Source organism: Cuculus canorus, chromosome 1 (genome assembly GCF_017976375.1).
Source record: "Cuculus canorus isolate bCucCan1 chromosome 1, bCucCan1.pri, whole genome shotgun sequence".
NCBI classification, from domain to species: domain Eukaryota; kingdom Metazoa; phylum Chordata; class Aves; order Cuculiformes; family Cuculidae; genus Cuculus; species Cuculus canorus.
This window is the reverse complement of record NC_071401.1, coordinates 60,263,782-60,335,870: the sequence shown is the minus strand read 5'-3', so window position 1 is coordinate 60,335,870 and position 72,089 is coordinate 60,263,782. Positions and strand designations below refer to the sequence as shown.

The 72,089-nt window shown below is 39.7% G+C and overlaps 1 long non-coding RNA gene across 2 annotated transcripts; it reads left to right on the top strand.

The window, feature by feature from the left end:
• The first annotated feature begins 44,233 nt into the window (after positions 1-44,233).
• LOC128849567 (uncharacterized) lies at positions 44,234-69,785 on the top strand. 2 transcript variants are annotated; one of them, XR_008447437.1, is made up of 4 exons: positions 44,234-44,317; positions 44,748-44,875; positions 46,897-47,048; positions 68,768-69,785. It is a non-coding gene; the product is annotated as an uncharacterized LOC128849567 (long non-coding RNA). The 2 variants fall into 2 exon arrangements; XR_008447438.1 differs by lacking the exon at positions 46,897-47,048.
• Positions 69,786-72,089: the final 2,304 nt, after the last annotated feature.

The window sequence follows — 72,089 nt, the reverse complement described above, 5'->3', positions numbered from 1 at the left end:
TTTTTTGTCGCAATAACTCACCTTTTGTAGCCAACCACTCTCCCTTTGCTTACTGTGAGTTTGAAGTTGAATGTAATATGGCATAAAGTTCCTTGACAGACATGGTCATTACTTCTGGTGACACTTGGTTTATTAAGCTGCATTTTCCAGTTCCTTCTTCGGATTTGAGGTCTGTAATGTGGTACTGTCAAGCATTTTGGTCTTCTTCCTTTCTTATATATCAGGAAATGGAGGAGTTTATTATTGATTTTTGTGGCATCTAAGTTGCTTTCAAGTGGTCTATCTGCCCAGCCAGCCCCTCTGTCCCTTCCTGGGCTGTGGTGCCAGCAAGGAAAGGAGCCATACCAGACGTCGTTGGGACCTGGAGGTACCCTGCCACTGGCATCTGGAGCTTCTAAATAACTGAGGGAGGATGCTTTTAAAACAATTATCTCAGGAACTCTGCAGTTCAGCCTTATGTTAAATTAATTTATTACAGATGTGTGTTGACTTCAGTTCCTTAAAAGCCTTAGTTGCAATTATTTTATTTTAAGATGTAAGCCTTTTTAAGGCTCTGAAACAAACAAATTCCAATTCCCATTTTGTCCCAAAATTTTGGCTTTAGAGCACCTGCCCGGGGAGGCTTCAGTTCTCATTTCACCTGCAGGGGATTTTATAATTTGTATCAATTTGAACCATGATAATTACCTGTCTAAAAACATGCCTCCAAGTACAAGGTGCAGGGGGGTTATTTTTGCAGTCCCTGATGATGACTTTTTCTTCCCCAATAAAAATTTATTGGGTCACTGAAATAACAACATAATTAATTAATTATTCACTGGTTTGCTTTACCACCCAGTAGAGTGTCCTAACTGATAGACGTTAAAGTCATTTCCCTCTCTCTTTGTTCCATGTATATTTAAGTAATTACTTTATACAAAGGAGTGGAACAGCTCCAGGAGGAGAGCTTGGCAGAGCAGGGCTGCTTTGTTGGGGCGGGCAGGATCTCTCCCGAGAGATGGCTGCTGAGGACTTCACATCCCTGTAGAGAAAGAGTTTGAACCATTATCTCCCAAATCCTGCAAGCGAGCAGTTGAATAATAGCAGTCCTGCCTTCATTTTGCAAATGATTCTAAAGCACAGCTGTTTGTGCATTTTGTTTGCCCTGAAACAGATTGGTTTGGTCTGGTTTAATGTCAAAAAGAACACCTCTCTTCAAGTCCCATTTTGCTTTGGAAAAAAAAAAACCCTTTTAATGTTTTTTTTTTAGTGGTTTACTTCCAAAGCTTAAGCGAAATGAAAAAAAACCCAAAGAATTTGTTGACACGTCTATAGCTAGCTGGGCCTTGCAGAGGAAAGACAGAGGGAAATGCAGCTGTAGGTTGATCCCGACAGGGCAAGGAGATAGCTTTTCATTTTCTGTCTGCTGCAAGATGATGAATTTCATTGCCTCTGGAAAAATAGTCATGGCTATAGAATCGCAGTTCAGCTGTGACCTTCTGGGCGGTTCATATCACTGTGGAGCCTGGGGGTTTGCTTGGGTTTGTAATCACTATTGCACTGCCTTGTGCACAGTAAACATTTTGAAAGCTGACTGCAGCTCCAACTGCTACAGACGTAATTTTTCAATGTAAGCTGAGATATGAAGCATGTTTTGCAGAAGGGCAGAACTCTGGGCACTCAGGAAATACACAGCAAAGGCTGCCATCACTCGTGCCTGTAATTCTAATTGCTGACAAACTCGGTAGCAACTGAATCACTTTATAGCCTCTGCAAAGAACAACTGAAATACTAGGCCAGCCAAACACTGTGGTATAACTACAAATAAACTACAATGCCTGGATGAATCTAGGGTGGGTTATCTGTCTAATCAAAATTTGTAAGGTGTATTTGACAGTACAGAATCTGAATTTCTCAGAAACAAGGCATCAAGTAATTCAACAGTTGGCCAGGAAGCTAATTGTTTACACTAAAACAGCTTTCTTTCAAGACTTTGGGTGTGGATGAAACATAATATTTATTTAAGAATGGAGATAAAACTTCGCTATGCATGTATAATCTTATATGTACATCTCTGATGTAAATAAGTTCTTATCCGTAATGCCTCTGACTGCTGTAATTATGTATTGCACTATTTATACAACCAGGAAGATATGATTGAAAAGGAAATCCTGTACATCTTTTATATTAGGGCACACAAAACCAGCCAAAGCAGGGAATCAGAGCCTTTGTTTTCATATACATTTTGTAGTTTTTAGCAAACAAAATGGCTTCTAAGCACATGTATTTTCCTCTCACTGTGTAGTTCCTAAGTTAAGAGTATAGGTTATGTCCAGAGAACATCAATCAGCCTTTTCCCCCTGTCTTTGTACTAACAGTATAGTAGAGGGTTGTGGGTTTGATGCTCTCTCCTATACTTTGTTTGACAGCAGGCACGGCCTACGTGCTGAAGCAGCCCCAGGAGCAGCTAATGGCAAAGGGATTGCTGCTGCAAGGAGATGCTTAGCAGGCCGGTCCCAACACGGTGCATTTCTCCCTTACTAAGGATTTTAAATTTGTTGACTGGGAAAACCCTACTTGCCAGAACAAGATCTTTTTACACACAGTGAGAACAATCTCCTATTGTCTCCAGGGATAAAATGGTGCCAATTAAAGATAAAAAACCCATGCCAATGCAGTGATACATAACTATGTTAACTGCTTCACCACTATATTTAACTATGAGGTAAAAGCCTCTGAGAAAAGTGGGGGTTTGGTCTTGCACATCTGAATAAACTGAATGTACCAATTACATTGAAAAAAACACTTCTACTGCCTTCCCAGCTTTGTGGGGCCGCTGTCGCAACCGAAGAGTTCATGTTTTACTTATTTAGACTGGACATTAGGAAGCATTTCTTTACCGAGAGGGTGGTCAAACGCTGGAACAGGCTCCCTAAAGAGGGGGTCAATGCCCCAAGCCTGTCAGTGCTTAAGACCCTTTTGGCCAAGGCCATTAACAATGCGCTTTAACTTTTGGTCAGCCCTGAATTGATCAGGCAGTTGCACTATTGGACTATATGCTATTCCATTCCATTGTATACTTGGGAAGAGATGCTCTGACCTTCTTCAGTTTTTCGTGGGAATGTGCCATTTCTTGTGCCCCTCTAGTGATAATTCCTCCTTTCCTACATAAATAGAGGCTGCCTCAGTTTCCCCTCATGAGGGCATCCCAGACTTATATGAGCAACGGCTGCTTGACCATACCTGTTTGGTGTAGCCAGTAACTTCCAGAGAGCAGAAGGAGACTGGGGACGGGCCTTGACATAGGCGAGCATTGGCTAGAAAATTGTGGAAGCTGAGTCTGGTGTTTCTGATTCCCTTTTCTCAGCTTCCTGCCCTGAGGATCAGCACACAGGGTTGGGCTCCCTCTGCCCCTGACTCCTCCTTCTTTCTGACTTGTGCTTTTGATGGCCTGTCTGCATCAGGCAAGGCAGCGGGCACTGGCAGAAGGTCAGTCTGGTGGCAAGATACTTCTCTGCATGGTGGGCTCTCTATGTTGATTTGTTGGTGAGGTGAGCCTGAAGGACCTTCTCCTGAGGCACCCTCCACCTACGGCCCTGGATCAGTTCCTAGAAGAGACCCTGGATGCAGCAAGCACTTGTTTTAAGAAAAATAGCTTTTTAAGTTTTTTTTTTTAAGTTTTAAGGAAAATAGGCCTGTTATGTTCTGTAGTGCCAATAAGGTCTGCAGGATGTGAAGTAGGAGCTTGTAGAGTTCATGTGGAATATGGGTGCCTCTTTCCGAGAGGACTGTGCCCAAGACAAGTAGCTCTGGAAACTCCCAGGCTCAGCAAGGAGGCACAGGAGGACTGCAGTATCCTCAGGTTTAGGTGCTGCTGGACAGTATAGGCTTTTGGGATCCTTTAGGTAACCACAAGGAGAATTTGGTGATCTGAATCTTACTTTGTGCTTTTGCCTGATTTTCCCGACACAAATTGATGATTGTGCTGACAGTTTTTAAACAAATCTGCTGCTTTTCCTTTGATTGCCCATTGCTCTTCCATTCTGCCTAAGCCCATTTTGTAATTTAACTGAAGGAATGACGATATTTTTCATGCTCATAGTACTGTCGTTGCCTTTAAACAATCCTCACATGTTTGCTGAGGGGTGCTTTACCTTGAATGATTCCAACCCTTCCTTCTCTTTTTAGGCTCCCCTCTCCTGTTCCAGCTTCCCTTTGCTAATCTTAAACAATATATCTCCTAGAGAGCAGGTAGAGAAGCACTTTATAGTGTATTATGCGTGTATTGTATATGTACAATACACAAATGCGTGCAGGCGTACTGTATATGTACACACAGAGAGTATGTATTTATATATGCAGGTATAAGCACGTACAGAGTGGCTGCAGAATCACTCCAAATGCAGTGTAGCCTCTAGAGGCTACTGCGTTAGAACCATCCACCCCCTCTTTCAAATCTCTTTTTTTAAGTTTGGATGTGCTCATTGTGGAGAGCTGGCCCCATTATGGGGCTTGCCCTTTTCCATTGATTACATGGCACCAAAATGTAGAATTGAATGCAAGTCTAGGTTCATGCTGAGAAAACCCTGCTAACCTCAGGGAGAAGGAATTAGTTGGTTTTGGAATTTTAATTTGGTCACAACTCCATGTCGGCTTTTTTTTTTTGAAAAATCTGAAAAGCATAAAGAGCAGGATAACCATGCTACTTAGATCCATGTTATTGAGGTAAAATGTTTGGAATAAATAAATGGAAGTGCAAACCACTGCAAACAATCTGGTTGGAGATTGTTGTCAAAATTGTATACACACATGTATACATTTTCATTTCCTTCCTCCTAAAGATAAATTATCCCTTAAGCTTCTCCCGTGGAACATATGTGTCTCTGGAATTTCAGGAGACTAAAATGTATGGAAATGCAACATGTGAATAAAGAATTACATCTGGTTATGTACTTTTTTACTTCAGTCCAGCTCAATCTCTTACTTCCAACATGTTTAGATTAAGCCCTCCAAGATGAAAACTGATTCTCTCCGTGTCTCTGAATTTGCAGCCATGACAATTATAAAAAAAAAAAGGTAAGAAACTTTTTTCTGGTGCTGTCTTTTCCTGTATTGCTCTACATCTTTTCTAATTGGTAAAATCAGCTGTTATGACAGAGGCAGCATCATAAATAATAAGCAGCAAGCTGTCCAACTAAGAGCTTCTTTCTCACGCTATTTCCTGTGGAGTCAGATTGTATGGATGCCTGCAAATATCTAAACGTGGAGCAGTATTTGAACATCCCTATTACCTTTCCTGAGCTTTAGATCCAGCTCTTTGATTTGTTCTCTCAAGCTCCTTAAAGCTACTTCTCCGCCACTTTGGATGATGTGTAGGAGTCTGTGATGAATACGCTCATTATCTAATACAAAGTGGCATAAAACACTCATGCCATGAACTCCGCCACACAGCTATACCCTGCTGCAATTCTCTGATTCATGCTGTACGAGATTAATAGCATTTATGTTATTCATATATCTTGGTTGACCTTGATCTGTTAGAAACTCCCTCCTTTTTATCTCTGTCCCATACTGGGGAGGTTTTGTCCCATGTTAACAATGGATCTTTTGTACTTCAAAGCACATTCCCCCCACGCCCAACATCCTGAGTTTTAATTTTCCTTACATATATAATATCTGTTCCCTTCTCTTTCCCTCTCATATTCTTACCTATGTTTAATGGGCTGATACTATCTCAGGAGCTGCAAGCTTTTACTTTATTTTTAAAAAATCTGAAGTTAACCCTTTGGAAGCTAATTGCAGAAAGAGATATAAATTCTGCTGGAGAAAATAAAAACATGCTTTAAGAATGACCAGTATTTGTAGCTTTTCTCTATGGCATTTATAGGGCAAATCCTGTCATTTCAGCAGGGACAATGCAGAAGATGATGTGCAGATGTATGGGGAAAAAGATGATACAGGAGTTCGAATAAGGCAAAAAAGGGGTCATATGGTTATAAACCTATGGTTTCTTACTGTCTCTTTGGGTACAGCACAAAACCGAAGCATGTTTGTGCCCCTTGTGTCACTCCTGTGCTCAGAAGGATGAATTGCTCTCTGTGATCCCCACTTCTCCTGCTCCCTGCTGCAGCATGCTGCTTCCCATTCACGGTGACACGAAAGACCCTTCATCTGTGAGAAAATTCAGATTGTGTAGGGAAAAACATGATGTTGGAAGTAGGCATTCGTAGTCTAATGTATTTGCAGCCAACGCGTTTGCTTCGGCTGATTGCAGCCTCCCACTACTGGTGATGTACAGGGGAGTTGAGAGGTGAGCAGGAGTTGGGGCAGGGACTTGGAGGAGCCATCGTTCCCTGCCCCCTGGCAACAACAGTGGTGCCTTGGGGACAGTTTGCTGCCATATTGGTGAGGAAGCAGCACTGGATGGGCCCAGCAGCTCTTGTGTTGGCTATGTGGAGCAGGAGCAAACAAGGCATTGGGCAGGATGTGCCGAGGAGGAGACAGAGGGACAAGAGCAGAGCTGGGCAGGGGCTGCTGGCAGTGCAGCAGGGCAGGGAAGTGCAGAGGAGCATGGAAATGAACACAGAGGGAAGGCGAGACAAGGAAAAGACCAGAAGTGGGAGGTGGTGAAAAGCTTGAATTTAAGTCTAGGGAAAACAAGAACAGCACTCTTACAAACAGTGCAAAGGCAGATGCTGTTCTGGAGCCAGCCTCGCACCTCTAGGAGTCGTGGCTCTGCTGTGGACCAGCCATCCTACCTCCTTAATGTCCTTCCTGGCTATCTTCTACCATAGCTGGAAGTGGGATACAGCTCTGTCTGCATCCCAGTCTGTCTTAATTGCTGTGACATATCCATGGGAAAGCTGGGAACTCCAGTTGGTGCCTCCCTCCCTTTTCTTTTCCTCTGCACATGCCAGTACTGAAAGCTGTTTAAACAGGTATATGCCCGAGTCCGAAAACTGAAAATGACAAGGACCATGTGATTTTTGTGGTTATAACAGCTTTCCAGTCTATTTATTTCCTTACATGTCCCTCTGACTTGGGAGCAGTGCCTTCTTAATTTTTATTTTCACATCAGCTTTCTGAAAACCTGGATTAGAAATGTAATAGCTAAGAATGCCGATCTGGACATATGTATAAACCAAGAGCTGTGGGGAGAGGCAATGTCTTTTATTAGACACACTGATACCACTGAAAAAAATTGACAAATTCCAGATATAGCTGCTCATCTTTAGGTCATGAAATCTTGTACTTATTTTTTCCACAGTCATATTGGTTAGGACTAATAAAAGGTATGATGTTTCCTTCCAGATCCTTCCTTGCTTAGGTCCCTAGACCATCATCACTCCAGGGGTGCTTATCAGTAAATATTTGTGGCCAGAACTGTCCTGCTTGGAGCAGTTCCTTTTTCTGACTCCCTCTCACTCCAGCTGTTGTCTCCTTGTCACCTCGTTTCTGCTGACGTGCAGCCCCTGTTATGAGCGGCAGCAGCCCAAGGAGCAGGGGGATGTCTGGCTCTGCTCCATGTCCCAAATGCCGCACCCACCTGCAGCTCTGTTTCTAGTTGATTTGCTGAAAGAGAAATAAAACAATTGTGCTTAAAGCAGAATAAATAGGGCAGATCCTACCAAGCTTACAGTGCTATATATTGTGAGTCTTACATGCTTTTTCCTGCTGTTTTCCAGGGTTTTTACAGTACATGAGTTACCACGGATCAGAGTTTTTAAAGCAGACAGTGCTTTAAAATGGTTACGAGTTTTCCTTGTGCTTGTGCTGTTGATGCCTCCCAGGTCCAAAGCACATTAAGGTCCACCTGTATCCATTGAATTAGCTAAGGGGGAAAAAGGAGAGACAGAGATCCTTTTTTTTTAATCTCTGCTTCAATCCTGCAAAGAAAAACCTGACACTTTCTAAAAGAATTCCTAAGTGATAACAACCTTATCAGTATTAGAGCCATGGTTTAACTGTGCTGTGCCTGGAAATTAAAGGAAACAGCATTAAAGGAAAATGCTGTTGACTCTGTATTTGCATCGGAGTTTATACTACTTTCATGCTATTAGAAGCCTGTGTACTCTGGCCTTGTGAAATTGTTTTGCTTTCTTGGCATGTTTGAACGTCTTGAGGAAGTGAAGGACTTCCTCTATGAGGGAATATGCTTACTTAATTTCTTTGTGCTCCAAGTAGTGAGACAGCAAGTTGCTTGGGAGATCTGTTCTTTGTTCACTTTGGGTTTATTTATAACATGGATCTGCCTGCCTTTTCCTCTCTGCATTGAATACTTAGGAGAAAAAGAGAAAGGAAAAGAAAGGGAGAGAGGAAGGGAGGGAGGAAGGAAGGAAAGGAAGGAAGGAAGGAAGGAAGGAAGGAAGGAAGGAAGGAAGGAAGGAAGGAAGGAAGGAAGGAAGGAAGGAAGGAGAGAGAGAGAAAGGGAGAGAGAAAGAGAAAGAGAGAAAGAGAGAAAGAGAGAAAGAGAGAAAGAAAGAAAGAAAGAAAGAAAGAGAAAAAGAAAAAAGAAAAAGAGAAAGAAAGAGAGAGAAAAAAGAGGGAAAGAAAGAGGGAAAGAAAGAAAGAAAGAAAGAAAGAAAGAAAGAAAGAAAGAAAGAAAGAAAGAAAGAAAGAAAGAAAGAAAGAAAGAAAGGAAGAAAGAAAGAAAGAAAGAAAGAAAGAAAGAAAGAAAGAAAGAAAGAAAGAAAGAAAGAAAGAAAGAAAGAAAGAATTACAGTGGGTCTTCCTGAACACTGACCTCTGGGCACTGAAGTTTCCTTTCTACTGCTCCTGCAGTAAGCAGTAATTCAAAGCAGGAGTCTTATCTTACATGGCCTTTTGGAATGGCTGAACCGATTGCTCCAGGTCTGGGGGAAAAATTTTGCATCATGCTAAGAATGCACGAATACAGGGATTATAAAAAAATCTGTATAGGCACTGCATTGCTTAACGAGGGCTACTGAAAAGCCATTTGAGTTAATCAGTTATGTGACACAAACCTGGAAACCCTGTCTGACATGAATTTGCCAACTCAGTAAAATGTCTTTCAGAATGAATGTCAAATAACTATATATTTGTAAGAAATTCCAGAAAACGCATTGAATGGAGGTAGCAGGCAGTGCAAGAAGTCAGCAATGGTATATGTTGTGTCTTGTTGTGCACGTGTTTTTGTAACCCTGCCACTGTATCCCCTATAACCATCTGCAGTTGTTGCCTGCCTTGTTTGGGATCTGGTCAGGAGCTGTATTTTTAGCCTGACTTCAAACATCATCAGTGCTTGGCTCTAAGTTACACAGGCCCTCACCGTTTCTAATGTTCATTGTTTGGGACTGGAAAGCCTTATATAGACTTGAGTTGGAAGATAACATATTCAGCTTCTACAGTCACAGGAACTGACTGACTGATTAACACCCACTTGGTGTTGATGGTTTAGGTAAAGCAAAAATCTCTGAGTGTTGTTGAGTACAAACTGGGAATCTTTTCTAACTGGTATCATGTTTCACAATTTAATTTTACCTTGTTTCTTCCAGAAGTTCCTTTTAGATGTGGATTCAGCATCTTAGACAGAGCTGTTGTGGTAAGGGATGTGGCCCTGTGTGGAAACACCAATTCCTTTCCACTTACTGTAGAGGGAGCCTGGAGGGCTAGCTTAGGTTACCCATGCCATCAGACTAGAGGAATCTGTGTCTTTACCAGTAGGGAAATCAAACCACGAGGAAAGAAAGTGCCAGAAAGTAAATTCACAGAAGTCAGTACGGAGTGGAAAAACTTAGCTGGCTATTAGGAAATACTTATGAGATAGTGTGGTTTAGGCACTACAGAAATTGAAACACCTACTTTGAGGTTTCAAAGAGACACCTACTGCCAATTGGGGTCGCAGCTATGAAACAGCTCCTGGAGCTGGTTACTTTAGTGTGTCTGTTCTCATAAAGGTTGGCAGAAGATGGGAGCCAGGGTTAAAGTATTGTCTGGCAGTGTCAGAAATACAAGGCCTGTCTTTAATTCTTGACTGTGACCTGTGAGAAATGTCTTATTTAAAAGCTGATGTCCTAGAGAAGATTCTTGGCCATGAATTCCACATGGAGGGATGCAGGACCACTCAGTTTAAACCTAGGTGTCTACTTTGTTTGCAGAGATGTAAAAAGATATGACATAAACCCAGCTTCCTGGCTGGCCTTTGCAGGCAGAGGAGTGTGTAGTCTATGAATTGTTTGTCTTTAGATATGAATTAGACGCCAGATTGCTTGACAACTTAGATTATTGTGAGCAGGCCCAGGAGGAAGGTATTTCGGTACCAAGGGAAGTTTACTATGGAAACTACAAGTTAGGTCCCTTCGAGGTGACATGGTGCTTAAAGAGAGAATTAAAAAAATCCAAATTTGACCTTAGAGACATAGAATAGCAGTGAGGCAATTTTGCAAGAACTGTGTCTTGGTAGCTGCTTTGTATGGCTGCATGGAGCTTAGCCCAGGGTCACCTTCTAAGTCCTTACCAGAGTTTGCTTGTGTTGCTTGACATGAATTCCGAGCTGTGGGGGCTAGAGGACCTTCAGTTCCCAAGTAATAAGTCCATCAGGTAGGTCTATGTCAGCCTTGGGAAAGCAACTCACTTCATTTCTGTCTTGCTGCATGACTTATGAACATTTCTACATACTCCACAATGCCAGTACTAACCATATGGGGGATAGACCCCATAGATTTTCTAGACCTCAAGACTCAAAACCTGAAAGTTTCAGAACATGGAGCATCTATGCACCTGAAATCACAAGTATCCAAGTTTAAAAGCACAGTTGCTTTGCTGGTGTAGGCAATGGAAAGAGCAAGGATCACCTGCAGAAAGGAGGTACCCCTGCCTCTGGACTAAGTCTGAGATGCTTCAGTAGTGTTTGATGTGGGGACCTTGTGCTGTACTAGAACCACAAATGGGACTTTTGCCACAGACCTGATGCAAATGTTTCACACTTATCTCGCAAATGTTTCTTTGCAGAAGAGTCTGAAGCAAAGCAGTGCTCACCTTTCATAAAAACAATTGATTTGTAGATGGAGTATGAACTCGCATGTATTCTAGGTATAGATGTTGTTGGAACAAAGGTCTAATCCAGTGTTTTTGCTGAAAGAGTTGTTTCATAAATCTTGTCATCTTATACGATGCTACTGCTCCTATGTGTTTACTTTCAACCACATTGTTAGCTCTGTTTATTGCCTTTTATTAAAGCTCATCAAACGGATTGTTTTTAAGTCCTGTTATGAGAAAGATGAACACCAACGTGTGGAATAACCAAGATAAATAAACGGAAAGTAGTTGAAAGCTTCTATATTCAGAAGTGCCTTATTTGAATTTCTTGTGTGGGAGTATTTACTTGCAAAAGACAGGATATTGATGATCAAACATACGATTAACTGAAAGGGTTCTGTGTTCTTTGTATTAAACAAAAGTATATTGCATAAAGGCTCTGGCAGTTTATTTTTTTAACTATTTTTTCACTGAATGAATGAATGCATATTTTGCAATATGCTTTACTGTAAGCTGACTAAATGCAGTCACACATTTGTTAAAGGAAAAAGATCAGCTTTCAATGACTTAAAATCTCACAGAGCTGATGATATAAATTGCTTCATCTGTGCAAGCCAGTCTGTCCATCTGTTATATTTTATACTGGCTCATTTCTATATTTTAGTCAGAGGATCATTATGAACAACCTATCAGATCTCCTATGTAATGCAGTCTGTAAGTCAAGTAACAATTTTGAGTCAAGCTTATAGTGCTTATAGGAGCTAGAAAGTCTTCTCAAAGGCTTCTCAAAGTAAGTCAAGTAACGCTTTTGAGTCTAGCTTATAGTGCCTCAAAGAAAGTCTCTCAAAAGCTTCTCATACATTTTATAAAGCCTAATGGCAGGATATTTCTCCCTTAATGTTTACCACTTCATTATGTTTCTGAAATGCTTTTGTGTTATCATCCTCCCTCTGTGCCAGACATTCTAGTGCACCTGTTTCTTTTTTTTCTTTCTTTTTTTTTTTTTTTTTCTTCCCCAGGCTCCTCACAAGCATCTGTATTCACAGTTTTTGTGTGTCTGTTCTTAGTTTACCCTGCCATCTGATACCCTGTTCCTTTGCTGGGATGTACCTCTACAGTCCCAGTCTTTCCCATTTCCTGTTCAGTTGTCATTTTTATCCTACCCTCTACTCCCAGACACAGAGTTACCTTTGTGCTCCTGACATCTCTAGCAGATGTCTTTTTCTGACCTGAGTGCTCCCCAGCACCTGTTAGCTTTTCCCCAATTCCTGTTTCAAATAACCTCTTCCCCTCCCAATTCCGTCAGTTTTCTTGCTGAGTAACTTGGCTCCATCACGCCAAATACTCCTTTCCTTGCATGATTCTCCCCCTCCTTATTCCCACCTTATCCAGTATTTAGAGGAAGTAACTCTCCTTTTACATTATCTTCTGAAAATACACAGTTTTCCTTGCCAGCTGCTGCAAAGTGTAGCAATGAAGAGCAGTTTAGGTTAGGATTTGCAAGGCAATTCCTGCCCTAATGTGTAGTCATACTTTATAAAGAGGTGTATTCCGCACAATGTACTTGCAGTGATAAACTGAGTTAGTACCACGCTATTAGGGCTTGGCCTAAGACTGTAAGGTCCAACTGGTACATAGATCTGAAATGGTTCAAGAGAGGATTTAATAACCAAGAAGTCCAAAATTCAAACCATGTCCTTGATGGTAATCAAAGCATTAGTCCCATGATCTCTTAACTCCTTCCATAGATGAGCAATTCCACATTGCGGCCGTTAGCAGAGAAATGTGGATCCATGGTGAGATAGCCTTCCGTCTTGTGATGCACGGACCAAGGGCAGAAGATGCTGGGTCACAATTGCTGCACCCGAGAGGAGCAGCTCCTCGTTTGTAGGCAATGCAGATGATATACGAAACAGCAATATGACCAGTTGTTGGTTTTCCCCAGCCTTTCTGAAGCCTATGTGAGAGTGACACAACTTGATACACTTCTGAGTGAAACCCAACCCAAATTCTGGCCCCCAAAATGGAATTGCCTTTTCTTAAAACTGCTGTCCCCCTTCCCAGTGTCCTAGCCTGCTGCGTTTTACCCATTCCCACCATGATATAAACGCCTCTGAACTACTCTATCCCACGAGGTAGATTTTGGAGTTGTGGTGCAGAAATATTCAAGCTGACCCCCATGAGTCAGTTCATTTGCTTAACTGAACTGCAGCTCTCCTGTGCTCGAGTCACACCAACGAGGCGTGCTTCCCTACTGGGCAACTGGTGGTATATGCGACAGCTTAGCACACAGGCAAACAATTTACTCTGTTTAAAACTGAAAAAAGCTTTACACTTTGAACTGTGTGATGTGAACATGTCTTTTAAGAAATGTTTTGTTCTTAAGAAAGAAGAGAATATATCATCTGCAAACCCACTGCCAAATTCTCCCTATGCAGAAAATATGATCTTTGCTAAAATCGAGCAGGTGCATTTGAATTCAAGAGATGTCGAGTTTCTCTTTTCAAAACGCATTTCTTATTAATTAGCACTGCAAAAGTACAACAAGGTGTAAGATTTAGCGTGGTGGTATCCAGATATTTTCTGAACTCTTTCCCTCTTTCTTTATTTCATTCACAGAATTCCTTGCCCTGTCTCTGAGCTGTCCCATTAGACAGTGGCTATACTTGGCTGTTGATCCTTGGTAGTATATTTTAGGAATGATTTTTTTTTGTTTATTTGCTTTATGTAGGGGCTAAGAATGTTTAATAGGGTGCAAGAGTACATGGGTGAAATGTAGGAAAAAAAGCCCCAGGGCTGTTGCTTAATTCATCCCTGAACTGTGACCATTTTAACTGCCTGCGTGGCCACCTCTCCGTATGATGGGCAGCCTATGGCACATCTGTTTGGGACCTGCAAGTGCATTAACCTCAGGATTATGACATCAAGAATGGCATTTGTACAATTAAAAATGTTATCTCTCAGGGCAGCCCCTGTTGCCCTCAGCCACCTTTGGGTAAATTGTGTTGTAGGAAAGGTTAAAAAGAGCTGCTGGAACTAATCCTTTTGATGAAACCTTTAACAAGTATGTCAGGCTCCTCTGATCTTGGCCCTGGCAGAGTATACTTGTAGTTAATGTCCTCGGCTCTAACTCACCATCTAAGACCCTCTTTCCTGCCGCGTGTTTTCTTCATCAGTTTGTATTTCTGCCAGTCAGTGTCACAAAGCACTTCCTGCTTCATCCCCGCCTGACGGGGTTAAGCCATGCTGATGGTCTGCAGTTGTGTGCAGCTTCATTTTTCATAGATTCTTTCTGATAACCATAACATGAACTCTGGAGTATGTGTTAGGAACTGAAAACAGGCCAAGTGTTTTGTATTAGAGCCTGTATTCCCACATTAACCAATTCTCCAAGGGTTGAAAATGCATCAGTGACATGTATGAGAAAAAAAAGCCTGGGACTAAAATCAATTTTCTCCCCTCTTGCCTACATGAAACAAAATTAAAAGCACAATGAGCCTTATTCTTTTTTTCATTTACTGCTGAAATTCCTCTGCCGTCTGTGAAGCAACTTTTGTTACACCACTGTAACTGGAAGGAGAATCAACCTTGGTGTCTGCTGCAGATGTTTATACCTTAAAAAACAAGAGTATGCACAGCTTCTATCTGCTCCTTTTTAAAAAAAGCCAGTAAACATTTTATCTGGATGGATGGATCTAGACCCCGGATAACTGCATTAACCCAAACTTGCAACTCACTCTAAATGAACAATTTGATACTCCCTTATACGTGACTGGCTTTGAATATCGTAGTACATATTGTGACCCTAAGCTGTCAGTTTAATGCCTATGTTAACATAGATCACACAAGAACTGAAACGAAATATAAAAATATAGCAATAAATAACCCAGTGTGCTTTCTTATCTCCAGTGAGAATTTTATATTAGGCTGGTTTATTTGCTTGGTATGACAGCGTCTTCTTTACTTCCGTTGAAAAAAACTGGGGTGAAAAGCCACAATAATCCTTCAGATAAAATGGAAAGAGTTATTTATGTTCTGTGCTATTAATAGATGTCTCTTCTTAGAAAACAGCCATTTGTGGGGGTTTTTTTGGTAGCATAAGCTTTTCTCTCTGAGATCTCACAACCCTTTTTTTTTTTCTTTTTTTCTTTTCTTTTTTTTTTTTTTTTTTAGCTGTAATGCAGACCTATGTTAACAATTCTGCCTTTCTGGCTGTCAAAGAGATTTCCTGTGGTCTGTTTTTGGCTGTGCACTCAGCCAGTTGCAGTGAATATCAGGCATTTGTTTAAAAAGTAAACAGCTACAGTCATCATCGGCATAAAAATTAACCCATGACATGCGGGATTTTTCACTTTCTTAGCCCGTATCCACGAGCCATCTGAAGACTCGTTGAGAGATGGGCAGCCAAGGAGTTGAATGCTTTTGAGGGTGGTTGTTGCCATGAGAAAGGCAAGCCAAGTGTCATCATATGAATGCTAAACAGGGGTAACCATGGATTTACTCATGTGATCTGGTCCCTTCGCGCTTCTCAGAGAAAGGGATGGAGGAAACACTGCTGGGGCCTTTCCAGTCGGGGAAAGAAGGGCACAATGCCTCCCGCTCTGCCATTACCAGGCTGTGGAGGTCCAACACGCACCCTTAAAATACATCAGGTCAATTTTCTAAGAACAAATCCATTGTAGATGTTTTTCTCAGCATTGTTTGAAGAAAAAATTGTGATTTTAGAAGTTATTTTTCACAGTAATGTGAAGAAAAGGCTAAATTACTCTATTTTGGTCAGGATGCAGGAGTACATAGAAAGTTTTAAATAAGTAGGTTCCTTTAGGCTTAAGAATCTAATGAACTTTTTTCTGTTTTTCTTTTTTCCTTTTTTCTTTTTCTTTTTCTTTTTCCTTTTTCTCTGATGCAATTTTGAAACAAGGTGCCTAGCTCTGTTTTAAACATCCGATTGGCTCTGTCTCACAGTTCCTAAGAATAAAAAATGTTTTTTGAGGCTTGCCAAGAATGCTATGTGAGTGAGTAATGCCATTTGACTTACTGAAAAGGTCCTAATGCAATGTCAGAAACCTCTCTTGAAGCAGTGATACAACTCCCTTTAAAAGCTGTTGAGATACCATATTGTAATGTCACAACCATGAAGATTTGCAATGCTTCAGTTTTAGGCTGGCTATTTAAATTTAGGCAGTATAGAAATTACACTGAATAGTTATTTGCTTTGAGAATGAACCAAAGTATGTATTTCTTGCATTAGACTATACTTTGAAAGTAAGTGTCATTGGAGATAAAAGTCTCTGTTTGCAGTAGCAATGTATGTTAACACATCTTCCAGGAAACTCCTGTTTTTTCTGATAGAGAAAACAAAATACTGATAAATTATGTAGAGGTCCTCAGGTTTTTCATCAACCTTGGCAAACCAAACCTAGGGTTATACAACTAAACTCTTTATAACCAGACTGATATACCAAGGCATGGTACAGGGTAATTTGGGATAGATATAATTTCCTTTAACTTTAGTTCCCAAAACATTAGTCTCCAGGTGTGTGTGCTTCTATTGGATTATATGCCCCATCTTGAAGTTGAAGACCGAAGATACTTGAGAAGGCTCTCATTTGAACTTTTGTCTCTCCATCTAGGCATGTAACATCAAATGAGACAAATCCTCATTTTTTTCTGTCTAGAAATATTGCAAGAAACAGAAAATTAATGAGCTCAAAAAGAAAAGGTTTTTACTGGGAGCAAACTCCTCAAAGACACAGAAGAAGAGTTTCAGAACAGCATATAGGTATATCAAATATGGTTTAGGTAGCAGTAGATGCCCACATTTGGAACAACAAGCCATTTGCACTTTTTGGGGTAGATGTGTGTCATGTAGGATGGGCAGACAGGAAACAACTTCATGCATTAGTTGGTCTTGACAGCTCCCTGCCACCCATTCAGGAACTATATAATTTGTTAGCCTTCCTATTCTTACATCGTCACAACAACGAGGTCTTAGATTTTACGTTCATTCAAGTGCACAAGGGGGGCAACCTTTCCCAAATAATGCCAGCCTGAGAAGCAGAAAACCTAAGTGCCAGGGAAACTGTGATTTCTATCATGTCTTCAGAAAATGTCGTTGTATGATGCTCTAGAGCAAGAATGGGGTGGTGGGAAAGCCTCTGGTCTTCTCTTGAAGCCTGTCCATGCCTACATGAAGGCAGCCAGAGTCCTGAGACATAGGGGAGATGAGGAGAGTAGGACGTGGTGCTTGTGTGGTGACCAGGAGACCAGGCAGGGTGTTGCGAAGATGGATCTGTGCTTGGAAAGCAGTTCACCTTTTCCATTCTCTGTCCAGTGGTGAAAGTACATGCAATACAACCTCTGTCACAACTGAAGGACCATCCAGAAAAGAGGATTTCAGTGATTCTCAGGCCAAAGGAAGAGCAGAAAAGATAAACCAGGGTTTTGAGTCAATGTTCTCAAAGTAATAGTAGTACTGGGTCCCAGGGTGGATTGTAAAAGCACTACACATTTGGGGGCCTTTATAGGATGTGACACAAAATCACTTTCTAAGCTGAAACTGTACTTCTGGTGCTTGCTGATGAAGATGCCATTGCGAGTCACTCATTTCACGTATTAAGTGGATCAATTATTGTGACTCTCTGACCTTCTAGTCCCAGGAATGCCCTGGGATTTTTTGTTCCCAAGCTGTATTTCTTTTTGCACAGACCACGAACTGAATTCATTTCTCCAAGGAACATGAATAAAGTTTGTTTTTCCTAAATTCCTGGCAAACAAGTTGATGAATTCCATATGGATCACAAAGACTGAATGCTTGAGTACAATGTTCCTCATGTGAGCAAACACTTGTCTTTTAAAATAATTACTTTTAGCTGTGGGGATTATTTTATATATATATACATATTTGAGATCCGTTCTGTGAGCCATCAGCTAGATTTCAAAAGCATAAGACAGGACATTGACTGCTTCTGAAAGTGTTTTCGTTCTTCCTCATGTTAAACATATGTGGTGATTTTCACATAAAGTTTGTTAATTTTAATTTGCCATCAGATCTTATAATTAAAGAAAAAATATTAAAAGTGGAGCTTTTTAAATATTAAAATATTAAAAATTTTTAAAAATAAAATAAAATAAAATAAAATAAATAAAATAAAATAAAATAAAATAAAATAAAAATATTTTAAAAATTAAAATATTATTAAAATATTAAAATGAAGCTTTCATTTTAAACCCTAATTCTTCCCAGCCCATATGGCTCCGAGTTTTAACCTTATACTTAACATTGTCAAAATCCCTTACACACCCCCCCCCCCCTATATTTCCTACCTTGGCCAAACTGCAGATGATCCACCTACTGGGATTTCAAATCAATCTCTTTTTGATATGTCCTGCACACATCTCCATGCCTCAGCACATCTTCAACCCATAAAATTCCAAGCACCAGCCTTCTTGAGAAATGCTTTAGTGCAAGCTAGGATGGGAAGGCATCTCAGGGCCAAGCACTTTGAAAGGCTGCAGAGAAGGTGCTTTTTCACACCCTCCAGTCTGCTCAAAGAAAAACTATTCCCTTGTCTCCTTTTGGAAAAGAAACAAGGGCTCAGTTTACCTAATTAAAAAAATGTTTGTTGTTTGTGAAATGAGTAACAGTGAAATGACTTATCAGTTAGGAGAGCTCATCTGTATACACTTAAAACCCGCACGGTGCTTTCATATCTCTGTCTGTGCGTGAAACACAGCAACTGTTAGACCTTATGGATGCGTCACCAGTGGGGGACACTGGTCCTCCACAGCTGCTACCCTCTTTTGCATCCACAAAACCCTGCCTGGGGACCTCCGCACCAGCCAGGCGCTTCACTGTGCACAATGTTCCCTCTTTTAGGGCAGGAGCAAACAGGAGTGTTTAGTCATATCCTCTACTGTCTTAACTCAGCAGCTCCCCAGAAGACAGAAGTGGTGACAGTCTTACAGCTCTATAGGAAGCGTCGGTGACTGATAGAGCCGAGAGCTGAAAGCATTGGTGGGAGAGTGAGCAACAAAATGTGGAGATGATAAAGCAGCATGGCTAGATTTGAGTGGCTAAGAGGATGAATATGGGGTTGGTGTCTCCCCATAAGGAGGCTGCTAGGGCTGGGCAGCTGCCTTTGCACCTGGGGGCTGGTGGTGGCTTCTGGCCACCTGTTGTGGTCCTACACAGTAGTGTACAATCATCAGTGTATTTGTAAAATAAACTTTAAGCTTTTTAGCATACAGCCTCAGAAGCCCTTATAATGACTTTGGAGGAGAGAAAAAAAGCAATTAGCAAAATAAGTGGTTAAAACCAAGGCAGTTTCCGCTGATTTTTTTTTTTTCTAAATGTTTATTTTGTAAGTGGAGTGAACAGTGTGTAGTAGAAAAAAATCAAATGATTGACAAAAGTTTTCCTTGGCAAAAGAAAACATTTTAAAAGCATCAGAAGATGAAATGTCAAGGCAGCTGTTGGATTGCAGTCGCTATGGTAATCATAACACAACATTTTGATTAGGTAGGCACACGGCGGAGACTCGGGTTAAGAATCTGGGGGTGGTGAAGGGCAAGTTATTGTTTTCTGAGAAAGTTTTGAAAACTAAATTCAGGGAAGGATTTTGGCACTTTGAAAGAAGCCCTCCTTAAAATTAGTAACAGTCGTGCTTTTTGCTAAAACAATGCTTGCAAGACAGAGGTATAACCCCCTTAGTATGGGAGCTTAGCATCTTATGTTTTTCATGTATTTGTATTCATAGAATCATAGAAACATTAGGTTGGAAAAGACCTTTGAGATCATCAAGTCAAACCATACCTGTCCACTACTAAACCATATTCCTAAGCACTTCATATACCCCTCTTTTAACTACCTCCAGGGATGGTGACTCAACCACCTCCTTGGGCAGCCTGTTCCAGAGCTTGATAACCCTTTCAGTGAAGGAAGGCACAAGTAAGTATTTTATTCTCATTTTTTCTTGTTAGGACAAGAAATCAGAAAGGCTGTGATGGATTCATGAGAAAATGCAGGTGTTCGGACACTGCATCACCTAGTCCTGGCACATCCAAACCACTTGCCTAATGAGTTAGGCTCACTTGTGTTTCCATTTGTGTGGATTTTTGACAGCAGCATGAAACAAACATGTTGAAGGCAAGGCACAAGCTTCCTTTCCTTTTCCTCCTGCTCTCCTCCACTTTCCCCATACCAGAAATGGGCCTTAAATACTGTGTTATTGTATAGAAGCAGTCTTTCGAGTCCATTTTGCAAAAGGAAGGAAAGAGGGTTGTTCAGTTTTGAAGAAAGACCTGGCTTCCCAACTTCACTAGTGAGTTGAGACCTGGGAAAAGCTCCTGGTTGAGCTGAGCAAATGTATGTCTGGGTGGAGTTTGCATCAGCATGTCCTCTACTGCTGAGCTGCAAACAAGGACATTTTAACTCTGTATTTTCGGTTTCTTTTCACACCCTCTTTTTGTTGTGTTTATTTTGACTATAAACTCCTTCTTGGGGAGAGGGGCACTGGCTTCTGTGGCATGTGTGCACAGCACAGTAAGCTTCGGAGATGATTTGGATGCTGTAAAGTACACATTGCCAACTCAAGCAGTACAAATAATATTATGTATTCTTTCAGTGTTGAAATATGTGAATTACTCAGGATGACACATCACCTGTTTATAATTTTTGTCTTTCTAAAAAAGGCAAGTCAAGATCAACTTGGGTTGTGGTTTTTTGTTTTTTTCCATGGGAAACCTTAAACAGCAATGACAGTCCCAAATCTTGTAACACGCTTCCTCAGGACACTTTTTTACCTCTTTTAGAGCTGCTGCTGATTTTGTGAGGTGCTGCACTGCGCTCTCAGAAGTCAGAGGTGTTGAAAATCAATCCCTTCTCCCTTCTGCCTGTCAATTTAAAATCTCCTCTGGCCTTTGTCATTTCAGGGGTTAATCCCTTCTTTCAGCTGGCACTCACTTTCCTGGGCAGCAGCCAGCTTCCTCCTCCATTCCCTGCAGTCACAGCAGCCTGAACACCCTCACTCTCATCCTGGGGAGCCCCATTCCTAGAGCAGCCCTCACCTGAGCACAAACTTCTCTGGTTTGACTGTGCAGTTTGGCTTGCAGGACAGAGACCTCAGTGCACGGCCTGAAAAGTCATTTCAGCCAGAAAAGAGGTGGAGTAATACAGTAATGTAAAGTAATACCTAAACAAACCCACAAAACCTAGAAGGGAAGAGATTTAAGTCCTGTAATTGCCCTAAGCTTTGCTAATTGTGAGACCACCAGCTGTGATAAGGGAAATTGATTTCATCAGTTGTCAGTCATCATCCTTTTATTAATGATCAAAAGTTCACATCTCCTCCAGGCAGGGCAAAGTCCTGCTCTGCTCCTGTCTGTCACGTGGGAAGCTTTGGCTACAGCAACCCTCTGCATGTTACACAGAACGTTTTCTCTCACTCTGGTGGTTTCTCTCACTAGATAAGTCCTTGTCCTGATGACATCACTTGGAAGTTTCTTGTCAGATTGTACCTTCATCCCTTCACTTATTAACTAATGCATGTGACTTCTAAGGCAGAATACATCTGTGCTGTGACTGAAGAGATTTCTGTTAAATACAGCTAGACAGCTACATTATACTGAGATGTTGCTAAGTATAACAGATAGTACAGAACTGTAAGAAAATGCTGACTACCTCTAAGAAAAAAAGGCATACTTCTTTCAATTTTCTATTGAATTGATTAAAATTAGGCATATTGCTAATTAAGTTTTTTTGCTTGTGTCTACAGCATGGAATGTTCCTCACCACCTCTCCTTTACTCCAGTGCAAAAATGACTCTTAAAAACACTGTTGAAAGATGGAATTTTATCAGAAGTGAACTTGAAATTTGGCTGGGTGCATATCCATCAGTTTGTGTTTGTGAGGGTTTCAGTTTCAAATAGATGTGTATCGGTAAGCTTTGGTACTGCGCTTTGAAAAATCAGAGAACTCTTAAAATAGTCAATAAAGAATGAAAAAGAAAACCAAAAGAAGCCTCTCCTTCTCCCTCTAAGCAAATGGCACTGGCAATGCTTTTCCACTGGTACTGACTGGATTGTACAGAGGAAAAGCTTTAATAGACTTCCAAACTGTCAGCATTCAGTAGAAATGGATAATTTTAAAATTTATTGAAGCAACATTGTGAAAAAAATATGTTTAGGGGTGAGATGAGAGTTTTTGCTTGAATGTTGACTTTTGTTTTGCGTCTTTCGGTCTACTAAATTCAGACTCATCCATCTAAGTAAAACACCTGCCGAAGGGCACATGAACACCACCCATGCAGTCTGAGGGAAGAACTGGTACTGCGATATACGAATGCTGCATTTAATCAGTGTTCCCGTGAAGAATTGTAGGATGATGCATCTTTAGTGATTCAATTGAAAATACTGTTCACTCTGGCATGGGAGAATGCTGGGAGGGAAATGAAAGCATAGAGTGGGGCCTTGGGGTCCACACTGACTGTGTAGTCCTTTTTAATGGTAATATTTTTTAGTTTTGTGTGTTAATTACAGACTTGTGAATGACAACCTGTGGGATTCACTGTTTTGTGAGGTATTCATCTAGGAAATTCTTGTCTCATAATCACAAAGTCCAAGTATCTTGGAGATTATAAAAAAATCTTTTAAAGTCACATTCGCATCATGAATGTTCAATTGAAAATATAGCTTTTATGAAAAAAAAATATGAAGACAATCGATGATGTGTTCCAGAAATGGTAAACAGAATGAGGAACTAGTGAACAGCAGTAGAAGAGATGAGGGTTAGTAGGTGGAAAGGTAATTTTGCAGAAGGATGGTAAGAGTGGAAAATGGCAGAGAGGAGAAACGGAATAGGAGGATTTACAGGGCACGCATCTGGGTGGGTGCAAAACCTCGTTGGATCCCAGCCTTGAATGGCAGCTGGGCCTGCAGAAAACACACACACTCTCAACGAGTGAAGGAGGCTGCGCACAGCCTCAGTCTCACACAGCTGCAGCAGCAAACAGATGCCTTAATGCCCACCAAAAGAAAAAGGGGAATTGAGTGCTGCCCTTTAAGATATGCAGAAGCCTTCTCCCAAAAGCCCTTATGAGTGTTGTGCAGTGCCAGCAAGAATGTGGTGACAAGAAGAATACTGCTGCTTGTAATTTCTCATCGCTGTGCGACCTTGATACATTTTATTATTTTAAACACTTAATTGTGTTATTTAAAACCGCTTATAATTACTCAGTTCTCTAGAGGCATACTTATGGCTTTTGCATAACAGTCCTGGGTAGATCCTGAGGCAATTATTGAGGAAATCCTGTGAAATACTATATTGTACATGCACTCTATGGGTTAGTTATAGCATAATAACTAAGGGAATGTACGTAACTTGCTAGCTCACTGCCTCTTCATGCCTGCGGCAGGAAATGGTAATACCAAGGACAGCATTGCATTCCCTGCCAGAACTGTCTTGCTCCACAGTTGCTACCTGAGCATTGCTTTCTACCTGAGGCAATGTCTAGCAGTACTGGAGTCCAAAGGGGATGCAGACAGTCAGAGGTCAGAGAACAGAAATGTCAGTCATTACCATTGCTGGATGACTCTTTGGGTTGAATTAATATTGATTGAATCAGTTTTTTAGATACAGTTGAAAAAGCCTGTAGATTGAGATAGATGTGTAAAAAGTAATAAGCAAAAAAAAAAATTAGAAGATTTTTCCTGTTTTTTTGTTTTCATCTCCACTTTTGGATATGTGGCATAATTTCTTCTCTCTATAATAAAGCTCTTGTGGGACTTCCCTCTCTATTGTGTGTTTTAAATGTCTATTTTGTTCTGTTGTAAATAACTTGCAGTGAAGGAAGTACAGCTTGTGAATGTAGGCAGCTTGCCGTGACTCTGCACCTCTGGAAATCCTGCTTCTTACAGGCAAGAAGCCTGGTGTCCATCTGAAGAACGTCCATGAAAGAAAGCAAGTAATTTTAGAGGCACTCTCCAGCAGTGAGCCATTTGTTGTCAGTTTACCTCTATGTTTAAACACTAAACAAGTTCTTCCACTCTCAGTCGGTGATTCACTGTAATTTTATCCTATACAGGCTCTAGATTAAATGAAGGCAGCGACATACATTTGATCAGACTCTAACATCAGCTGAATGCTGACTGGCTGGCACTGTCCTGTCTTAGCACTGTCCTTCATGCATACAAATATTCTGGCACAAGGGTTTCCTACACTACACGGTTGAAGCTGACTGGCATGGGAACCTGGCTACTGCAGGGAATGAATAACTGCCTTGCCTATGAGGTTCAGGCTATTTTGTTTCCCATTTAGGTTGCTGCGCTGGAAACATGATACGTCCAGTTAATCTTCAACGGGCGATCTCAGACGTTATAGATCCACTTATACCTTGTGATGAATTACTTCAGTGTTTGGCAAACATTATATAACAATTTTTTGTTGACATGGAAGTGTGACCTGCAGGCTGCAGCTGGTCCCAGTGTTTGGTGCTGTTTGCATCCTGTGGTCTGGCTCTTCCTCCTTCTGTTTTCTCGCTATTGAGACACAGCTGGTATACATCCGTCACAATCAATGGAAGGACATTTCCTAGCTGGTAACTGCTGAGAGGATTCTGGCTCTGATGCTTCTGGAGCTGCCAATCCAGGGAGCAGCTTTTGGCTCGTGCTGTGTACACTATGTCTGCAGTTTGACCATTTATCTCACTTTACATACTTGATTTGAAAGAAAGGGTTGTGCAAGTACTTGCTGCCCATTCCCTGGCATGTCTTCCTCTCCCTCATACCCTCCCTTGCGTGTTATCAGCTATTGCAACAGCACTAAAATGTGTCAAATAAGGTGAATGCTGTTGCCTAGTTCTGAAGTAATGCTTTACAGCAACTCCATTCAAAATGTGACTTTGAAATAATCACTGGTTCACAACTGTGGGAAAAGAAATACAATTACACTGGCTACATTCTAACTGAGTGTTGCAGGCCCCTTCTGTTAAACTTTGGTGTTTAAATACAGCTGCATAAAATTAAGTTAGGCATTTTCATAGGTGTTTCTAAGCTCAAAAGCTGGTGAAAACTGCCCGTTAAGGAGATACAGAAGGTGAATGAACAGTGCCTTGAAGCTGGTGGTTGAATCTCTTAATTTAAGATGTAAAATGATAAAAATATCAAGTGGGATCCAGTCTTTAAAATCCTGCTTATGCCGGGACTTAAGTTCCTAAAAGCCACTCAGTTTCTAGCCTTGCTTAATCCTATAGGCATCTAAATTCACTAAGCCACTAAGCTTCACTACCTAACTGAAAGCTTCTTTGGTTCCTGGTTTTATTCACCTGCAAATGCTCAGATTGCTGTTGCTAGGAAATGGGTGTCTGTCTGTCATCTAAAGCAGTTTGGGATTCACGATGAGGAGGACAGGCACTCAAATACTGCCCAAGCCCCTTGGAAAAAATGAAAAATGAGATTTTGTCAAACCAATTACTTTCATTTGACATCATGGCATTGCCCATGTGTTGCTGATTAGCTGAGTGTCTAGCACACTGATAGAAGAAGGGAGATGCTGGGTGGTTAGCACACTGACAGAAAACTGACAACAGAACAGAAATGCTGTTTAGCATCTTTCTTTCATCCAAAGAGTGTGTGGAGCTCTGCAGTGTGCACTCCATTTATATTAGATTATCAGTGGATAAACAACAAAAACTGCCTTGAAAGCAAGGGATCAGACTAACAGGTGTCCATCCTTTCCCCTTCAATTTCTCAAATTTTAGCATGCTACACAGAAATCATATTAAAGAAAGCTCCAAAAATAAAAATATCACTCTTTTCCCTTCCCTTCCCTTCCCTTCCCTTCCCTTCCCTTCCCTTCCCTTCCCTTCCCTTCCCTTCCCTTCCCTTCCCTTCCCTTCCCTTCCCTTCCCTTCCCTTCCCTTCCCTTCCCTTCCCTTCCCTTCCCTTCCCTTCCCTTCCCTTCCCTTCCCTTCCCTTCCCTTCCCTTCCCTTCCCTTCCCTTCCCTTCCCTTCCCTTCCCTTCCCTTCCCTTCCCTTCCCTTCCCTTCCCTTCCCTTCCCTCTTTTCATTTGCAGTCCTGTTCATTCCCTTTATTTTATCTGTTTTAACTTCAACCGGTTGCTTTTCTCTATCACAACTTTCATGGCCCTGCTGTCTCCTCTGCTGCTCAATTCATGCATATTTGTACAGGGAGGAATGCTGTCTTCCTGCTTTGCCATCTTCTTCGTTTGGCTCGCCAGTTGGTCAAGATTGTTCACATCCTTTTTCTTCTCAGGCTCCATGGAGACTGCGTATAATCCAAAGTGAGGTGACAAAGACATCATAAAAAGGTGTGTTTGCTTCAAGACAGATATTGAGAAATATCTGATATGTAGTCACCAGGTAAGTGGAAGTAAATATCCTCCCAGCTCTGTGGGAGAAAGAAAGTTCGCAGTAATAACACTTGTTTCTTATCTCGTGCCTTCAATAAGATGTCACCAGATGTCAAGAACTGTAGTGAAGAGCCCCATCCTATTTTTATCCTCACCATTTTTATCATTGGTATGTTGTATCAGATCTGTACTATGTGTAGGACAAAGAACATCATTCTTTACAAAAATCTGAGTTTAAGTAACTTACTATGTTGTCCTGCAGAAGCTTCACTCTATGTATACTATACTCCTCAATCTGGTTTTGTTCTGGTACACATACAGACCTTCTGGCAATGTATTTGGAGGAAAGAAAAAGAGAGTGACAGTCTGTTCCAATGGCTTAGGCTCCATGCTTGGATGTGCACAGCTTTTCAAGGATGAGCCCCAGAAGGAAGAAGATCAGCTCAGTGTTGCATCTGGTCTGTCTGTAGAAATCCATTACTGATTCCATTCCTTGCACACAGACAAAAAGAAAAACATATTTTGGAATGACATTCTGGCTCAAAACTACTTAGAGACTGAAATATGGCAGAACTATAAGGAAGGTTATTTGTGATTAATTTGACAAGTGACAGAAACAATTTTGTGGAGAAATAAATTTCTATTATTCAATTATATGTCTTAAAAATCTCTCCTAATTATTTAAAGTGTAGCTACAAAGAAGATGAAAACTTTTTTACAAGGAATCACATGGAAAAGATGAGGGATAATGGGTATAAATTAATCCTGGGAAGACTCCAGTTGGACACAACAGGAAACTTTTTCCCAGTGAGAACAAGCTGCCGTTGGAATAATCTCCCCAGGAAAGTGGTGAATTCCCTAACATTGGACACTTTGTTTGCACTTGTTTGTGCCATCTTGTTTGCACTGCGCTTTTGCCAAGAAAGATTACACCAGATGATCCTTGGGGTCACTTCCAACCTGGTATTCTATGATTCTATGATATAACTAGCAATTATATAACACATGATTATATAAGCTCATAGGGCAGTTTGGCTACACTTATTTAACATGGCCTTCGGTACCTCTGAAATTGTCTTTTGGATTTGTTAGAGACCCTAGTGAAGAGTTTGGGGTACAGAGAAGAGTTACACAGAGGGATGAAGACCCCAAATTGGAAATAGCATTCAAGGGAAAATACCAGTAAAGAGTAGAAGATAAAAAACCAGACGTACTGGGTGGTGCTATAGGTGTTTTTATCCCAGTTTTCTGTCTCCCATGAACATATGAATACATTTTTTCCACTAGTCTCTCTCATAAATTAATAGCCACTGCTGTATCTGGGGTGAGGATGAGGAAGACTAAGGGCCTTCAGGACTCCATTAGCTCCTCTGCCACTCCCTGCATACCACCTAGTGGTTGATGGCTGCTTCACCCTGCAGATTCTTTCTCGTCCCAAGAAATATCATGGTATAGATTAATTACCTACCACTGATTTTTCCACCTGTGTCACGACATGATTTGGGGGCAAACCCTGTCATCTGCTACCGCTGAGTGTTGCTGTGCCCCTGTCAATTGACCAGACAGTCAATAGCAGTCCATCTACTTTTCCAGTTCCCATCACCCCATGGTCTTGTTCAGAAGTTAAATGTGCAGTAAATTAATTTCTTGCAGAGTTATCAAGATTTTCTTGAGAGAGACTTCTCTGAGAAAAGTTGGTGACCACATGCTGTGAAGAAAATTGCATTATGTTCTCTTCAAATTCCATCTTTCTCCAGTGAGGAAATATGCCTTCTCTTCTGAAATGAACACGACTAAGTTATAGGATTCTTGGTCAAGTTCCATAAGTTTCTGCAAATAGGTTATGTTTTGTTTGACCTGACTGTGAATTTACAGCTACACCCCTAATGCAAAGTGTCTGCTTCCTCCATACTCCTGTCGTATAAGAAACTGAGCTGTTGCTGAGTGGTTTCTGAGTCTGTACTAAGAATGGTTTGCCTTATACATCTTAATTTAAGCAGTGATTCTCATTAATGGTTTTGCAAGCCTCTTCCAATAAGGAGAAGAAGAACCCCTGTCCCAACTTTAAGTGCTTTGACTCACATATCTGAAGTGTGATCAGAGGGATAGAAAATGCTACCTCGGAGGCGCATTCTGTTTCCACAATTCTTTATAATTCATCCAGTGAAAAAAGTCTGATTCTCTGATTACTGTGTTCACCAGGTACTCCTGCAATGCACTGAGTATTGATGCACTATCAGGAAATTAATTAAATTAAGAAAGTTAAACTCATATCTCAAATGTTTTTGTTGTTTAATACAAAGAACAAGAAGTGAGCCTCCAGAATTCCCCAGTCAATACATTTAGTCTTCTTACAAGGCTTTATTCTGATCTTATTATTGATACCGAGCAGTGAAATCCGATTGTTCCATTTGACACTTTTACACTTTGGTTAGTAGGTACAAAAGATAGTTTCCTAGTCTAAGGTTTGAAAAATAAGATTTTTACATTAAAAATATATTATACATGCTCATGGCTTTGTGTATTTTTTTTACTTTCCTTTCCTTTTTAGTTTTCTTTGTGTTTCTTTCTTTCCCTCCCCCCTCCCCCCCCTTTAGCTTTACAAATGTAATTCTCATAAACAGAACCTTGCATTTCTTACAGTCAGATGACTGCTGGAAAAAGAACATAATATGTCATAAACTAAATATTTCATTTATTATGCCCTGAAATAGAACATCTCGCCTGCTTGACGAAAATAAATCATGACCACCATAAGTTCATGGATAACTTGAATAACACCGTTTCTGAGAGTATTTTCATATAGTCCAGTCAGGCTGAATTCAAAACAGTCCTATGGCTCTAAAAATAGACATACTCATGGTTTGTCCTGTTACAGATTGGTTATTAAACTTGACACATTTGATGTGTAGATTTGGCACTTAGGAACACGGTTTAGTGGTGGAGTTGTCAGTGTTAGGTATACAGTTGGACCTGATGATCTTAAAAATTTTGTCCAACCTAAACGATTTTGTGACCCTATGATTTTGTACAAAAGTCCACACCATAGCATCTCCAATATGGAATTTTCTAACACATTTGTTTATCTTCAGCTCAGATTTAGACACAATAACACTAGTTAATAACTGCCTAGTTGTGCCAGCTCTTTAAAAAACATAGAGCATTTGCTGTCCTGTGCTATGAAAATAATAAAAAGTAGTGGTAACACTGATTAACTCTGATGGTGATGGGGTCAGGCTGTGCAATTCAGTGAACTCTTCAAGAATATGTTTTTCTGCATTTTGGAGACATAAATCCATTTTCTTCTTTGCTACTAAGTTCTTTTTCATCTGACCTAATTACATATCTGTTTCCAGAAAACTTTCTTTAGAATTATAAACCCTGTAATTTTCATTATTTCATTTTGCAAAGAAAAATGAAACAAAATTACGCGTTACAAGCAGCGTGGATGAATAGAGTTAGGGCTTACCTCTCTTCATAAAACTTGCTCAATGTGATATCTTAGCAGTCTGATTCTTTGACTGGCAAAAGAACAGGTATTACATAGTATTTTCATTAGGTTATTTTTATTTTTCTTCCAAGAACACTGAAAACTTTGTGATCTGGAATAAAAAGAAAAATAAAAATCGTTCTTTGGTCACTTGAAGAAGCCTGGGAACTTCCAGTTCAGTTCCCATTTAAAAAAAAATAACTGAGTATGAAAGCTTTACTGGGTGTTTAGCCAAATGTTAACCTATATTTAAATGCTACAGTGTACAGCCTTATCAATACAATTCAGAATCACTAGCTTGGGAATAATGAACCATTTAAACTCTTTGAATGTGAATTGGTCACTCCTGAGTGAAAACGGCTTGCAAGCTGTTTCATCAGCAGTGGAAATGAAGAACTTAATGTATTATACATATTTATAAATTATAAATATTTTATCATTATAAATTATAAAATAACATGCCTGCTCCCTCACAGTTGCTATACCTAGTGAAACAGAGAAATAACTAAATAACAATAGCTAGCAATTATCACCTGGAGTTCAATAAACTTATGGACTACCTGGGATCGCTTTCCAGATCCCCTCTGGGACAAGAGGCAGCCTGTGGTGTGTCTGATATTGGATTTTGCACACATTCATTGTCTGGATAGGAAGCACAAAACAAATAGCTAGGTTAAGTGAGGTTCTCCATCGTTCTTTATTGGGAAATCCAGATGGAAGATCAGAGGATAAATGGAATAAAAGGGATGACTTCTAGATTGAGTTGCTAGTTAACTCTTGATTTCTGCATGTGGAGGAGCTACTGTACATTGCTTCGGCACACATCTTATTGTCTAGCATGGCTTTATCCTCATGTTACCCTTGTGGTAGAAAGAAAAGTGGTAGCCTTAATCACAAGGAAGTTACCTCTCCCACAGCCAGGTTCTGCAAGGGAAATCTACCCAAGCAGAGATGAAGCTACTGTGAGCTTGAGCAGGTCATGCAGCATGACCAAGAAACATTATGGCAAACATCCATCTGCCATTTACATAAGGCTTGATGTGCTGCAGTATGGTGTTCCCATCAGTCCTAATCTTCTCTAAGAAGTTGTAATTGCATTAGTTCAAGTTATGTCATGTCTGAGGGCACAGTTGTCTGAACTTGTTGGAGCTGCTGCCTTTAGGTACCTTACTGGGCTATTAATTCACTGACATTCATCTCCCTCCTTTCTGGAATACGGAGAAAGGCCACTTATAAAATTAGTTCACCCACATTATTAAGAAAGGAAGTCTAACTCAAGTACTAAAGCTCCTGTTGAACTCCTGACTGTTCGCACAGCTTAACTACTAGCTCACTCCCTGGCTGGTTTTGGGTCATTTCAAAGTGTCACAGAATCACAGAGTGCTTTAGTTTGGAATGGAGCTCTTGAGATCATCTAGTCATTCCCCTTTGCTCAAGTAGGGTCACTTCGATTATTTTCTGATCAGTTCTTCAGCCTGACAAATCCCATCTGAATGGCAGCACACCCATCTGCTGTGTCAGCCACTCACCCCATTTCTTGTTTATTTATTTTGTCTGTGAACTCTTTTAGGGTGCACTTTAACTCAATATCAGCTCGTTAATAAAGAGATTGAATGGTATTGGCCACAGTACTGACACCTGGTCAGGGATGAAAATGTTGTGCTAGACAATATAAAAGCCTTACCGGAGTTGAGGTAAAAAACACCCACTTTAACAAAGTCGGTCCTCCTGTGTGATTTTACCGACAGTTTACTCCAGAGCTTGTTTCTGAGATGTGTTACAGGTAAGGCTGTATGATGTCTGGCACTCTTTGCTGTCTACAGATGTCCCACAATATTTCACCTGGTTTTGTACTCAAAGAAACATCCACATGTCCTCCTACCACATCCCAGAGCATATACCACATACCCTTGAATTATTCTGTAAAAACCTTACTTTGATGATTGTGAGAATGCCCTCAGTCTTCAGACACTTGAATTTGCAACAGGCACTCAAAATAGTCATCATGACTCAGAGCAGAGAAAATCAAGGTCAGCAGGTATATGGTGGCCATTGTGTTTGACAGGACACATGGTGAGCATCACAGAAGCAAGTAAGTCCTTGCCATGTAGCTTAAAACCAGGGATCAGCTCCTGTTCGTTTTTTTGGCTTGTGGTAGAAGCATAGCCAGTTACTTTCAGTAGGAATTATTTCTTTTTGGGTGCATAGTGTTTAGTAGGGCTTACACAAACCACTGATTGGCACTTTTGCCTGTCCTGTTGCCTGAGAACTATACTAATTACACCCTGTAGAAGCACCTGTGGACCAGTAAGGATTGAGGCTCCCACACTAAATTTTGTTCCTCTTCAATAATCTTCTCATTGTATCACATTCCCAACTTTGCATTGTAATGGCCATACTCTTGTACCTGTTCCTTCTCTCTCTGTTTAGTCAAGCAGGCCATGATGGTCCTGACCTTACTGTAGTCCATTTTCTTTCCCCAAAATGTTATTCTTATTTGATGGCATTTCTATTTTATTACAAAATGTTAATTTTATTTAACAGAATTTGTCTCCTTCCAAAACTGCTCAGATTGATTATGGTCCTCAATTTCTTTTCTTAGGGAAAAAAAAGCTATTTACGTAGACCTTAGTAGTCTTATCCTCAAAATGTTTACCGTATTTCCATTGAAAAAAGCTTATTACCACATACAAGCCAGATGGTAGGGTTTTTTTTTCCAAAAGATATGTAGATTTAGACAATATTGTGTGTCAGTGTAGAAAAACACGATGTTATGTCTCTAAGGGTAGGAAAATATTTGATGTCAATGGTATCTCTCAAAAAATTTACATTTCAGAGACTATATTCTCATTTTCAACGTTTGTTGATTGTTTTGTGTCTATTCAAGTGAATATGTCTATCTTTTCTCTCTCGAGTTGTTCTTTTTTTGTCTCTTTCACTTACTGTCTGATTTGTAGAGATATTACTCTTCCTCTGACTTTGCACAAAGAGAACTTCACAATAGCTAGTCTAGAGACTCAGGTTTGATCACACACTGCTGGGATTTTACTTTATTTTTAACACCAAACAGGTGGGAACTTCCTCGCTTAGTATAATGAGTAGTGTTGCTTTCCAAATGCATCCACTGTATAAATTTCCCTTATGGGTTTAAACCTAGCTTTGAAAGATGCTGTTTTATCAGTTTTATTTCTTCAGCTAAGACTTTTCCTACAGTGCTAGTGTTGTCGGCCCTGACTTTGTGATTAGTGTGTGCATCTGTCCAACTTAAAATTGATGATATTCCACTTGCTTTCATGATCTGATGACGTTTTACTGGGACATAAGCAAACATTCCAGTTAAGAAAGGTCATTTAAGAGATTGTGATTGCTTCTGTTACCATTTCTTTCTCTAAGCAATGAATGTACTACAGGTTTGGAAAGTTTTGCAAAATAATATGCTCCGTTGCAATCCCAGCTTTTCTCTTAAGTGCCAGGGATTTCCTTGGTTTATTGTTCAGCATGTGTTTAGCACATTGTGTTTTAGGGGCATACTCAGAAGTAACTTAAGGACATGTGATGAGTAGACGTGGTCTTCTCCAGAGGGGCTAAAGCTCAGCAGTGTGGATATAAGCCACCTGCAGCATTTGTACTGCGTGGCACTAGGCATAGGCATCGTTCTCTGGAAATAATATATTTAACAGTGTTGTTTATTTGCCTACCACATGGGCTGATGAAGGGTTGGCAGCCTTCAGGCTTAGCTCCCCAGCAGCCCCCTTGGTAGCCTATCAGCAAGATAAGTGAAAGGACAGGAACAAACAGTCAGCTTTTGGATGGAAACTTTCAGAATCAGCAGATTCTGAAATCCATGTGCTTCATCACGGCTTTGTCAACTTCATACATTGCTGAGAAATATTTCACTTCCGATTAATCACCTTTCTTCATCCAGAAAATTTCCATTGAAAGACTTCTACATAGTCATACGCATGGCTATAATTTCAAAGAGGCCTAGACACACAACAGGATTTTTTTTAAGGCAAGGTTTTACAGAAATGTAGTCAAGGCAAAAGACCATTGACATGAGACAACAGACAAACTGATAAGAAGATAGACAATCACACAATATTAACCTAAATTAAACAAACATCAAGAAAATTTAGAAATGTTTAAAAGTGGGTAGGATGTTATCTAAACTACAAATTAAATAATATCTTTTGCTAAGAACTGAAGTATTTTATATCGATCCAAAACTCTTCTTTGAAAAGCTTGGTTGATTATTTTGAAAAAATGCCTTAATTTGATCATTTGTTTTTTTTGGAACTATTCTCACTTTCCTATTCTTTGTTCTTTACTGTTATTCTACTGAACAAAAATATGAAAATTCATCCAGTTCTTTTCTGAAATGACTGTTATTTCTCTGCATATGTTCCAATCATAACCAGAAAAAGCTGAGATTACAGCTTTCACTAGAAAAATACCAATACTAGAAAAGAGCACTAAGAAGCCCCTTTTTAAAAAAATATTATGTGAAGCTATTAAGACAAAATAAAAAAAATTGCAGCAATTACAACCTCCCCTCTTTCTCTTACTTATCTGAAACTACATTTTCTTAGGGATGCCTTCCTTTCCATTACAAATGATTTTGATAACTCCCTCCTTTGCATACCAATATTGTTAACAAAGGATATACTATTTAATTCTAATTCCAGATGTCAAAGCTTTTGTTGCTTTTTACCAATCTGAAGAAATGTTTCTATACATAAAGCCTTATCTAATTCTCCCACCCATATCAGCTGATAGAATAACAGATCTTACCTCTGCCTGCAAATATTTTCCTATCTGTATTTTTTTATTACACCAAATAATACCGTAGAGAGAGATGTTTTCTACACAGTGTTTTGGAGAAGTTCTCTCTATCTTTCTCCATTCACTACAGAGGAATGCAGGGGACACTGGTCTCCAGATTTAGGCGCTTCATGTAGTAATTTGACACTAATCTGTGTAAAATACCTACCTAAATCTTGATCCTTGCTGCCTCACCAGGTAACCAACTATTCAAGCAACTCTAAATATTTCCATGTCATTTGGTCAGACTGTCCATTCAGAAAAATCTGCACTGTTGAAGTCAGAACACAGCACTGATTTCATTTCAGATTTAGACATGTAACTTTAAGATTGCAAAATATCTTTCTATAGAAGGAATTCCGAACTCCTGAACTTTATGTAAGGGCTCCTTGTCTCCAGAGTTCCTGGTAGGAAGCTGCTTCAGCCGCTGGGGACCTGCAGTCTGACACCATTGTATTGCATCTTCCAGGCACACATTCCATTCAAAAGCTGGTGAAATCAGGGAATGCTGTCCAACGTGCAGCCAATGTGATTTGTCATAGTCATCAAGAATTGTGATATTTTGGGCAGAATCTCTTGAAGCACGTGAAAGAAATACTGCTCCTCCATGCCCTGAAATTGCCTCTGCAGCAATGCTGGAAAGCTATTTTTGTAGTCTTTCAGGGGCTTTGTGTGGTTCTGCTTTCTCCTGGGACTGGTATTTCCTGAATGCTCAGCAAAGTCAAAGGAAACTGTAAAAGGAAAGGCTGCAGAACTTAACAGGAAAGGTGAGACAATGGCACAGATAAGAACTTCAGGTTCCCAGCTTCAAAGGAGTTCAGATAACAATGGCTAGACCATCAAGTGATGGGAAGCATTTGCCTGTCTGACTCCATCTTTTCTTTTGATCAAAAGACATGGAAAAACCTCAAAGATCCTTGAAAAGGGAGGGGACTCAGGAGAATGCCCAAACTATGTCAGTGAAAAAGTGCTGGTGGGCTCTCTTCTCCCACATTAAAAGAGGGAGTAGGCCACATGTTTTGACATAGAAATTGGGAATGAAACAGGCCTTCCTTTTGACAGTGTGGAGAAAACTTGGTAAGCAATGCATGTGAATAACATAATTTGAAAAAAAAATCCCCAGTATTGCATTCCTTCTGGAAAAAAGCCAAATACTTTGCTTTCCATTACAATTTTTTTCCTTGTTGCTGCAGAAGATATTTAGACTCCAGGAAGAGAGCTCTTATAATGGCCAAGACTGGTTGTGTCTGTCTCTTGTTCATCATCGAGAGGATGATAAAATGTTGGAGGATGTATTTTGGATAATCCTCTAAGAACAGACTCAACGAAGCCTGTCACTTGAGAGTACATTCATAAATGGTTGATAGTGTCTTACACCATATATGTCACCCTCTGCATAGTATTAAGAAGACCATGTAGACCACATTCAGACAGAATATCTGTTTTTCCCTTAGGAGACGCTTCTGAACACAAATATTGTGGTCATCAGATCCACTTGCCCAGCATGCAGAACATTTACTGCTTTCCCATAAATGTCTGTAGCCCATGTGCTAGCTGATTACACTATGGAAACATATAAGCAAGAACAAAATTATTCATACTGTCGGGAAGCTATCCAGCTCTGTTTGGGCCTGTGGCAGCTATTACAGGAACAAAAGTCACAGGTGGTGTGGTTTTTAAGCATTCGGGATTGGCTGATAGTCTTCCTAGCAATTGTTCACAAACAATCATAGCAGATCACCCTTCCTTCTTCAGCTCTTGTTTTAGCACTTCTCTGAAAGATGTTTCAGTAGGACTTAGTAAACATGGACTAATTCTGTTGTCAGTGGAAAGAACCTCAGGAGCTGTGTGCATCTTTAAACAGACAATAGAGAAGAAGTTAGTTTACTGACAGAATTGTTAGTTGTCAATGTTTTACTTAAATACCTTATATATGTGTGTGATATTAGAGATCTGCAAACCATGACCAACAAGAAACTTTCAAAGAATTGGGTATTTTTAATATTGCAGATAATCAAGACAAATTGTTTGGAAACATTTCCTAGCCCAGTTTAATTTATGAGTACAGCTATGAGTTATAATTCTGTGGCCAAGTCTGTCCACACCCTATCAGAACTGTTCTCAAATTGAAAAACAATATAAAACTCAATGTTCTCAACTTCTGAAAACAACCAGTCTTTTACTACTTGTGCTAGCTAGTGAAGATCCTCTCTCTCATATGTGATCTTCTATCCTTTTTTCTCAGTAGAGGGCATCCTTAGTACAGTCACTTCCGTAGTCTGTATCTATACAGCAAAGAGTGGAAGCAAACTTCATATTGCTTCCAAAGAAGACTAAACTGAGTAAACACTCACTACATGTGCATATTTATGAGAAATATTAGATCTTGTGGAACAATTTGGGCCAGCATTCACTTGAACAGGCTTTCTTCTCTTCACCATAATAGGCAAAAGAGGGGGTTATAGAGACTAGAAAACTAGAAACTATTTGTGAAAATTTCTGGCTTAACCTTTTCTTAGGTAGCAAATAAAAGTCAGTATGAGTTAAAATAGAATACTTAAGCTCTTTTCAGGAGAAGGGGGAGAGAAGTCTCCATTTACTTTAATTAAAGTTCTCCACAAGCTCTTTTTTTCCCCTTAGGTTTGGGAGCTTGGCAGGCTTTATGTATTTTAAAAAAATCCAGCTTGCTCACTAGGCAAATTTTCCCATGCTTTCAAAGCTGTACTGTTTAGGCAATCAAATGTTAGTCCAACCACAGTCTAGCTTTTGCTTTCTTCCCAACAGCTTGATATCTATTGCCATTAATGTTATACCCTCAGATGTAGGGTAGACAGTGATGCCGCTGTCCAGCATGTAAGTGGTAACTAACTGCAGCACAAATAATGAATTGATAGCATGCATGTGTTCCTCACCCCCAGAGCATGTGCATGGGTAAGCCAGCTGCAAATGATTTATTCTACGTACCAAAGCTATACTAAATCAAGCCAAACAATATTGCCTTTTTTTTAATAAGAGTGAAGTATTTCCCACGAAGCTGGTAACGTCTATCTATTAGCTGATAATCTATATAACCCAAATGTTTTGCTTTATAACACTCTGCCAGTGGTAAGCATCAAAAAAATCTGAAGACAGTCTCTAGGGGACTGTGTTAACTTAATAACTGGGAGAGTGAGCACGGAACTAAAATGAAGGCGAGTCTGAAAAAAAAACAGATTATAAAAGTAAAAGTCTAAATAGTTAAGATATCTCAGCTTTTGAAAAGAGGTTTTTCACTGAGTCTGATCTGCAAAGAGTTACCACCATGAATATTTGGAAAAGCACACCAATGTAAAACTTGAATTACAGCCCTTAAATCTACTTGATCCGTATTGCTTGTCACTGGTAGCTTTTACTGATATATTTAATGTCCATTGAAGATTCTGATTATATCTGGCAATAGGGAAAAAGATATGGAGGAAGCTTTAAAAATGCAATGTTTCATCTTTTTCTGACATCTGCATTATAAAAGAGGTTTGCAATCAAAGTTATGATAAAAAGTGTAAAATTTCTTTATTAGAAGTTAATTTTGAATGACAATAATTTTATATGATTGTTTTTGTTGATAAACTAGAAACAGGATACAGTGATCAATACCACATGTATCTAAACTTGGGTTGGCCAGACTTATATTCTCCCAGGCAGACTGGGTACTTCAATTAGATTTTTTATTTTTTTTTTAAATTTATATCTCACTGAGCAATTTCCAACTTGGTTTCCAATCTATCTATTCACATGAATTCTTAGGGTTCCCACTAACTGTTGCAGATGTTTTTTCGCTAGCCTGGGTTCCATAATCTTGGAACAAGCTCTCGGGAGAGAAAAGGTCTATTTTATGGGATCAGGCTGTTTATTCACGCTAAAGTCAAAAGGGCTAGCTGTATCATGTTGCAAACAACAGCAAATTATCTGAACAGATAGATTCCTTTTCATTACGAGGATAAATGTGCACGTACGCACACATACACACAGAGACAGATACACAGGCACATGTGCACGTATACATGAACTGTTTGGGAGTAAATCTGAGAAAGAAAATGAGGGAGGGATGAGGTTAGAAAAAGTTAATGGGAGAAAAATAACCCCCTCAGGCTTAACTCTACTCCTGTCAAAGGGTAATAAAGGGGTTTTGTTTGTTTTGTTTTGTCTTGTTTTTCCCCCAATGAAAACAGATTACTGAGGCCTGATCCTGTTCTCAACAAAATTATTGTAAAAGCTAAAGTTGGGACTTGAGCGAAAAGGGGTTCTTGTTGGTGCTTGCCCAGAGAGAGGAACTTGAAGGCTTACGGCCTAAAACAGTAGTGTGACATTAACGTCAGAAAGCTTGGACTTCTTTTCTTTACTTATGAAAAACTGTCCACGTATTTTTAGGTGCAGAAGTTAGATGGATACAGTGGTAACAAAGGACCCAGTTTCTCAAATATTCTTAAGAGCTGGTAGATAAAATTAGGGTTTCATGAAAGGCTGAGAGAGTGCAGACGCTCATAAATAACGATGATGTCCTCCTTCCTTCAACAGTGCTGCGGCACGGCTCTCCTGGCAGCAGGCACTCTGTTAACACTTTTAAGATGCTTTAACAATGAGTTTTTTTTTTTAATGAAGCAGTTGAGTGTTTTGAAAGATTTTTTTTTTTTTTTAATGGAAACCCAAAGGTTATTTTTTTTAAAACAATATAGCCATCTCTTCTTCCTCATACAGAATGCAGAATTTCTCCCCTGGAAATCCATAATGAACTGCATAAACCACAGAGTCACAAACCTCCTTAGAGTCACTCTGTCTGCCAGAGGTGCATCTCTTGGATGTCAGTTGTACCCTGGGTTCCACCTTAACTCTGTGAAGACGAGAGCAGAGGATGGTCATGGTTTGTCACTTGTTATATTTGCAGCAGAGGCTATGCTGTATAGTCCTGGCTTTATCCCAGTGGTCAGCAGAAAGCTGGAAGCGGAGAAAGGGGATAGAAGGGTCTCTATCCTTCCTCCCAGCCCAAAAATAACCCAAACATCTCTTCTTATAAGCATGATAGCTTCATTTCATTTAAAATAATGACAAAATGCATATATGTGTCAGGCTGCAAAACTAACTGCTATACAGTAATACTTTGTGCCCCAGAAAACAGGTGTTTGCACTGGTCTAGGCATTGTCACATGAGTCAGATGAATCAAAACATGTCAGTGTAAATAAGAGTTGGGGGGAAACCCCTTTTCAGGTTTGTTCCTTACTCCTTGTCTGTTAGAAGAAAAACTACTTCACTGACCTTTTTTTTTTTACAATAGATACAAAAAATGCAAGCATGAGAACAAATCACTAAAAAATTACAAGTCCTAAGCAAGCACATAATATTTGGCTGAAGTCACCCTTCTATTTGAAGGAAAAATCTCAAACAATTGAAGCAACAATATCGAGCCTTCCCTTGCTCTGGTGTGCTGGCATCCTCCATGTCTTTTGTTTTTGTTCCAGAAGGAAATCCACCTTCCAGCCATTCAGCCTCAGAAGCTCCTTGGAACAGGTGGTCTCTAAGCTCCAGGGGGAACAAGCAGGCTGAAAAGGAAAAGCTCCCAATTGCCTCCTACCATAGCCCGAGAAAATACTTCATTATTTGTGTTTCATTATTGAAATACAGTCTCTTTTATAGCTGAGGCGATACAGACAGCTGTTCCATTTATTTGAAATGCTCTCTGTTTCTGGAGTAATCATTTAGATTAGCATTTAGGTAGCTGAACCTCTGAGCAGCCTGCTTGACTTCTTAAGTAGGGATGAAAACTCAGAGTCTGGAGATTGACAGGAACTTTTCTGGTAGTTCTGGTTAATTACTTTAAATTTTCTTATTATTCTTTTCTTTATCTTGCAGCCAGACAGTCTTCCTGCAGGAACTGAGGACAAATAATAAAATAGTTTGTAAAAGCCTGCTTTGAAATTAAATCTTAATGTGCAATGCAGTTTCTCCTTGGGAGAGGAGTTTGTTATCCCTTGACCAGGCTATATTGCTGCCAGTTCAGCAACTGTAGAATTTGTGAGTCACATCTTGATCCGTAAAGGAGCTGAGGCACATGCATCATCATATATTGCACTTGCATTTCCCATTGCTACCGTTGGTGACTGTTGCCAATTTCATTAGTGTGGATAACGATTCTAATTTAATTCTGGTTTATATTGGCTTCAGTGAAAGCAAATATAGTAACACTTCACTTTAGGTGGCACCGGTAGAACTAGCTTTGTCCTGCCACAGAACAGCCAAAAGAAATACAGTTATTTCTGGGAAATAGACTTATTTGCACGTTATATTCTGGCTAATGCTATATTGTCATAGCTGTCTGTATACTTAACAGGCATGGACACAAAAGATCTGGAGAAGGGTTGCAAAAGAATCAGGGAAAAGTGGAACAAAATAACTGAAATACTGGATGTAACAGAGAAAACCAACAAATGATACTTACTGAAACACAAAAACGAGACAAGTGAATACCGAAGAGAAAAACATGGGTAACATAAGAAAGGAATTGAATGTGATCCAATTCAGGCCCTTCACATTAAGAAAAAAACTCACAGGCAAACAGAAATTGATAAGCACTATTAATAGATGCATTCTAACCACTCCAAATGTGTGTGGATCCTTTTATCTGCAAACAGCCAAAGCTGGCTCTTATCATCTATAAAATCTACAGTTAGGCGTCTCTCTTTCCTTGTCGCTTGAATGTCTGGAACTTCTGTTCCTTTCTACCTTAAGGCAAGGTACTAATCATGTATGCAGAAACATTACATCTAATGTATACATATTAACCTATTAATGTAGATTATTTTGTCAGGACCAGAAATGGAAAGTACCAGAGAAATCTTTTACAACACTGATGGAAGAAAGTCACAAGAGGGCCAAGTGTTTCCACATCACACCTCTGTGATGTTAATCAAAATGTTAACCCTTAAAAGGGAGAGATCAAGGGACTGAGCCATCCACTTAAGACAGCAGAGAAACATTGAAAACTCCTGGGCCTTGCCACTCTGAGAAGAAACCTCAAAAATTGTACTCTTGGCTTGTGAGGTAGGTGTTATGGGGAAAGAAAGAGCATTTAAAGATTGATAAATAAGCATTAATGTTTTTAAAAAATTGTCTGAAATAAAACCAAATTACAGTCTGTACTGAATTCATAAATCTGCAGTGCACACTGAAGTGTTAAAGGGAAATTATGTTTTTCATTCATTGGCAAACTGGCAGAAGAAGAGATTAATCACTATCATTTTCTTCAGTAATTTCAAGGGGTGTGCAGCAGGCTCTTAGAACAATTCAAATATCTGAATTGCAGAGCACCAAGCGAAAGGAGACAATTGCAACTGATTTCTGTGAACTATTGCCCAATGGCAAAATATCTTTTCTTTTTGAGGAACACATATTCCAGATATCCGCTGCTGGCGTTTTGTCATCTACTTCATCGGATGCTGTGCTTCCTGTTTTGGATCATATACTGAGCACATATTGTAACTTTTATCAAATCTGACAGCAGACCACTGTTTGATAGACTAGTTTCTGAAAAATGTGTGGAATTTTTTGGACTTAAACACGAGGAAGTTCAGACCCAGTTGGCCAACGTTCAGTGGGCTTTATGCAAAACTAATTTTTTTGAAGGTTATTATTAACTACGTTCTCTAAGAAATATCTCTAAATCAATTTTGAGACTTTACAAGTCTATAGCCTGTCTTCCTTTAGGGAAATATTCTGGAAAGTTTAATCTCTTGAAAGCAATTAAAGATGAATTTTCCAGATATGAAGCAGAGGAAGCCTGATTGTGACATCTCCATAGATGCTCAGGTCACAGCTGCCAATTTTAAAGCCAAGAAATACTCTATAGAAAGGAGGGGACAAAAACTGTCTTTGGAAACTCTCGGCTCAGTGTCTGGCTGATGGAATATGATTCCTAAAAGGACATGACTCTATTTCTACACCATTTCCACTCATCAGAGGTAAACTCTCTGGAATTAAAGACAATATTCACCTTTCAATCAACTCATCAATTCTAAAAGCAGAGATATAATCCTGTGTCAGATTTTATTAGATGGTTTACATACATTCAGAAAAGATATAATTCTAAATTTATTTCCACAGGAAATTTTCCTACATCTTAATTGGCGTCATCTCTGCTATAATTTATGGGATTTTCCATGTGGAAGAGCAAAAGTCCTTTATTACCTGAAACAAGGGAAACCTGACCATTTAATAGCCATGGAATGACGGTATGTCTGTATGGCACAATTCAGTGTCATGGAGAGATACTGGAAGCCACCCTGGGCAATCTTGCTAAGTTATAGGAAGTGTTACAGCTGTATTGACATGGGATTCCATCCAGGCTCATATCACTTGCCTCTCAGCTCAGTTTACTAGCCTATAAAAGGTGTTGTACTCATGCAAAGAGGTCTTTTTGTGATTCCACAGTAGCGTATTTAGATTTCATTTGGTCTTTTTGGGTCATCACATCCTCTCAAGCAGACTTTCCAAAGGTGGCTGGAAGGAAGAAAACACTTGCATGAGAGATGACTCATCCAATGTAAGTTAAATTCATTGCATCCCCTATGGAAGGTGTCAACAAATAAGAATGCCAAATGTAATTATTTACTGTTGATCCTAATCTTAGAGATTATCTTCCAAGGAATAAGCAGACTAATGTACAGTGAGGAGGAGGAAAGTGTTTCTGGTGTGGTTGAATAGGTTAGCCACAGGCCTAGTGATCTGATCTAAGGTATTTGAGCTGAAGTTTTCAAATGCCTCTGCCTTCCCGCTTGTACACTTTAACACAGTGAGAAACTAGTTCTTCTAAAACATGTGACCGATCCCAGACTACATCTGAGGTTTTAAAATAGATCTTCTTAGAATATATCTAGAATGAATGCTGCATACTATAATTCACACCATTTTGTGGTAATTTTTATTATTCTGAGGGCAGTCTCCCTGCATCATACTGCTTATGATTTCCAGTAAAAGAAAAAGCTTCTTGTTTTTTTAAAATATATATATATATATATATAATTTTATTTTTGCAAGTGGACAGCTGTTTTTTCTGTACAATTACAACTGCAATTTCAATTTAAAAACTCACCCCCTTTGCATGAGCCAGGAACTTTGTTCACCACATGTGGCTGGATTCCTTTACATTATCCTAACACACACACAATTGTCAAGCTAGACTTTGACAATGAAATTAGTGTCGTGGATAAAAAAAAACCCAAGAGCTTAAACTTCTAGGTGCACCTGTTTACAGCAACTAGGCCGGCTCAGTTGGAGTGTATGTGCCAGTCTGCCACTGCAGCTGTTCCATTACCATAAAAACCATAGTATTTATTAAGTTTTAAGCCCTTCTGAACTCCGTAACTTTGGCTTACAAAGGGAGGCTGTAATGCTATGTCTGGACTTTGATAACAATTCAGATAAAGATCCACCATGTGACTCCTAATGACAACATTAAGTCTATTGGAAGGAACTATATCAAACTATATGTCGTAAAGCAGACAGCAAATACGAACCATGAAGAATTAATGATTAACTACTTGCTGCATGCTTCACTGGGAACAGCACTGCCATTGAAGGAGTCTGCAAACTCTGCAGAAGAAGCTAACTCACAAGCTGGAGTTACACAACAAGGTAAAAATCATAAATGCACTGCTTTAACTTTGTGTATGTGTTTTTCAGTGCAAGAAAGAGATTTCCTTTGCAAATAAATGTAAGGTTTTGTTCATGTCCCCAGTCCTGCAGTTGGATGCAGGACAGGACCTCCCTGTACTTTCAACAGGTTCCTCACTCACACACACTGAATTTAATGGCAATCCCAGGCATGTTCACATGGATTCTGCCAGTGTGTAGGAGTTCCAATTATGACAAGCAACCAAACTCTTAAACATTATATTGCATCTTCATTAGTCTTTATAGACTGTTTGTGGGTTTTCTAGGAGAAAGCTGTGTGGGATTAAAGTTGTTAGTGTTTGTGCATTCTGTAATTTCAGCAACTCGTGATATTTGAAAGCTGACTTTGGAGGTGTCACCTTGTAAATGACTTCTGTGTTAACATCCGCAGCTTCAAAATAGCATCATTGAGAGAACTGGCTGGAAACCCTGGAGAACCCTATGCCATGGTTGCTGAGAAGCTGTGAAGATGATATCTGTGTCTGTTTTCCTGCAGCTGCTCCCTTTCTTCTGAACAAGGTAAAAGTCTTGTCTCCTGCTGCCCTGTGAATTCAGTGGGAGCTGGGAAAAGAGGGCAGGAGCTTCTTTATCTCCCACAGACAAAATCCCTCTGTCAACTTGTGTGTTGTGGGTCACCAACATTGATGTCAACAGCTTGAGAATCAGCCTGCTCTCCTACAGTGCAGGGTAGTGGTGAGGCAGGGACGTGGGACCTGCAAGACCCCATATCTGTACATCTCTAAGTGGATGCTGTATTTGAAATCTGAACCTATCTTCCCATTCTTAGTGCCAAGGATCCACAAGTGAGGAGTGGTGCTGTATGAAACTAGTCATGTACTCATCATGAAAAGCAGACAACTCCAAAGGTCAGGTCAGCCTCACATTTAGATTGTCTGACTGTAGAAGACTGCACTGACAGTGTGAAATGATGAGACTCCAACCTTAAGGCTTGCTGGCAATGCATGGTTGTTTACCTGAGTCAAATGCCAAGTACAGAAATTATGTTTATGCCAATACAGTTTTATTTATGGCACTTGTATTTATCTTGCAATAGTGAACGGGCCTAATGAAAATTAGAATCAGCTCCAGCATTTTGAGGAAAGTAGGTTATGATGTTCTCTTCCTAAAATCACAGAAAATTTGCAATTTTAACCAAGAAGTACTCAATGGTTTGGGACAGTGTTTTGGCCCAGGCTGGTGCAACTCTTAATTGCTCCACCTCCTGGCTCTGTATCTCTTCACTTTGTGACTAGCACAGTGCATGCTGATTCGATTTATATTCTTGCAATGCCTTTTACATTTGTCTTCTTCTGGTAGATCAGAGGGAATTTGAAAGACGATGAATTAGTTATGTTTTATGGTGGGTATGAACACCTTAACCTCTGGTGGTGGGCTGACCTTGGCTGGCTGCCACACCCCCAGTCATGCGCTCTCTCTCTCTCCTCAACAACACAGGGGGAAGAAAATAGGATGGGCTGCGATAAGGACAGGGACATCACTCAACAATTACTGATATGGGCAAAACAGACTCCATATGGAGAAAATTAGTTTAATTTATTGCCATTTAAAATAGAGTAGGATAGTGAGAAACAAAGACTAAAACTAATACACCTTCCCCTTCCTTCCCTTCTTCCCAGCTCAACTTCCCAGCTCTTCAACCTCCTTCCCTAAGAGTGGCGCAGGGGGATGGGGCACAGAGCTTGGGGTCAGTACATAACAGCTCTTCTCTGCCACTTTTTCCTCCTCACACTTTTCCCTTCCTCCAGCATGCAACCTTCCCATGGGCTGTAGTTGCTTTCAGAAGCCTGCTCTGGTGTAGTACGGGGAAATACTTGCTCCACTGTGATCTCCTCCAGGGGCTGTAGGGGAATCTCTGCTGTGGCACTTGGAGCACCTCCTCCCCTCCTCTGACCTTGGTGTTCCCTCTGTTGTTTCTTGGTCTTTTTGATCCTTTTTCCACTCTCTGTCCTGTGAGGGTTTTTTTGCTGTTTCTTAAACACATTTTTCCTGAGGTGCTACCACCTTGGCTCAGCTGTGCCCTGCAGTGGGTCTGCTGGAGCTGGTTGGAACAGACTGTGTCCAGCATGCAGCCAGGGCCACCCCTCAGAGGCTGTTCCTGCAGTGCCTGCTGACAATGCCTGGGTACCTGCACCCAGTACAGCTTCACAAAGACTCAGATCTGTAGAAAGATTTGCTCTCTTCTCTCTCATCTGATCATTGCAGGCAATTTTGTCAATATGCAAATCTACAATCAGGTATCGGAACACTCTCACCTATTTTATTCATCCAGAAGTCATGTCTCTAGTCTACAGTTACTAATCAGGGGACCCATATGATCAGTGGAGAAAGGCAGGCACCTTCAGACACATGTTCAGTACATCCTAAACTACGGCTGGCTGGACTAGACATCCCTTCAGCAGGCTTCTCCTTTTCCACTGGTTGTGGAGGTAAATGAGACAAGAAGATATTTCCTCCTTTCTCTTTCCTAGAGGCTGCTAATGCCTACTCTAAACTGGAATGTTCCTCTGTTGTTGTTTCAGAGAAGAAGCTTCCTTTCCTACATGACAATATGAGTTTTGTGCTCCATTGATAAAGCAGCTTCTAGTATCTCACTATCATGGCAGTCCAGCATGTCATTATGGTGATATCAGATGCCAGCACCGGAGGAGGTCTTCATGAAGTTTCATGCAAGGTTTGGAGTCTTTGGGTCTTAGGTATGAGAATGCATGTGTGTGTGTGCATAAATACAAAGGGGTCTGTGTTTGTGTGCGCATGCATGCATACATTGCTAAAGGGAAGAGGAGTGAGTTCGTGTGCAAGACCTGTGATCATCCAGCTGGGTCAACAGATAGCTATTTGGCTCTGTTTTGGACTGTTCGACTAGCTATCTCCAAGAAAAACCTTGTCATGAGGGCCCAAGCCAACCAGTGCCAAATTACTTTTGATTTAGCAGCAGAAACACAGCTATAGCCTGTGCTATTGCAACATTAGATTACTGTGTGTTGAACGGGCCCGAGGTACAAATAAAGTACTGAGTTTCAAGGAAGAAGTTAGGAAGTCTTTTTAAAAATAAGGATGTGGAATGATGACTCTGTGTAAGAGGTCCAGTTTCCCAAACAAAGGCATTTGGAGCCATTTGAGAAGCCCTAAGGTACCAAACATACCTACTTAGTGCTGGGAAACACAGCTCAGAGCCTACAGGGGATTTGCTTCTGGCATAGAAACCAGGCACCCACTGAGCTATCCTGCGTTGCCTACAGTCACAACAGGGCCATATGTTTAGGTAACTGTATCACACACTTATTCATTAATCACAGGTTTACATATTTTCTTTAAGGAATTGATTTCAGAATATGTTTTTTCTTTTCTTCTTTTCCTATATAGCTATTTAGGGAATTATGATACCCTTACTAAAAATAAGTAGCACTTCATGAGTAGAGTAGTTTCAGTATTATTTACCTCAGTGACAACACTGCTGATGAAAGTGAAAATTGCAAGATCAGGCCAGAAATGAACATATGAGAAAGGGGAACTGTTCATAATATTCACTATTATTTTGAATTCTTTTTGTTTGGAAAAGTATTCCTTCTTTTTTGTTTTTCTTTGAAAAAGAATTTGGAATCAGCTAAATCTTTCTCCAACCTGCTTTTTAGATTAATCATTGCTTTGGGTTCTTGAGTTTTAGAAATTAAAAAAAAAAGTCATCCTTACATTACAAACCCACAGTTTCTTTTCACTTAGTGGCTGCTTTCCAAAGCAGGAAGTTAAGAAAATAAAGCAAACTTATAGCCAGGGTAAGATAAATAGTAATGTCCTAGGAGAGAATGCTATTTATACTCCTTTTGTATTTATATTTCCTATTCTGTCCTCTTCCCCATTCCATTGACTGCAATTAAAATCATAGCTTCTGAAGTAATTTTACATTTCCTTTCCAGCGCTAATGCTGGTTTACCCCCTACAGAAATTATAATAGTTTGATTGCCAGTTATTATTATAATAACAGGCGAGCTAAAATGGACAGTTTAAACTAGCGCCATTTAAACTCTCTTTCTGTAGGTGAGTTGTTATGATGAATTAGATGATGGTTTCACAAATGTCTGGTCACATGTAGAGTCTCGATGTTGCACATGTTCTAACAATTACATTGCTGTGAAAAAATGCCCATCTTGCTGAATGTGGATCCTCTTCTCAGAAGGGAAGGTGATCTGGATTTCAGCTGGGATGGAGTCACACAGCATTTACATGAGGTTTTTGTTCAGTCTTGTATAGCGAGAAATATATGCTTAGGGCTCTTGTTTTTTCTTCTGGAGCTCTTCATATACACATATGGACAAGGGGGAATGGCCTCATGCTCCGTCAGGGGAGGTTCGGGCTGGACATCAGGAAAAAATTTTTCACGGAAAGGGTCATTTGGCACTGGAACAGGCTGCCCAGGGAGGTGGTTGAGCCACCTTCCCTGGAGGTGTTTAAGGGAGGGTGGATGAGGTGCTGAGGGGCATGGTTTAGGGAGTGTTAGGAATGGTTGGACTCGATGACCCAGTGGGTCCTTTCCAGCCTAGTGATTCTATGATTCTATATACCACTTCACTGAGAGTAGAGGGAATTATGTTTCATCATTAATCAGGACTATAATGCTCACTTATGATGATATATGTTAGGTGCAGGCACGTGTGTCCTAGAGGTAGGTGCTTAAATTAGTCACGCTAAACCTGCATGTAGGCTATTATATAAAAGTGATGTTATTGTCATCATCATCATCATCAACTTCAAAAAGAAAAATCTGGAAATAATTCTGGCTCATGGACTCCAAGTAGCTGGCATCAGATAAGGGACAAAGAGAGGAAATGTTTCAGGGACACTTTCGTCCTCAGTGTTTGTGTTTAAACAGCAAAATGCATTTATTCCAGCTGATGCAAAATTAGCTCTGTTGCTGTAGCCAGGGCTGTACCGGTGGTGGCACCAAGGAAGCAGCCGTGGGCAGCTATGCTGGCTGGCAGGAGTTATCTCTGAGTTGTGTCTCCCTGGGACGGCTCACAAGTCCAGTGTCACAGAGAACCAGTTGCTTTGTTTCAAAAGAAAGCTGGATAGCTAATTAGTGCTTATGAATTAGATTAGGGATATTAGGTAATTGGGAGTATACGAGTGGGTGCCAAGATATCTGGCAGTGTAAAAATAACTATTATTTCCTAAATTATTTCCCTGTATGAATAATGTGCTGGACGTGGTGGAGTCCTCCTGAGACACCTGTCCTGCACCAAGTAACAAGGTTAAGCCTAACAGAGGGTCTGGATTTAACTGTAGGTGCACTTAGGGCTCCATAGTCCTTTAATGAATCTGATTACGAGGGCATTCATAATGTGGTATTGCTTGTATGTAGTGCTGGGCAGAAAATTCATGGGACTGAAAACCATTAATACAAAATACACTCATAAAAAAAGACATAATTATCATGCTATGATAAACATATCTTTTGGGACTTACAAGTCATTATAAGCAAATGTAAAAAAAACTGAAACAATGCAGTGTTAATTGGCAAGGATTTTTCAGCATGAATAAATGTTCTTTCATAGAAATCCAAACAGTGCCAGGCACAGTGGAGGCTGATCCCTACTTAGGGTCTACAGGCAGTACAGGAAAACCGCACAGTCTGCCTCATCACACTCCTTTGAAGGTGGAGTAGAGGCGGCAGAGTTAAATCCCTCAGAATATTGCAACTCCAGTAAAAGCAAGCACTTCCCAGTGTTGAATGACATGAAGAAATGCTGATATAAAACAGTGAGACATACCTTTATCCACCTCTCCTCTGAAACTAGCAACTGGTTTGAGTAAAGATCAGTCATACCTAGAGCTTTTCCAAATCAGTAATGCACAGAAGAGCTGTCTGGCAGATGTGGAATAAATACAACACACGTGCTGGATGGGCTGCACATGCAATACAAGGGGCAGTTCTTGGGCTGCCTGTCTGCTGCCCCTTGTTAGGAGGTGTTAGCTGAAGGTAGGTGGCCAGACAGAGCATCCTGGAGGAGGTAGGACCAAGATGAATTATGTCTGGAAACCCCAGATATAAAGATTTTACCTATGCCAGCACTATCAGATGTCAAGAAGTCACAAACAAAACTTTAAATGTATCAAAATATGCCTAGAGAGAGCGTCTCAGAGGAAAGGAGGGGGGGTCATGTTCAGAAAAATTTGGAAAAGCCTGCTATGTACTACAGTGCCTGCAGAGAGTGACATGAAACAGATCTCAACACTTCTCGTTTTTTGGAGGCTAGAGCAGTTCCTTTTAAAACATAGTTTTTGTGAGCTTGTAAATGTTCAAACATGATCAAAGTAACAGTTTGTTCATTAATAATATGCTCTAGAACTGAGCAGTGATTCCTAATTGCAAAATGGGTAGTACTCAGCCTGGCTTTCTGATTGGCTTTAGGGAGCTTGAATGCATGGCCTTATTTCACTGCAAAGCCCTGGCAGACTTTGCACATTAAAATTCTAAACTGTCTAAGTAGGTGTGAAACTAATTTTGTGTTTATTTTTGAAAAACCACCTATGATCATTTAGGGCCATCCACTTCACTTTGGGAGGCCCTCACCTAGCTGCAGGTGGGCCCTAGGAGACAATAAAGCCCACCTCAGAGAGGATAATTTTTTGCATATCATAACCTGAATATTTATAGCTTCTGGAATCGTTGTAGCTACTTATCCATGTTTCCAGCCACAACTTTTCTTAATAAGAAGGGCTTTGAAAAACTTGCTAAATCTGGACATAAAAGGAAACAGAAGTTTTCCTAGTGCAGTGGAATTTTTTAAAAGTCACATAGTACCTTTATTGATGAAACAAGGAGGAAAGCACTTTTCCGCCAGACTTTGCAGAGCTTATTTACAAAACACAAGATTTTTTCATTAATGTGTAGGCAAGGCAAAGTCATAACAAGGTTTCCTGCAGAGTGAGGATGCTTATGTGGCTAGTTATTTCATCAGTGGGTTATCTTATTCCTTTGCTTGTGGTGTTTTAATATGTTTATAAGAGACAAACCTTGGGGGGAAAAGAAAACTTTGAAAGAGAGATGAAAGAACTCGGAAACATTTTGGCATTTTAAAGTTTTATTTAACGTGAAAATGCCTGCTACATCCTATTTACACAAATGCAAAAATGTTTGCAAGTCACCTCGTGCATCTATAATTTATGTCTTGACTGTGCTTTGCAGCTCAGTCACTTTCAAAGACCATCTCCAAACCACCAAAATTGGTCAGTGAAGTCCAGAGAGCACTAAAATCACACTGATAGGCTGGGATTCACTCTCAGATTCAGACTTGAATTTTGGGTATAATATACATAAAAATATCTGCAAGTAAACTAGAGAACTAAGCTTCTCCTTGTGTCTGCAGAGAAGCAGAGCTAGAGCAGGATTCAGTTATCTAAGTGCAGGTTTCAGGTTTCAAGTGAGATGCCCAAATGTCTCCCACCAGGTTCCTCCTGGTGCCTCAGAGCGGTTCAGGTCACCTGTAGGTAGGTCCTATGCCTATCTGTCAGATGCATGTGGGTAGTTTGGATATCCTAGGCTGTCTTAAGTGACACAGACATGTTAGGCAGCTGAACTGGACTTCTAACTGCTTAAATTTGGAGCCAAATACTAACCTCAGTTGTTTTGTACCAGTGCACTGCAGCATGTACATAATATTTGATCTTTGCTTCTGCTGTTGTGTACTCTTCTCTGTTTTATTTGTCTGTGCTGCTGTTCTATTATTTTTTTGAGAAGGCACACCTCTGGCGTCTTTTCCCACCACCTATGTAATGGTAGCATGTAGTGTGGGAAGACAGAAACTATGGCTTCAGTAACAGTGTCTCAAGTAGACAAACCGAGAGAGTATATTAGTGATTAGCATGTAGTTAGATTAACGAGGAAGCATAAACACGTGCATACACAAGACATATGTACTCTGTTGAGGGAGTTGTGACTGATAGCTGATTTTATTCTTAGTATTTATTTATTTCTTGGACTCCAAAGATCTGAAGATGAAGTAGTTGTGTGTCCCCTCTCAGCATGAAGAATAATAGAATATAGGTAGAAGTGCAGATAAAAATCAGTGCCAGTAACTAAATTTTGAGAAAGAGAGCCAAATTTTTAAAGATGCAGCAGCCAATAACCTCATTGTAATCTGCAGGGACGGTATGATGAAAACTGCTTTTGCAAATGTGGCTCTTCTTTCTCAGAGGTACAAAGAGATCCCATCGCTGCCAAATGGAGTGACTTTAGCTGCTGAATGAGGCCGCAAACTTAGTGCTAGCAGCTTATAAATCATCTGGGGAAGCTGTGATGTCTTATTGTGAATGATGAGAAATAGGAAGTGTTGCAGTTCTGTAGAAGTGTTACAGCTATGCATGCTTAATATGCTACTACGTATGTTTATGTTTATGTTACTATGTATGCTTGTGTCATTACTAGGTTTGTAAATGTAGGGGATAAAAGTGAAAGTATAATTTTCCCACTATGTGTTGTCCTTCCAAAACAGATGTAATGACTGTAAATGCCTAAAAAGAGTGAGTCAGCAATGACATTCTGTGTCCTGTGACAATTGATCTAGAGATTATCTACCATCAGTTCGACAGATTTTACCATAAAATACTAAAAACTAAGAAACTGCTCTTTCCAGACATAAGGACTTCTCTAAGGCAAATCTTGTCAATAATAGACTGTGAGCCAGATCCTGCTGCCTTTGTATCCAGAAGAAGGTGGCTTTAGTTCTTTAATTAAGTGGTCTGAGTCTTTTTTTCTTCCCTCGGCATTGGAAAAATAAAATAAAAAGACTGATTGATTATAACAACAAGCTGAACACCAGATGTTTTATGAATATATGACTTCCCCAGCCCACACCCATGTGCATATAAGAGAAAAAGAAAAACAAAGGACTGTTTATAATTGTCAGAATATTAAAACCTTTGCTTATTCAATGTTCTTTCTTCGCTGGCCTGTTCATGCAGCCAAAAAATTGATTTATGACATAGACCATTCATTGCTTGAGTTTTGCTTTCCAAACTTGGTAGAAGTATTTCATGACCAGAGTCAGATGTCTTTCTTTATGTAAATTTTGATAATTTGGAGGCTATCTTTAAACCAGTTCCTGAAACCGCAAGCCATAATAACTCATTGGTTTCATGCGCTCTGCTCAGTCCCATCAAGACAAATTGCTGGGCTCAATGTCCTTTGCCAAAAGAGAGGAACATTCCCTTCTCCTGTTACATAACACTGAGACACTTCAGTGCAAGAAATAGGAAGGGAGGCTTGCTGACTAGCAGGTATTCTGCAGCTTTGGGGTTTTCTTCCACACTTTAGAGTATATTTTAGGGAAATCCAAATACTGTTCTGCGAATGTAGCCATTACTAGTGTATATGTCTTCCCCTGAAGAAAAGGCTGTGGACTAAGGCTTTCCTGCAGTACCCATACAAACACTTTTATTTGCTTTTAAAAGATTTTTTGTTTCAGCAATGCGAGAGTTGGTCCAAGAACATATTAAAAAAAAAAAGTTCATCGCACTGTTTTACAGTTTCTATAAAAATCTAAGGTTATTTTTCCAGAGTTGTCTAAGAGCAAAATCCTTCTTAGGATTTGTTACTACCTTTAACTCCTTGGAAGACGAGGTACATGGAAATGATTTTTTAATGGCATTACCGTTTTCATGGGTTTATTGTTTTGCATCATTTGGTAGTGTTCCAAAACACACTTTGGACTTCACAAGTTGTTTTCTACCTGGTGCAGCCATACTTTGAAGACAGATGGTAAAACTGGAAAGTATGCACTAGTGGGACACAATAGCACAAAGCTACTGTTAGCTTTAATTAGGATCATGAACTGCCTGAATCCATGCTTTGCACATGTTACACTTTGATGTAACTGAAATGAGAAATGACACGACTGCCTTGTTTAAAGTGTGAGATGGTTAAAAAAGTGTCAGGCAAAATCCCCTGCTTTTCTGTTTGAACTTTCTTCAGCTGTTTTTATAATCAGTATATTTAAATTGAGATAAATCCCTTAGTATTTTCCCTAACTTAAATATATACACATATGTGCATGAGTTTAGCTTGGTTTCTGAGAGAAATGAGGCTTAGGGCATTGCACGGTGAAGAGTCTGTCCATATGTCTTGCTTATTCCTCCTCTGTAATAATTTTGGAACTAGTTGCTATGTGACGACCAAAACTAACAAGCGGGAGGTCCCAGAAACCCTAACTTCCTACACATTTTGTGGAAAATGATGGCTACAGAGGCAAGAGAGACCCAAATAAGGGCTGCTAATGTTTATAAAAAACATTATAATCCAGCTCTGTAGTATCTGAAGGGATTGCAGGTGACCCGTTTGCACAGTGTTGGCTGCAGGACATCACACACTGCTGCTTTCCTGACCAAAGAGCCAGGGGATGTGGGAGGCATCTCAGGGGACAGTGGAGGGACATGTGGAGTGGAACACATGAGGAAACAAAGCTAGTACATACCACTGTTCACTGAACTATTTATGGGTATATCTGTATGCATATAGCGTGATTAAAAATCTGAATACGTTTTACATATACACCTGAGGGAAGTGAGAGCTGATCTTCCTGATATCAAGCTGGCAATAGTCAGCTGATGAGGCAGTATTTAATCACAGAAGGTGAAAAAAGGTAAACAGATGATTCAGTACATAGGCTAGTTATTTCTGGTACTTAAATATTTTATTAGTTTACTGGACTTCCCAGACTTGATTCCAAATATTCATTCTAATGGACAGATTAGGGTTTTTTTCTGATGCAGCTATGGAGATGAGATTCTGTCATTTATTCTCAGAAAGACCAGCAAATAGACCATAAAGTTCCTCTTCAATCTATAAGCAAAAATGTCTGATAATACATAAACGTTTACCAGTTTTCCACTTACAATGCAAGAACGATTGCCTTTTACAAATAAAATTTTAGAATCCTTGATATTAAAATGTTAAAAAAGTACATCAAGATATGCTGTAGCCTAAAGAAAATGCAGTCTACTTTTAGCCTTTTTACTAACAGTTTTGATTTCTTGTTGAAATTTTATTTCCATTCAACAAAGGATCACTGGAAGACTAGCAAAACTGAGCAGCACATTAAATTTTAGTCTAAGGCTTGCAAGAATCCTGATTATGCTTAGTAATAAGTAGAAATTAATCTCCTTAGTGTTTATTCTGTATTTTCCTTCCTAACACACAGTCATAGACTGAAAAAAAACCCTTCGGAACTAAGGTGTGGATTAATTTTGAGCATCTGATGGTAGTGCATGTGATCTTTCTATAAAGCTCTGTATTGTACAAATCTATAGACATTTCTAGTGTTCTATAATATTGTCACTGAAAATGCATTCAAAGATTTCAGCAGCTGAAATAAGCTAAGTTGTTAGCACAGGCCCAGTTTTTCAGTATCATCTCTGTCAGAAGTAAGTCTCATCTCTTCTTCTTTCAGCGCTTCTTTAACTGTGCTCCAACTCAAATCTTTGCAAGTATCTTACATTAAAAAAATATATATAATTTTTGGTGGTGGGGACAGTAATAACATAATGCCTCAGACTGGGAGAATAGTTTCTCTATTGGCTCTCTATTCTTTGAAGAAAGCAAAGCAGTTAGAAAATGCAGTTAATTGTTTTATTGGGTTAAATCACCTATTTTCTGTCAAGGGAAAGGTCATGAGCAACAATGTCTGTATCATTGGTACCTCTATGGGTCTGCACAGTCCTTGGGTGGGGAGCGTAGAGCTGCTGGAACAAGCCCCTGAAGGCCCGCATGACAATACTTCCCCAGGCAGGAGGCTCAGCACATCCCTGCACTGGGTACATCTCACCCACAGGGAACTTACCACCAAGGAGGAGAGTTGTGTGCTCAGTGAAGGATTAGCATTAGGCCTTTTGAAATTTTGTAGAGCTTATTTCATGCATTCATACGCTTTTGATTTCAGTGGGTGCTGGTCACGAAGCTGGTTCTAATATCTCCAGAATTCATTTCTTGAATCTTACTTTTGCTCAAAATCCTCAAAGGTATTCAGGTACCAAGCGCTCAGTACTTATAAGAGTTTGTGTCTGCTTCATTTTCCCCTCTGTAAACAAATATCTTGGAGTTCTGCCTTGTGTCATGGCAGAGAGATATTATTGCAATGGAGCCCCCATGGCTACAGGGAGCAGGTGCTCTCAATGTGCATTACAGCCTGTGTTTTCTGCTTCCATGCTTCAATCTCAGATCAGAAAGGTTACATTTCCAGATTTTATACCTGATTTCATCTGAATTTGCACTGAAATATGCATGTCCATTCATCTATGTAAAATGCTGATCTCAGTAACGAAATGTAGATTCAGAGAACCTATAAAAATAAAAACCTGCAACTGCTGAATTGGCCATGATCTAAAAATATTCTATTTAGCATTTCAGCTAGTTGTATCAAGACTGAGGAGTGGACAACGTAACTTTGAACAGCCGAGATTTTTTTCTTAAAAGTGAAGAATGGAAAATACATGAAATATCAGACAGTTTGGCAGTTCAAGCAGACAGAAGACAGAAAGAGGAATTATCATATAACAAATATATGAGGGGAAGAAATAATTCTTTCTCTACTTTTTCCACACACAGGAACATTAAGATGCAACTTTCATTTTTAAATGCACCTATGTCAAATGCATAAGGAACCTGATAATGACATTAATGTTAACAAAAGAGGGAATTTGATAGCCTAAAATATGCACACTGAGATCTCAGATTTACTTTACACAAACCAGAACATATCAGCCAAAGATATTCCCTGTCACAGTACAGAGACATTGTTTCTCATTCAAATATAGAACTCTGCTATATATAGCCTACTTTATCATAAACTTTATTTTTCAGAGATTAAATTATTTAGCTCCTTACGAGGTATAATAGTGTAGTCCAAAGCTAAAAACACTTTTCAAAGCCGATCATTTTAATTAGGACTCATTTCACTATTCTCACTTTCTAACTTAGTAAGATAGCAAGACATATATTTTGATTCCATTCATTAAAGGAAAAGAGGAAAGCAAAATAGGAAAGCAGCTGGAGAACAACCTTTGTTGAAAGCCAGTCCTACTATGCTTTGGCTTTGGGAGCCACAGAGTGCAGAGTAGCCTCATCCTCTTTCGTTCAGAAGCACAGCCCACGGAGGTACCCACCTTTTGTGCAACAGCCCAGAGCTCAATGCAAGTGAATGCAATTGCGTGAGCAATGACTGAATGTTGGAAATCTCCATCACTCCTGCAGAAGCTCAGCTGTCGTTCAATCAAACTGGAAAAAAAATCCAATGATCAGAGAATATTTTACTCCCCATTAGATCCAGTTCTAGTGATAAATATATTGTCTGGCAGTTAGGGAGGGACACATGCATTCAAATCACCTTGCACCTAGCTCATCAGGTCTAGGATCTGGGTTAGGACTTTCTACTAGAGAACTGAATCCTAATGACTAAATAATAGGGTCCTTGAGAGAGGTCTTATTTTTCTGTCCTTCTGAAAATTGTGCACTTGAATTGAATGTGGATTGGTTGAAGAAAAAGAGTAGAGGTTTATAGTGTGGATAGTTGGGAGACAAAGGTCAATCTTCTGCTCCAGCCTTGGTGGCTCCCGTTTGTCATGCAAAGCAGAATGTTTGCTAGGTTGATTATACGCTCTGAAACACTGAAGGACATGTTTTAAGGTCACACAATGAATGAGGCAAAGGGAAGATTTGAATGTTTGCTTTCTGTATTGGATAATATTATACTAAGCAGCTATATGTATGCCTTCTCTGATTTGTGAATTGTTCCAAATCTCCTTCATAAATGTAGTCTCTCTTTATCAGTTTGTTTCAGAAAGACTTAGATGAGCCAATCTGTAATTTTTGAATGCTTTCCTCTTTTTCTGTGCCAACCCAAATTCACCAAATCTGATTCACATTGAACAACCTCTTCCAGTTGATATTGGTTTCCCTCCATCCACCTCTGAAAATAAATTATTTATTAAAAATAATTTACTTGGCCACCTTATGATGCAGCATTCCTGGCTGTGTTATAGGAGAACATCATAATCTCCTCAGTGCCTAGGCTCCTTGTTCAGTGCATTTTCTGAGCCAAACTTGGCAGATTAATTCCATATTAGCCAAAGAGAGTGATCAGAAGGCCAAACACAGAGGAATATTAATTTTCCATCTGCTTAAGCCTGTGAAGTAAGAGGTGTGAGCAAGCTGGAATTTTCTAACCCTACAGGGCAGAAGTGTGAGGTTCAGCCAGGCAGCAGCATAAGCTGCCAAATGTTCAGACAGGAATCAGAGAGGAATCTTTAGCTGCTAGTGCTAATCCTCCTAGAGCTACAAGTTGCTGATGGCACTGCCAATCATTCTTACATTTCTAGTGCACTGCTTTCCCATATAAATTTATTTATTTATTTATTTATTTACTTCTGTTTTCTGTGGGATTTAAATAATTAGAAATTACTTTTGAGGCTATGGAGAGATTTTCCTCTCGAAGCCACCCAATGTCTATACACGTGCCATGGTACAAAGTTAACATTGCTCTAGTTAACATTTAGCTAATGCTAAATAAGAATGTGGTTTTTGAGAAAATATGTTCAAAGATGGAAAATATGGGCAATTTCACATATCAACAGAATGAATGAGAGAGAAAAATGGTGTAACAAGTGTCTTTTTTGTGATTATTTCCTCCTGCATTTTATAGCATAGCGGAATGTCTCGAACCATGGCAGTTCCCAGAATTTAGTTTAAAACAAAACAAGAGCTCCTGTTTCTTTTCAGCTTGAAACCACCTGATCCTCATCTAAACCTGGAAGACTGACATTCTGTTTGTTCTCTGCTTTAATCAATTAAGTGTACGTGCACAGCTTTTTTAAATCTGCTTACTGCTTACTTATGACACTAGAAGGATGTTCCAAACTGGTGGTCACTGAATTCTTTTACTGAAATCAAAACATTCTGTGGAAATCTAAATTTAACCATCTTTTCTTTCTCCAAGACTGATAATAAGCAGACTCATAAAATAAAGAGGTACAGTATCACTTTCCATTACAGTGTAAAGACTATATTGGCTGGTAGAGGCCGAATTCAGTCCTCTGCTGCATTCTTTGGGATCATATTGAAGTCAATGAGAACCACCTGCACACAGAATTTCATCCCAATATGAAAGCCTGGCCAGAGATTTGATTTGAAATACTTGACTTACAAGTGAGGTAGCCTTTTTTTTTGAAATATTTTTGTAGCAGTTGTAATAGTAATAATAAGGGTAGGACATTTCTCTATGTAATATGTAAGAAAATATTTAGAAGTATTTTTGGAAAATAGTAATGACCTGCTGTGCTGTACTATCTTTTAAAATGTGTGATTTTCCTGTGGTATATCAGAGCCATTATGTTTGAGAGAGCAGGGCCAGATGGCTCACAAATTCACGTGGGCAGCAGTTTACAATGTAGTGAGTCTCATTGAAGTCTGCTTTGGTTTAAGCAAACCTGTGCACCCACTGCAGCTGTGGCTACCTTGGGTTTAATGTCTTGCTAAATAACAAAACATGCAGGTAAAGGAATTTGTCTTCTACTTTTTTTTTTACAAGCAAGAAGTTAACAATTATCACATTTCTTTAATAATTATAGTCCCCAAAAAAGAGAATATGTCTTACTGGTTTAAGACTAATGTACTTCTATTAGCTCTGTTGCAGCTAAGAGGATGGTTGGAAAGTTTGGCTTAAGGTTTCTTGAGTTTTCTTAATTAATTTCTTCAAGTAATTGTGGTCATATAAGCATTCCGTTACTTAATGTACAGCCGACTCTGTGTCTATCAGTGAAGCAACATGACTTCTGAGGTTCATGTTCCTTTTAAATAATAGTCCAGTGGTGGCAGCAATGTCTAGTTGTTAGAAGCTAAAAGAAATACCCTTGAAATATTTCAAATACTCTCATGTACTTGAAAGTGAAACACTCATTTAAAAAAAGTGTAATCTTGAACAATGGAAAGTGTAAGTGATTAAAACACGTACACTATTCTTTTGAAAGATGTTTTCTCTCTCCTTCTTTTTCTTTGTAACCAGAAAAAAAAATATCCAACCCATGAGTTGTACAGGCAGCTAAAAGATGTGTATTTAAAATTGAGTGACTGGATGCCAATGGTATTTTCAAGGACATTGACTTAAACTGAGGACTGAAACCACTAGAACATGTTCTTAGGCATATACTCACTCCCCTTCTCTTCTGCTCCTTCAGTTCCTCCTCTTCTCTGAAAAAAAAGTGTTTGATTAAATAGGAGAGCTCTCTTGCTTTTTGAAGAGTTACCCATTTAGGGCCAGATCAGATACCTTTTCTTAGAATGAGTAGTACCCTCTTCCACAAGAGTCCTTAAGATTGCAATAGTGTTCCTTCAAAGTAACAGTATTCTACCCATTAAAAAACAAACCTACTATAAGGTCACCCATACAAGATGTTTCCATTATGTATTGCAAGTGTACAATTGTCAAAGGTAGTTTGGACATCAAAAGCAGTGTCACTGCCATAGTATGCCAGCTTTCACAAGACTTTGAACACAGATGTGAATAATCAAACTATCTAGAAGTATGTATGCTCAGGTGGTACTGAGCTCACTTTGGCACATGCCAGAAGTACTGAAACTTGCCTAGTTTAAGCTTCACTGCGATTTAGCCACATACATCCATTTTCCCCATACAGGCACTATACTACAAGGTGCTCTGTGGACTAACCTCAAAATATGTGGCTTAGCTTGGCTGCATCTGAGGCAAATTGCTCCAAACACCTTGTAAGTGAAGGCCATAGGCTCCCAAAGCGTTTTTGCTGGATTATTAATACAAGGATAGTTTTGCAAATCCAGATTTGCAGTTATGCTGTGGTCTGATACAGAGAGCACTGGAACAAGTGTTTAGGAACAGGGCATCCACTCTCTGGAGAGTTTAGTTGCCTGGGGTCAGGAGTAGCATAGAGATGATTTCAGTGTCCAGCCATGACACACCTCAGTGGGTCTACTTCTTTACTTAGGACCTGCTTTTCAGTTCTGACTCTCATCCTTGGTCTCTGTCTGAGCTGTACTGGAGATATGCCTGTGCCTGGTCTCTTTATCTCCCTGATTTGGGCCTTGATCCTGATCCACTGACTTGACTTTGTTGCTTGGCCTTGCACCTTTATGGACTGCAGTGATTAACAGGCTCTCAGTTGATGCTAATCGCTCTCTCCTGACCTAAGTTGCATTCGTGCTGTGGGGCTGGGTCCCTTGTTAGGCAAGCTGCTGCCCTGCCTGCATTGCTGTGACCTGTGGCTCCCAGGCTGCCTTCCTTCTCAAGTGCAGACCATTCTCACTGCTCCCTGACCCACAACATGGGGCTCATCACACCCAGCTGCGGGCTTCGGCAGTACCGACTTCACATCTGATCTACCGGTTTGTATTGCCTTCTTAACAAAAAGAGAAAAACAGATGTCTGTTGGTCCATCTGACCTATCTTATATGGTCATTTTTGATTAAATAAGGTCTACCTTGAAGCGCCTGTTGCTCTCTGTTCGTTAAAAAAAAGAGTCTAGAAAAAGTCCATCAAACATAGTGTATACTTTATAGCTTTTGAAATTTGGACAGATGAGGCCCAGCTATGGTGTCTGTACCTGTCTCTGACCAACGGTTGGTCACATTGTTTGTTTCTTGTTTTCTGCTCAAAACGTTTAAATTTTTATACATTCTTCAATGAGGAAAAAGTTATCTCTTACTGTCTGGCTCTGTAGACCACAACACAACATAATACCCCACAACCTGGGTGTTGGGTTGCTCCTATAAAACAAATATTAATTTCATCATTACATCAAATAAAAATATACTAGTTCTCTGTGGCTAAAATTGTAGACTTCAAACTCTAATCTCAGCAGAGTGATACAGCTCAGTAAAAAATTGAACTAATACCTCTCCTGCATTTCAGCTATTGAAGCACTTTGTGCGTTCCTATCAAATTTGACAAATCTGATTCTACGGGATTAGGGTGATAAGAAAGAGCCTGGTTAGTGAACAAAGAATCTACGACTCAAACAGTTCTAGCAATAGTTATTAGTATCCTTTTAAAACTGTATATTCAGTTTCCATTGCATACTTTGGTTCCAGCTAAATCAATCTCTCTCCTAGACAAGATGATATAAGTATAACCACTACTGTGTCATCTCTGAGTTGACAATACTCTCTACTGTGCACAGACTAATTCCTAAATCTGAAGGTGGTATTGTCTATCTACATTTGGTCAATACGACATCTCCTTTATGTTTATTGCATTTGGTGACCTGATGGTTGTCTGTTTGAGATACTCATTAAAAGAATACTTCAGAATTTTTAGAACTAAATTTGAAAGGTTAGTTCATAGAAAGAACCGGCCTGATTGTGGAAGTTTCTGAAAGCACGTCAGCTCCCATATATTTGAGCTATGGGCAGATTCTTTTCTTTGAACATCCTTACCTATTGAGCTGTGTTTGATTTTAAGCCCTTGTCCTGGGAGCTCATAGGTTTCTGTTCCAAACAGTCTTTCCTTTGTTTTCATTCTTATGGAATGTGAATATGCACCCTAAAATCCCCGTTTAGCTATAAATGTGTCAAAAAAGAAGTTGACGGGGGCCTGTCATGTGTTTCTTTGCTTGCTAGTCATATTCAGCATGAATTTTGCATTTTGAAAGTTATGTGCACGAATGAACGAGTTAATGTAAATTAGCAGGGAAAATAATTGGCAGAATTACCTGCCTCTTGTTAGGCTGAGAGTTGGGAGCACATGAATGCTCTCAAATCTGCATCTCCCACATGGCATCCCATTGCTGTGCCCACTTGAGTCAAAGGACAAGAAGCAAGTACTCCTTTGAAGTGCTACCTTAAACAAGAGATAAGGAATAGTAAACTTAACTGAAGCCTAACTGATGGCAAACAATTCTGTCTCCTCATGCACAATAAGCAATTGCCAATACTGTCTTTCAACCTGTGTAATGTAATCGTGACAGCAATCAACCAAGCCCAATCTCCTTTTTGCTCTTCCCATATTATTCTTTTCCTTCAGCAGATCTTCCCTATAAAGCTGAGTGATAAGGCTTTGCAATGGCATCCATGTTTCAGAAGAAACAGTGCACAAAGTAATGACAGGTTTCATCACCATAGAGGTGGCTGTAAACAGTTCCCAAGCTTCCTGTTCCTGAATGATAGTGCAGTTGCTTCCTGCAATTGCACAATATATTGTCATGCAGATTAGCTACGGGTCACTGCATGGGGATAGGAAACTTCAGAGGTTTCTGTTGAACCTGTCAGGTTGGGAGATCTAACATACTGTTGGGATCCCCTCCAGCATTCCTCTCTGTAATCCACACAGCTTATTGCAGGCTTTTTCTGAGAAGGGGGTGTAAAACAAGTTGTACTTTTCATCTGAGGAAATGGCCCAAACACCTCTTTTAGAAACAGGCTTTAATAGTCTGTAATTCCTTAAGTGAAGACGAAGGCTGTAGGCTTGATGGAAAACAAGCTGAAGGAAACTGTAGGGAAATTGTCTTTTTTAGGAAGATAGGAGAGTTTGAGATCCTTAAGGCCTTTGTTTGTCTTCTCCTGAAAAAGGGACATAACAAACATGCACATATAACTATTGTTCTGGAGTGAAAGGTGAAAGACAGTGAATGTGTGGCTTTTTTGTTCAGATGCCGAGGAAAAATCTAGAGAAGATTGCCTCCTCATGCTCAGGAGCAGGCATTTAACAGTGATCTTGTTATGTATCTTAAATCAGGGGAAACATCCAATAAACCAAAGAGCTGAGGAGCAGACGTCAGAAGCAACCTGTAAAGATAAGTTTAGAAAGGGTAAGCTGAGAAAAAAGTCAGGGCTAACATAAGCAAGGAAGGAACCAATCACAGTCTGTCTGTCTGCAATTTAGAAAATCTCACACATCTGAAGTAAAGGACAATGTATTTGGAGTACAAACCATATGCTGATACTACAGTATAAGCCGTGTATACTCAGAAGTACAAATGCAGATTATATTTCATATGGCAAACCCCAAGATCTGGAGATTTTATGACAAAATTAAGCTTGAGAATTAAGCCTAGGCTGAGGAACAGACATGTCATGAGCCCAACAGAAAGCACAGTGTTCTACTATACTAAGAAGTGCTCTTGGAATCTAGAAAAGCTGCTTGCCCTCACCCCCTGCCCCCTCATTGTGGTGTTTTTATATATACGATCAATTAAATTGTACAGCAAATATGAACGATTCCAAAGGACATTAGCCATCTTTTGAGATCTTCTTTTCAGAAAATCTTAAAAATGTTTTCTCCTTTTTAATGGGATCATCTCTGAGAGGAGTTTACATTTTCCCTGTCTTTGCAACAGACAAATTAATTGTCTATGTCAATGTCAACAATTAACTCTATTAATCTTTTCCCTGCTTTTCAGGGAAACTATGAGTTACAGATTTGATAGTATTCTGAACATCAAAAACACTACTAGAAATGCAGCAAAAAACTGGACAGGTCTGAGAATACTTTGGTTTCTCTTCCAACTCCTTTCACTTCAGTCTCCTGCTGAAGGCAGGAATTCTAGTCCAAGCATCCTAGAAATCCCAGTGCTTCCCAGTCTGTGGTGTTACTGTGATGGAAGGAGGAAGTGTGTACTTATATTCCTGCCTTTTTTAAAGCACTCAATGAAGTCACTGATATGAAAATTTTTTCATTTTCCTTCATTAAATGAGTGAACCTACAGAAAATGCTCATTTAAAATTATCTCTACTCTTGCTCAACAGATGTCTGTCCCTTCTTTCTGTGTCCCTATTGCTTCAGTTATCATCTTGAGGCCATATGGGGAGGAGCACAGGCCAGACATTCACTGAATTGACTCATTTATTAATCATTCATTATCTTTTGTAAGAATGAGCGAATTTACTGGCTTGTGCCCCAAAAAGAGTTTTCTGAGAGTATTCTACGAGTCAGCATTTTCTGAGTCTGAAAAGAGCCTGAAGATGAGAAATGCGCTGTCTTCCTCCGTTATTAGTGTTTCCTGCATAATCTGGTACTTACTCTGAGTAGCTGGAATAGCCAAGATGCAGCTTGTGCCTTGGCACAAGCTTTGTGCATGCAGAACATCTTAACTTCTGTCATGGTAGAGGACTGTGTTCTAACAAGCTGTTTGAAGCTTATGCTTCAGCTTGTCATGGTATGTTTATTTAAAGGCTTAACAGCTTGCCATGGTTTCACTTGATGTTATTGTTAATGGGAAGTGTTTTGTTTTGACTCTTTACTTCCTGACTTAGTGTTGTTTTTACATCATGGCCATCCCCAGACATCTAAATGCACTTTCCTTCAGTCTCTTTCCATATGTTCTGCAGTCACATCTGTGTGACCAGGTAGGGATCCCAAAAGCTACAATCAGGACCAAAATTATCACAGCATAGAGCAGGGCGGTTCTGTTGAACCTGACTTGAAATCTTCTATTTGGAAGAACTTTTCACCTATAAAAATATCCTTTAAGTCTCAGTAAGTCTCTTTTTTTCTCTCCCCTACCAGAGACAAACCTGGGTAAAAACATCTCTTTTGGAAGCATTACAAAGAATTCAGGTTTCATCTGTCATTTCAGTTACAATAATGTGATATATGATTATCTCAAAATGAAACATTTCACAGAAAATCTAAACTAAATACTTGCATTTCTAGGGGGGAAAAAATCCAAAAAAAACCCACACCAAAATTTTATATTTCACTGACGTTGAATTTTAGTTTTCATGAATATTACTGAACTAAAATCTGTTACAGTGAATGACATGACTCCTCTTGACCTTAGTGGCTTCTGGGTCAGGGCCCCCGTGACTTAGTTTACCCCAAAGAGGGCCATTTAGTAAGTAGCTTATTGGCGTAACTAAATTCTGAAAACAAGTACAGTAGCTGCAGTGGGCTGATGAATATAGCTAAACTACTGTTCTCTAAACAGTCAAATAGCTAAATATCACTTAAGTGGCTTGGCTTAAATTACCTTGGAACAAGTTACTGTGAAAGGGAAATGAAAGCATATAAATGAGTCTGAGACACTTGTATTCATTTGTGGAGAAGTGAGGGAAACAATTAAGATAAACCAGAAAATGGCAGGCGTGTTGAGCCATATGGCCCTTTCCTGTTTCTAACACTTCTTTTGTTTAACTTTTCCAAAGCAATTTTGTCAACTATTATTACTGTGGTTGTTTCAGTTTTAAACATGTTTTCCTAGCATTCAATCTTTTCCCCAGCTGCCCCTCTCCTAAAGAAAAGAAAAGAAAAGAAAAGAAAAGAAAAGAAAAGAAAAGAAAAGAAAAGAAAAGAAAAGAAAAAAGAAAAGAGAGAAAGCAGGAAAGGAAGAAAATCCCAATCAATTAAAAATAAATGCTGGAAAAATCTTTAAGATGCTCTTTGATTCACATTGCCTTAAAAACTTTGCACTGTATGCTAGTTTCTTTTGTCTTCGCTTTCTGCCTGTTTTGCCCAGCTGTTGGGCACTCCTGTGTTCTGCTATAGCAAAACAGATGCAGACTACAGATCACATGGACTGCTCTAGTTGAATGAAAGCAGCTTTGGTCATTAATCCTGTCTATAGGCTCTTTGGCTTTTATTTTTAACAAGTTGTCTTTTTTTTTTTTTCATTCTAGCTTTTAATCACGGTTTGCAAAAAAATTAAGAAACAGGTCTAAAAAAAGTGAGAGAGACGGAGATCAAGCAGGCTGTTGTGAGCTTTGAAGCATAAAAAAGAAAGGAAAAAAGAAGCTTTTATTGTCAGGAAATGGCAAATACCTAGCACAGTTTAACAATTCTGTCTGGCTGCTAGATAGGGAAGTAATGCCTTTGGCAGTACATAAACTCTTGTTTTCTTGCCCTTTGTCTTCCGGTGTAAAACACTGTTGAAAAATTCACCTGTCCATTGCAAAGTTAAACTACTGGCTTTAACACAGTTGCATGGGAACTTCGGTTTATTAATGAATACAACATACCCTCTTTGATTTGAATGCTTTCAGAGCGCTGAAAAGATTCAAAAGGCATCGCTTCCTGCACCAGCGGCGCGCCTTTATACATCTCAGTGGTTCACCCCTACCCAGCTGCTATATCTCATTAACAAGCATTTGGCCATCGCAGCAAACTTCGCAGTGTTGACACTTGAAAGGCCCAGGCAGGCGCTGGCAGGCTATCAGCTATGGCAACAGGAAACTGCCCCAAGACAACACTGAGAAAACAGCAGCTGCAAAAGCCAAAAGCAAAAGAGGACGGAGAGAGCTAGGTGTTTCCAGGCTGCGCTGTTTTCCATATGGGCTGTTTGTGCAGCAGAGCCATGCCAAGGGAGGGGAGGAGAAATAAAAAAAAGAGAAAAGAAGGGTCTAATAAGGCGGTTGATATAAGCTTGGTACATGCTAGGGCATTAAACACTTTTTTGTTACATTTTAATGGCTTCCTAAAGTCTATTTTCATGCAAATAAAAGCCTGCCTGTCTAAGGAGTTCACAAAAGCTAAGCCAGGGGCCTGTCCATGAGTTAGGCTCCCTTGGACACCTCTGGTCCCCGGTGGCTGCAACCTGCCACCCTTCCCAAAGAGACATGCTGCCCCTTCCTTGCCACACATTCCCTCCCTTAATACCTACAGCCCTCAGCCTCAAATGGGCTGTTGCCTAAGTGTTGCTGGAGTAGCAAGGATCAAGCCCATTAGCCAAAATAGGAGCTTCACCATGACAAGAATGCCCTCTGCATGCTGCCCTGCCTTGGGCAGAGCACATTTTTCACTGAGTTTACAGAAGACAGAGAACTCCTGAGGTTAGATAGAGGCAACCCTGTAGAAGCCTGTGGGGTGACTGCTTTTATCACTGTAAATTGGAATGGATGAAATTCATGTGCAGTTGATGACAAAGAGATGAGGCAGTAAATGGATATTGAAATCTGCAACACTGAAACTAGGATTCCAAACAAGATTGTACGACTATTTTACATATGTAAAAGAAAAAGTAAACCCCGGATGCATTTTATCCTGCCTATTACTCTGTGCTTCCCCTGGTGTTCCTGAGGAAAGTCTGTGAGCATGCACCAGGTTAATGGGTGCAGGTTAACTAAAACTTGTTCTGCAAACATCTGCAGCAAATATTCAAGTAACAATGGTCAGATTCATACAACAGTTATGAAAGCAGCAGCAGCAACAGAAAGCAAACTGACATGAGCTCAAGGCTCACCACCACTTTAACATTTTCAATGGTCTGGAAAAAAACTCTCAAGTAGTTTAAGTTTTTAATAAGGATCAGTCATTATTTTTCCAGTGGTTCAAATGTAGCGCTAACCATTGCCATGTTTCTTCCTTCAGTTCCTTCAGGGGTTTTGCAGCTGTGAGACACTTGCAGGCGGATGTTTACATAATCCAAGTTTGTATTTTACATTTGCAGGTAGAAGTTGTATACACTATCACTGTTACAGAAAATGGAAACTATTTTCTCAAGCCTCATGCACGTCAAACTCCATGGTTTATACTAAAAGCAGATTTTATAGCCTGTTTTGTACACTTCATGTTTCCTGTGCCAAGGAACCGCAAGATAGAAAACCTGCAACCTGTGAAGTTCCTCTGCCTCAGAACTCTGTGTAGCATCGTCGCCGATAGTTTCCAGCACGGCAGCACACACTTCCAGCTCTCTAATATGTGGTTCAGCTACAGGGTGACTGAGGTGGTGATTCAGTAGGTTGCAAGCTTCCCTCTGTCAATATTGAACTTATGCCCCACTATCCAGGTATGCATCACTGTATAAAGGACTATCCTTCTGATTGGGATACAAGAGTAAGGCAGCAATTGATTACTGTTGTTCTGGATCCCATGGCAGTTAATTTTTTCATGGGTGGAAATATTAACTTCTGGGAGCTGGCCAGATTTCAGTTTGGAGGAATACATTCTGCTTAAGCTTTCTTTTCCTGTCCTTACGCTGGTTTATATTCTTGCTGTTCCGATGGCTTCTTTCCACATGACACAAGGCTGCACACCCTTGGGTGGGAGATGATTTCTCTGGATCCAAGGAACAGGGGATGTAATCCCCATTATTGAAGAGTTCATTCACCCTCTGTCCAAAAGCACAACAATCTAGAGATGTTTGAGATTAGTTCTGGGTTCTCACATGATATCTGCTGGCAAAAGAACACGCACGTGACAGGGTAGAGCAAATATAAGCTTACCGTGTGGCTTGTTACCACAATGCAGGCCACTTGGAAACATCAGTTAATTCTAACAAAGGTATGTTGCTAATAGGAGCTGTATGCTGCAAGAAGCACATAAAACCAGTTCTCCTATGTTTCTACTGGTTCCATTTTAGGTAACCAAGCTATATAATTATTTTATAATTCTGGTCTAATATTAAGTGTTGATTCTGATATTTGTAAAAACCTTCCATACTTCAGATGTTTGGTAGTTGAGAAGCAGCTCTCCTGACAACTAAAGTGAGCAACGCTCGCTCTGCATCTGGCATGTCCCTGTAACAGAGCAGTTAACTACTTTGCTTTCATGCCAGGAGTACGTGGGTGTGGTTGCCCCAGTGTGTAACTCATTCTATTTTGCTCATTTGGGCAGCTTCATTTTTTTTTTTTTTTATTTCCTTATTTTATTTGCTACTTTCATGCTTTGGGATGAGTTATTTTCTCTGTGCACACACAGACTCTGCTCTTTTCTGTTGCTTGAGGAAGAATTGCAGGATTCCCCTCGTGACTTGTAAAACCATATCTAGAATATATAGGGGTGTTTCATGATTTATTTGTCATTTGTGTCATCCAGGTAGGGATTTACTGGTCTGATGAAACAGCAAAGAGAGAATTTGGAGATATAGTGTTATTTCCCTCGGGTGCTACATTAAGACAATAAAACATTTATTGATATCAGAGCTGTTTCTTCAGTGTCATGAAAAATAAAAGCAATTTCCAAGGAAAACAGACTTGGAGAAATAAAAAAATATTTTCTCCAAGTCTGTTCTAGGAAGTTAATTTTGAGAAGCAGCATAATATATGACAGAATATCGCCTTGTACTAATTATGTAGAAAAAAACCCTGTGTATCAGTCCAGCTAGACAAAACTAGTGCTCTGTCTCACTCATTGGACAACACTATTTTCAATTTATACGCATGAAAACAAGAAGTAAGAAGTCATTACTAGATGAGAACAGCACTGAGTAACTACTTTATTGTATAACTGTGATAAACTCTTGCTACATCTGTAGAAAACTCACTGTAAAGCGCAGTGCAAGTCTGTGCTTTGTTTATAATTCTTTTCTGTAGCTTGATGAGTTCAATGTCACTCATTCTATGAAAGCTATATATATATATCTCAAATATTATGAAATATTATGCATACTGTAATCCTATATCTATAGTTTTAATGTGATTTACTCCAAGTATTCATACTAGTGCATCTTATTTTTTTCTAATTTGACCTTAAAAAAAGTACGTCTGACCTTGCAAGTTTAAAATGAAAGTGTAAATTATTATAACTTTGGACCTCTTACTAAAAAAGGAATATTAAGGAATTCCTATTTTTTTTCCTTTCCACTTGGGAAGGCCAGAATGAGATTAGAATTTTGAATTTTTAATTCTATCACTTCCATAGTATCAGACTTTCAGCAACATTGACAATAGAAAACAAAATATTGTACTCGTCAAATAAAATTCATAATAATTTCTAGAATGAGATTTTGAATGTGAAGTTTTGCTTCAAGGCAATTTTTTTCTCTCTTTCTTTAAACCTAGGGTAAGAGGAAACAATACAGAAATGTTAACATTTCTTTAGCTACAAGAACTACTACTGGGTATTTTATGTCTTTTAAAGGGAACGAGTTTTGAGGTGGTAAATAGGCCACATAGATTGTTGAGGAGTCTTTTGGGTTTGTTTCTTCATGTGATCGTCTAATATCACTTTTGGTAAAAAAAAAATAAAAGAGCTAGGCCCTGATCCACAAAGCACACACACATATACACAATTTCCCATTCATAAAAGGTATCATGAAAAATAGTTCATTAGAAGCATATTTATTTGAAACATTTCTTGGTGTTCTGCTTCAAGGAAAGATGGCTGAATTGAAATTGAGAAAAGTGCCATAAAATGGGTTTCTTCAGCTTGATCAGGTTCAGTGAAGATTGCAAAGGACTGTAAAAGCCTGGATTCATTCAGTCTCGTGCCTTTGCAAAGCTCCTGTGAATGTTTTGTATCATTGCTGTCAGATGTGATTTTCTCTGCCGCTGCAGATGTGCACAACAGATTTACTGTTACAAGTAATACACAGTAAATTCCTGACATAGAGGCATTTAGGGCCACTGCCAGATGTCTCATTTTAATAATACATTTGTATATCCTAGTGCTAGAAGGACAATTAAGCTGTGAACAATAAAGATAAAATCAGTGGAGGACAGGTATTACCACTTTATTGTTGTAGTCAATCTACGGTGCTCAATAAAATGAATGAATTCAGGTTTGGGTTTGTGTTGTTACAACAGGATTACTATCATCTAGGTCTCATGCAACAAACAGTGGATAGGGAGATGTCTTTATTACAGCTGTCTGCACCGGAAGAATGTCGTCTGTTGCTCCATCTCTTCTCTGACAGTAGGGATGCAGAATTGTCTCCCTCAAGCTGCAGGATGCATTAGGCAAATGTAGTCTCATTTCCATCCTCAGCAAATTAGTGATGTTGATAGATCTGTTGGCTGGGTACTGACAGTTTGTTATCTGCACAATTGCCT